The 71,516-nt window shown below is 48.9% G+C and overlaps 1 protein-coding gene across 5 annotated transcripts; it reads right to left on the bottom strand.

Moving 5' to 3' along the window:
• Positions 1-43,649: 43,649 nt before the first annotated feature.
• On the bottom strand, positions 43,650-46,936 carry LOC123344293 (zona pellucida sperm-binding protein 3-like). Of its 5 annotated transcripts, XR_006572502.1 has the most exons (6): positions 46,701-46,731; positions 46,511-46,611; positions 44,539-45,173; positions 44,315-44,453; positions 43,846-43,971; positions 43,650-43,765 (listed from the first exon to the last, which is right to left on the bottom strand). XR_006572502.1 is itself a non-coding variant. In XM_044980346.1 (3 exons), the coding sequence occupies exons 1-3, from the start codon at positions 46,916-46,918 to the stop codon at positions 44,593-44,595; spliced, it is 357 nt and encodes a 118-aa protein (XP_044836281.1). In that variant the 5' UTR covers positions 46,919-46,936; the 3' UTR covers positions 44,488-44,592. The 5 variants fall into 5 exon arrangements, 1 of the variants encoding a protein (XP_044836281.1); XR_006572503.1 differs by lacking the exon at positions 46,701-46,731 and having other exon boundaries at positions 44,539-44,630; positions 46,511-46,632; XR_006572501.1 differs by lacking the exon at positions 46,701-46,731 and having other exon boundaries at positions 44,539-45,427; positions 46,511-46,599.
• Positions 46,937-71,516: the final 24,580 nt, after the last annotated feature.

Raw genomic sequence — 71,516 nt, 5'->3', positions numbered from 1 at the left:
GTATGGGACAAACCCAGCTCAGCCTCAGAGGAACAAAGGATGCTGGCCTAGGCAGCAACAAAGGATCTATTCGACTCTTGAGTGAGTCACCCCTCTTCCCTTGGTCAGTTTGGGACTATGATGAGGTAATGCTCACCTGACTCTGAAGGGCGGGGGGGGGGGGGCAAAGCCAAGAGGGAAGAAAGAACATGATAAAAGGGAGAGACATTTGCCATGCTCTCTCTCTTCTACCTCCGTCTACAGACACCACACCAAGCGACTGAAGCATTGATCAAAGGAGAGAGCCTGGCTGAAGAGCAACCAGCCAGCCTGTGGTGAGAAGCATTTAAGTTTGTAAGGGCATTGAAAGTGCTAAGATCAGCTTAGAATGCATTTTGCTTTTATTTCATTTGACCAAATCTGACGTGCTGTGCTTTGCTTATAATCACTTAAAATCTATCTTTATAGTTAATAAATTTGTTTGTTTATTCTACCTGAAGCAGTGCATTTGTTTTGAAGCGTGTCAGAGACACCCCTTGGGATAACAAGCCTGGTACATATCAATTTCTTTGTTAAATTGATGAACTCATATAAGCTTGCAGCGTTCAGTGGGCATAACTGGACACTGAAAGTTGGAGGTTCTTAGGGTTGTGTCTGGGACCAGAGATATTGACTAGTGTCATTCGGTTGCACAATCCAAGCAGCAGCTGGCCAAAAGTGCTCACTCACCTACCTGGGAGCAGCTTACATGCTAGAGGCTGTGCATGAACAGCCCAGGAGCAGGGGCGGCTCTAGGCACCAGCAAAACAAGCTGCTGCCTAGGGCGGCAAAATATAGGGGGCGGCAAAAGGCTGGGGCCCCAGCTCATCCTGCCGCTGCGAGCCGAGGAGCGGCCCGTCCCCTGCAGCCGGGCAGGGCCGCGCTACCAGCTCCGCTTGGGGGAGAGGGATAGCCCCTTACCGGTAGCGCGGCCCCGCCTGGCTGCAGGGGACGGGCCGCTCCTCCTCCGCTTGTTCCCCGGGTCCTAAACAGCCCGGCAGCCGCTTGGCTGGGGGGGGGGGGGGGCTGAGCCCCCCCCCCCACAGAGCTGCGTGGTCAGGGGGCGGGGCTACAAGCTCCGGGCCGAGTGGAGGCAGCTGAGCTGAGCCTGGAGCTTGTGGCCCCGCCCCCTCCCCACGCGGCTCTGAGCGGGGAAGAGCTCAGCCCCCTCCGGAGCCATGCGGCTGCCGCGCAGTGAGCCGGGGGTAAGCTGCCTGGGGTAAGCAGCCGGGGCGGGGGTGGAAGTGGCTAAGGGGCGGGGCGGGGGTGGGGGTGGCTAAGGGGCAGGGAGGGGGCACAGGTTCTGTGGGGGGGGCGGTCAGGGGCCAGGGAAGGGGGGTTGGATTGGGGGGGTCTCAGGGAGGTGTTTGTCAGGCACCCCCCGACCCCATTACCCCCCAGGCCCAGCCCTGACCCCCAGCTCCAAGCCCAGCCCCTCTGAGGTGGGCACCCCCCCCAAACCCATCCTCCTCACCCAGCCCTGACCCCCAGCTCCAAGCCCAGCCCCTAGGACCTGGGCACCCCCCCGGCCCCATCCCCCTCACAGCCCTGACCCCCAGCTCTGAGTCCAGCCCCTCTGATCCAGACACCCCCCTCACCCCATTCCCCCCACAGCCCTGACCCCCAGCTCCAAGCCCAGCCCCTCTGATCCAGACACCCCCCTCACCCCATTCCCCCCACAGCCCTGACCCCCAGCTCCGAGCCCAGCCCCTCTGATCTGGACACCCCCCTCACCCCATTCCCCCCACAGCCCTGACCCCCAGCTCTGAGCCCAGCTGCTCTGAGGTGGGCACCCTCCGACCCCATCCCCCCACCCCAGACCCCCAGCTCTGAGGCGAGCCCCTCTGAGCCAGACAACCTCTGACCCCATCTCCGCACAGTCCTGAGCCCAGCCCCTGTGAGCCGGGCACCCCCCAGAGCCCAGCTCCCCACCCAGCCCTGGGCAACAGCAGCACCACCTCCAGGCAGTGACAGCCCATTGGCACCAACCATCACCCAGCAACAGCCCATTTTGTAATTGCAAATGTATACAGACCAGTAAAGCATTTAATGTTTTTAAATAATGTATTTGGTGTATTTTCAAATTATTACAAATTAATTTTCACTAGTTATTTTTTACATTTCCAAATACATGTTACTATAGTATTGCAACTTTTTTTTATGGAAGGGGCCCCCAAAATTGCTTTGCCCTGAATCCTCTGGGCGGCCCTACCCAGTGTGTGTGAGGAGCCGGGGAGGGAGGGAGGGAAACGGGGTCCCCTGGAGCCGAGCCCGGGCTGCGATGGTGGCGAGGGGCTCCTGGAGTGTGTGAGGAGGTGAGCGGCCGACTGGGTTCGTTGGTGCTGAGCAGGTAGCCCCGCAGCCAGAGATCCTCGCCTTCCCTCCTGCCAGGGCTGGGCCAGGGCACCGTGAGGCTGAAGAGCAGCAGGTCCAGGGGGCTCTCCAGGTCTTTGGCCGCCAGCATGTCGAGGGTGAGGGCGGTGAGCGCGAACTGATCCACTTTGGCCACCAGCAGTGCTGCGAAGCCCAGGGAGGGGGCCGTGTTCTTTGCGCCACCCCGTAGCCACGCCGCCACCTGGAAGTACTCCCGCTCCGTGCTGCCCAGCAGCTCCACCCGCATGGGGACGGAGTCGCAGCTGGGCCAGGGCTCGGCTGCAGTGTGCTGGTAGCGGATCCCACATTTGGGGGGGAGGCCAGTGCTGGGGCAACAGGGGGTGTGAGTGGGGGGTACTGGTGGGCGGGGGGGGCTCATGTCTGGGGGCAGGGAGGGGCAGCCAAAAAATTTTTTGCTTGGGGCGGCAAAAAACCTAGAGCCGGCCCTGCCCAGGAGTGGGGGTTCTCGCAGCAGTGCAGGGTAAGGCTGGCTCCCAGAGTCGAGGATTGGAGTGACCTAGCAGATTGCCGGTCCAGATAAACCAGGGGAACGTCACAGGGATGTGCGAAACAACAGGGACAAGGGAAAGGGGATGGGCTGGGTTTCCACTGGGTTCAGCAAAAGCATTGCGTGTTTCCAGGAACGTTGGATTCCTGACCTTCAGACCTCGGCCCTGAATGAGTTTTTCATGGTTTCCCCTGAAAGAAAAGCTCTCTGCGTTTTACCCCACAATGTCCCGAAGGCCAGGGGAGTGTAAGACGTGCGCTGAGCTGAGCCAAGTTGGTTATCAGTGGTCTGATGTAGCACTAACCCAGACCAGGCCCCCATTGTCCTAGACACCGTTCATTGTAAGAGACAGTCCCTGCCCTCAAGAGCATACGAGATGTGGGAGACAAAGTGTCATTATTTGTATTTTATAGATGGGAACTGAGGCCCAGAGTGATCAAGTAACTCAGAAGAAACCCAGAGCAGATATAGGACTAGAACCCAAGACTCCAGGATACCAGCTTTAGACACACAACCCTCCATCATCCTCTGAGAGGATCAGTCATGCTGGCCATCATGCCTCCATGCTTGTACCTGTTTCCTCTCACAGGGCAATGCTGTTACATCCACCCTCACATCCTGCCCTTGCTTCCTTTGCCCAATGACAGGCAAAATCTATTCTGATACAATGCAAAGTTACCTGAAACTCAGGCACAAATGCAAAGCAAACTGCCTGGGGTTTTGGTAACAGATTAACCCTGGGGGACATCATAGGAGAACATGAAGTCACCAGACACATTGCCTGTCACAAAACAGAAGCACTCAGTGAGGTGGGGCAGAAGCCAGAAGAGTGAGGTACATGGGACTCCAGAGAAGAGGGCCACACAACTGAGGCCTAGCACTGATGTGGAAGGAAACAGAATGGATGAGAGAAGATCAGGCTCGTACAGAGCTGATCAAGAGATGGATTTTTGTTCCCACCAAAAATTTCAACAAAAACAACATTTTTCTTTTCATCAAAAATTTCCTCCCCATTTTGGGAGTTTGCCAGCAAAACAAATGCCTCATTCACAGGGAGATGGCCAGATTTATTCCCTTTAGGCAACCAAACCATTTTCTGAGTTTGGGATTTTTGCTGCAAATCCCCCAAACTGTCCAAAATTAGCATTTCCTGCAGAAATTTCATTTTCACCAGAAGTTTAGGCCAGCTCTGCTCTTGTATAAGGGCAGATAGAGTGTTGTGAGAGGGCTGCACTCATGGTGACTGGCAGTGATATGGTTGGATACACAGAGTAAGGTGGGAAAAAGCCACAGAGTCATAGAACTTAAGGCCAGAAGGGACCCCTGCATTATCCAGTCTGACCGTTTGTGTATTAGAGGCCACTAACCCCACCCAGCACCATCCCGAAACACAACAGCGGAAACGAGACCAAAGTATCACAGCCTCCAGGAGACTAAACTGTTGTGCCACAGGCAGAGAAGAAGAGAACGAAAGTGTGCCAGTGCCTGTGGCTCCAGTAGTGGCAAGGAATTGACTAAGTGATATGTCCCCAGCAGGAGTGGTGCCAGGGTTTTTGGCGCCCTAGGCGGGGGTCCTTCCATGCTCCCGGTCTTCAGGGCACTTTGGCGGCGGGTCCCGGAGCGAGTGAAGGACCTACCGCAGAATTGCCGCCAAAGACCTGGAGCGTGGAAGGACCCCCCCCCCCGCCGCCGAGGCCAGCAAAATGCCGCCCCCCCAAATCCTGGTGCCCTAGGCGACCACCTAGGTCGCCTAAATGGAAGCGCCGGCCCTGGTCCCCAGATGCTCCTGGCACGTGCCCCATACCTGGCACTGCAGAGGAAGGTGACTTTGCTAGTGTTGGGGAGTCGCTGGCAAGGGTGCTAGGATGGGATGTTGGAGAAGGGAGAATACCAGGAAGAAGGGTCCAACAATGTTCCCTCTGGTGCTACAATCTCAAAGATTATTGACCCAGCTCTGTATGACCCTAATGGTGACCCGGCTCAGTGCTCCAGAAGAAGAGGAGACACTGCAAAGGTCCTTCTAAGGCAGCCCAGGAGAAAAACCTCCCCCACTCCGAGTTTACCCTTGTGGAGTCTCTCTCCCTTTATACCCCAACATTCTGTGAGGTCCTGAGCTGAAGCCCATTGAGGTCAATGGAGCGACTCCCTCCCACTTCCCTCGGCTTTGGGTCCAGCCCTTGGGTCCATGTTTAATTCCCTCTGGGTGAGGTGGAGTCCACCAGCTCCTTCTGCGTGAAGACCCCTGCCCCAGCTGCCATGACAACAAGAGGCTTTTACCTTGCTCCTCCGCGCCCCCCTTCTGCTAAAGCACCAAAGCATCTCTGAACAGGAAGCTATTGCCCCATCCACTCCATTTAACCCATGGCCTGATTGCTGAGCCCATGCAGGGCCAACGCCGCCAACACCACTTGAAAAATCAGGCCATTGCTCACGGAGCAGAAAGCCAAGCCTTACTTCTAGGAAACTTCTCCGCAGGACTGCACTCCGCTGGAGGGAGGATGCACACTGGAGAGCAGGATCCAGCTAGAATCTTTCAGGTTAGCAATAAAACTTGTGTCATGATTATTTTTATTATTACCCCTGACTTGCCTCTGCTGGGGTTTTCTATTTGTTTTTTTAGCCACGCCATTAAAATCTCTTTAGGAAAGTGGCCGAGGCCTGCTGCTGGAGTGCTTTCTGGGCAAGTGCTTCAACAAATCAAGAGAAGCAGCCCTAATGGCCCAACACAATTTGTTCCATGCATACAAATGCTGCCCTTGGCTTCCTGCTTCCTGTGCAGTGGCAGGAGCTTTCTCTACTCATTATTCACTCCCTGGCCGGCAACTGCAGAATGGAGAGGTGTTAAAAGGATTGTGCCCACCCAGCACTAAACTGAACCAGAGAGGAGCTCTCTGCACAGACTGTGAGGAGCTCCTGGACTCCTTTGTGAGCAGAGCGGACTGAACTGAGCCTGGTCGGACACCAGCACAGGGTCCATTGGAGCCAGAGGGGCTCCAGACAAGGGCTTGGATCTAATGACAGGACTGGGGTCCTAGCCCCCACTCTTTTTGTAAATTGTCCATGAACCTGATTTTCATCAAGCTGTTCTTCAGAGTTCCTTCAATGGGTTTGGAGAGATACTTTTCAGCCTATGGATTATTTGTTCTCTTTGACTCCTGTTGTTATCATTAGCTATTATTCCTGTTATGGTCCCTCCCCAGGGGCCCAGTCCTGGCTCACGACCCCATGGTGTGAGGCGCTGTACAAAGACAGGGCAAAAGGACATTTTCCTGACATGCTTACAACCTTACTAACTCTTCCCTATTCAGTATGTGTGATTGGCTGCCTACATCCCATGAGATTGCTTCTGCTCCCTGACTGAATGGCTGAAACATTTTCATCAGGAGAATAACAACAGAGAAATAATGACAAGTGACATCACACACTTTCAACCTGCCTACAGTTACTACGCTGGCTTGGTGCCTGGATCATGTCTCCCTCTAGGCCAGGGGTGGCCATCAGGCTTTTCAGAAGACAATATGTGGCTCCTGCTAGAAGCCAACTCTGGGGGGGAAATGGTGGGTGCTCAGCACCCATCGGCAGCCTTATCAGCCCCCGCTCCCTCTCCCTTGCCTCCTGCCCACTGCAATCAGCTGTTTCGCAGCATTCAGGAGGCTCTGCGGGGGGAAGGGCGGAGGAGTGAGGATGTGGTGTGCAGCCCTCCTCCCTCCCCTAGTGCCTCCTGCCTGCCATGATCAGCTGTTTTGAGGCATTGAGGAGGCTCTTGGGGGGAGGGGGAAGGAGAGAGAACACGGTGCACAGCCTCACCCCTCCCTCCCCCAGTGCCTCCTCCTCCCGCCCTGTGCCTCCCGCCCCCCGCGATCAGCTGTTTTGCAATGTGCAGGAGGCTCGGGGGGGGGGGAAGGAGTGAGGACTCGGCTCACTCGGGGGAGGGGGCGGGAAGTGGCGGGACGGAGATGTGGGTGGGGACATGGGGAAAGGGGTTGAGTGGGGTTCAGGGACTGGGACAGAGCCAGTGGTCCAGCACCCCCTGGCCAGCACCAGTGTCTCCTTGAATAAAGCACACGGTGACTAGCTGGTGTGGAAATTTTTAATCAAAATTTTTCTTACACCATCTAAGAATGGAAGGCAAATGCAAACAGAAAAAAGAATACACAGATGAAAATTGAGGCTTCTGACAGGAGTGGGAGAATAAGTACTTTTTCGCTGAATGTAAATGGTAAGGCCATGTGTCTTCTTTGCCAGACGTGTATCTCTCAGGTCAAATCTTCAAACTTGCAGTGTCATTTTGCTTCTAGCCATGCACATATGGATCAAGAATTCCCACAAGGTTCTAAAATCTGCACTTTAAAACTGAAAACTTTGAAAAAACAAACAGATGTAGAAGCCCAGTTCTTCACCATATTTGCCAGCCGATCGCAGACTGTAATGTTAGCCTCCTGTTATGTGGCCTGGCACATAGCCCACATGAAAAAGCCCTACTCTGAAGGAGAGCCTATAAAAACATGCTTCACTGATGTGATTTTAATCCTGTCACCAGAGAATGAGAATCTACAGAAGAAAATTTCTGGCCTGCAGCTTTCATGCCACACAATAGAACACAGAATCTCCGACCCGAACAGTGACATTGAATCACAACTGCACTCGCAACTTCAGCAGTGTGAGTATTTGAGCATCACTTTGAATGAGTCGTGCCATGCACAGGATAAACCTTATTATCGGTATTTGTCCACACTGTGTCTAACGTCTGTGTTGTAAGGGAAGAACTCCTCAATATCGTGTCACTAAAGGACAGAACTCATGGATGAGATCTAAATGTTGGTAGTTGTGAAAAGCCACTTGCCTTTACAGAAGCTCACTGCCATTGCAATGGACAGGGCTTCGTCTATGTAAGGATCTGCAAATGGATTAGTAGGGCTTTGTAAGTCTGATGAGAACTTTCCTGAATTTTGGACATTTCATTATATTATTCATTGGAGCAACTGGTATTGAAAAATCTCAAATTTGATCACGTCATGAAACCTGTCTTGCACATTATGAAATTCATTCTCTCAAATGCACTCAATTACAGACAATTTCAAAATCTAATTGAAGAACTATATGAAGACGACTCCCCTGACGATTTGCCATTTCGCTGTGCAGTTCGATGGCTCTCGAAAGGTAAAGTTATTTCCCATTTTTTTGAGCTTCTAGAACCGGTAAAATTGTTTATGGAGGAGAAGCACAGAATACACCCCGAGTTTACAGATTCTGGATAGGTTCTAGACTTGGCATTTCTTGCAGACATGCTGCTGCATTTGGATAAACTATATGTGGACTTACATGGAAAATTCCGGTTGCTGATCTAGTGCAAGGCGTATTTGAGTTCATGAACAAATTGCAGTTGTTCCACAGACAAATGCTTGAGGGAGAGCTGACACACTTTCCCTCAATATCACAACTTTAAGCCAGATCAAAAGACGATGCAGCAGAACCCCTAAAACGGAGCACAACTAGGTATGTGAGCATGATTAATGATCTTAAGGACAATTTTAAGGAAAGATTCCAAGATTTTCAGCAGAAAAGACCTCAAATCAGATTTCTGATTGACCCTTTTAGTGCTGAAGCCGATTGTCTGAAGTCCCCTTTAGTCACTGATGAAGCAACATCCCAGATCGAAATAATAGAACTTTTGGAAGATGACAGATTGAAATCTGTTCAGAAGACAGAGCAGACCCTTACTTTCTGGAAAGCTATACCAAAGGATAAATACCCCAACATCAGAAGTGCAGCCCTAAAATTAATCTTGATGTTTGCCTGACCTATCTTTGTGAGTCTGTTTTCTTGACACTCAAACATGTGAAATCCAAAAACCGCTCTGTTTTGACAGACACCCACTTAAGAGAACTGCTGCGTGTGAGCACAACTGAACACAAACCAACTTCAAGGGAATTGTTGAAAGCAAAGATTGCCAGAAGTCCCACTAAGTAAAAGATTAAGTTATCATTAACTATACATTATAAATTTATAATAAATATACATTATCAACTTATATAATGATTGTGTGTGTGTGTGTGTGTGTATATAGATAGATAGATAGATAGACAGACCCAGGCCAGTTGGGAACAGCAGAGTAGCAGAAGGCAGATATACTGGCCACTGGATTAACAGTTTACTGTTCCATGACTAACCAGAGCAGGGGCTGCTCCAGACTAATGAAAACACCTGACTCCAATTAACCTGCAAAGAGTCAAGTGAGGCCATTAAGCTAATGTGACCACCTGACTCTAATTAAGGCCCCTCAGATACTATAAAAGGACTCACTCCAGTCAGGCAGAGGAGAGCCGGGGAGCCAGAGGAGAGGAAGTGCAGCTGAAGGGCTGGTTAATGAAAACACCCTCAAACCATCGTTAAGGGAGCCCTAAGGTAAGGAAGAAGCAGGAGAGCTGTGGGGAAGTGGCCCAGGGAAATGTAGCAACTCTAGCAGTGAAAGGGTTGGCTGCCAACAGCTGCTCCCCTTAGGGTCCCTGGACCGGAACCCAGAGTAGAGGGCAGGCCCGGGTTCCCCCCAACCCACCACTACAGAAACACCTCCTAGGAGGGGAAGTCAAGCCCCTGTCGGGACAGGAGGCTAAACTATTCTGAAACAAGCCCCTAGGGACAACAGAGACTATGCGAGTTCTCTCAACAACCTCCTTGCTGGCTGATGATTAAAAGGGCTCAGTAGACTGTAACCCTGGCCCTAGAGAGAGAAGGAATACATGAAGGGTTGCAGTGAGCCACTGAGGCTAGCATATACCACAAGGACAAGGTCGGAGCTCTGCCACAATATATAATCATTACATATTACTGTGGCACTTTGGCAATGTACACTGGTAAATTCTGGCTCCTTCTCAGGCTCAGGTTGGCCACCCCTGATATAATGGATTATATTTTCTGTCTTATTATCTATCCCCTTCCTAATGGTTCCTAACATTCTGCTAGCTTTATTGACAGCCACTGCACACTTAGTGAATGATTTCAGAGACCTATCCACAATGACTCCAAGATCTTGTTCTTGAGTGGTAACAGCTAATTTCATTTTGATTATATAGTTGGGAATATGTTTTTCCAATGTGCATTACTTCACATTTATCAACACTGAATTTCATCTGCCATTTTGTTGCCCAGTCACCGAGTTGTGTGAGATTCGTTTGTAACTCTTCGCAGTCTGCTTTGGACTTAACTATTTTGAGTAATTTTATATCATCTGCATTCTTTGTCACCTCCCTGTAATACCCTTTTTCCAGTACAGACCCCTGGAGGACTCAGCTATTTACCTCTCTCCATTCTGAAAACTGGCCATTTATTCCTACCCTTTATTTCTTGCCTTTTAACTGGTTACTGATCTGTGAGAGGACCTTGCCTCTTATCCCATGACAGCTTACTTTGCTTAAGAGCCTTTGGTGATGAACTTTGTCAAAGGCTTTCTGAAAGTCCAAATACACAATATGCCCTGGATCACCTTTGTCCACATGTTTGTTGATCCCATCAAAGAATTCCAATAGATTGGAGAGGCATGATTTACCTTTTAAAAAGCCATGTTGACACTTCCCCCCAACAAATCATGTTCATCTATGTGTCTGATAATTCTGTTCTTTACTATAGTTTCAGCCAGTTTGCCTGGTACTGAAGCATATATATTAAATACCTATAATTGCCAAAATCTGGAGCCTTTTTTAAAAATTGGTGTCACATTAGCTACCCTCCAGTCATCTGGTACTCACCAGTGATTGCAGTGGTTGCAGATGCTTGGCTGCATTTGTTATGGATATTGGAGCAGCTAATCTACTGTTATGGTGGACATTAGCAGGTGACGCTGTTGCATATGATCCTGCAGGTTCTTTTTCTTAGTGTGCAAGTATGGTTCCATCCTTGAGGAAATACCCTGCGGCTGTTAGGTTCTTTTATGGAGTTTCTTTTTGGGGGAAGCTGTTGGGCAGCAGGGGAGTTTGTTCTCTGCCTTAATTTCACTAATAAGAATCAGTTCCAGGGTAGAGCTGCTGCCTGGGATCTGGACACTGGTTCTTGGGCTGCAAGCCCTGAAATATGGGTTTTCAACAAAAATGATATTTTTCTTCAAAAACAAGTTTTGATGAAAAATTTCCAAGTAGCTCTAATGCTAATTGTCTGTCTCTTTGGCCTGATCCTTGGATCTGACTGCATTGCACTCAGTGCAAGCCCAAGGGCGGGGGCAGAGATAGGGAAGAAATGCTAAAGCGCCTTTTGCATTCCCCTCATAGTAGGTCTTGGCAGAAGGCCAGTTTGGCCACTGGCACAACCTAGAGCAACCCCAAGGGAGCTGTTCTGGTTGTGGGCAATAGCTGGAATACACTGGTGCTCTGACCATGCCCCCTGCACTCAAACCTGAGATGGGGGTTGCAAAGAGTTGACTATGCTGACTCAATGTGGGCTGAGGAGTCCCCCAGGGCTAGGGAAATTAAGGAAATTAATGCCAGTTAAGCTGACGTTCTGGTCCTTTGTGCCATGAAGGCAGCACAAACGAGCTATAGATCCGCTCCATCCTCTCCCTGTCTCTGTCCATTACAAACACCAACCCCATCATTTAAAGCCAGGGAAGTTTCCCCTCCCTCCCCTCCTTCCACCAATCCAGCTAACAAGATTGGCCAATTTCAAACCTAGGAAGCCAGTGGTCCCTCTTGCTTAAGTGAACCCAGGTCCTTCAACTTCACAAGCACAACCCTCTCCCCTGACTTCATGTGCTGTACTGAACCGCAGGCTGTTCGAGTGACTGGAGCAAGCCAGGCACTAAGCCCTAGACCCCTGCCGAAGTGCCTATATCCCATGAATTTCAGTGGGGTTCATTAGCTATCTAAATATCTGTGACGAACCAGGCTCAAGCCAGCATGGTACATGTGGAGCATCCAGCACAGCCGCACCTACACAGACGCTCTGTAAAATCAAGCTCTGCATGATTCAGATACCAAGTAATTTTGATTATTATTAAAGACATATTTATTTAGGCTCAAACCCAGTCAGGGGCACATGCTAATATATCCCCAAAGGCAGCAGACAAGCCCCAATTCAGCAGTACATCCCTGTCGAGCAAACCATTTAAGCACATGCTTAATCTTCCTTGATATAAAATTAAGCACGTGCGCAAGCGCTTTGCTGAACTGGGGCTGAGAGTAGGATACAAGCCGCCCTGCCCGTCTGATGAGTGTGCAGAAGAGCAGAATTCAGATCCCCCAGTGATATTTTCAACATTCTCTAAATCTGCCAGGCTAGGTGGGTCATAGTTGGGACCTAGTTTGAAAACGAGTGCTGTGAAAGCACCACCTTCTAGCTCATCCTCTGTGGCCTCATTTTGTCCCCACGCTGCAGTTATGTAAAGGAGAAGAAAACATCTCCCTTCCTGACCCTGCCAGCAAAGGAAAGAAAAAATGAAGAGATGGATTGCCTTGTATGCTAATAGCGATAAATATCATTGCCCCTCTGTTTTGCTTGGCAATAATCCGATTCCCTTGTTGTGATAAACTACTCTGCCTTCAGCCTTGCAATTTATCCACTCAAGAATTGGATTATAGCCTCATAAAACAGAGGGCCAATGATATTATCGCTTAATTAAACCTCATGCTTCAGGCAGGCGTTTGTTGCGGGTAGGGATCAGGAATGGATGTTTCCCCCACATACACCAGGGCATAATTGGCTGGAGGCTTCATGGGGTTTTCTGATGAAATGTAATAACCACACTGAGTGCTTGGGATGTGCTTGCATGAGGTGAGGGAAGCATGGCCTGGTCATTGAGTGCACAAGTTGTTTCAATGTCTCACTTGATCCCTGCATGCTTTGAGCACATCTGGAGAAGACGTCAGAGTGGTGGGATGGGCCCATGGTTAAGTCACAAGCTGGGGGCTTTGGAGACCTGTGTTCCAGGCTCTGCTTGGCCACAAATTTCCTCAGACCAGTCACTGAGGCTCTGTCTATGCTGCAATCACAGGGTGTGAGTGCAGCTTGAGCAGATGTGCCCAAGCAAGGGATGCCACCTCTGAGGTGCCAGATAAAAGGCTGTGTGGGATGAGCCAAAGCCTGTCAAACTGGCCAGCTGCCAGTGTTTCCTGACAGGTTTCAGAGTAGCAGCCATGTTAGTCTGTATCCGCAAAAAGAACAGGAGTACTTGTGGCACCTTAGAGACTAACAAATGTATTTGAGCATAAGCTTTCATGGGCTACAGCCCGCTTCATCAGATTCATGCAGTGGAAAATACAGTAGGAAGATAGATATATACACACACAGAGAACATGAAACAATGGGTGTTACCATACACACTCTAAGGAGAGTGATCAGTTAAGGTGAGCTATTATCAGCAGGAGAGAAAAAAAATTTTGTAGTGGTAATGAAAATGGCCATTTCCAGCAACTGACAAGAAGTTGAGAGGAACAGTGCGGGGGGGGGGGGAATAAACATGGGGAAATAGTTTTACTTTGTGTAATGACCCATCCACTCCCAGTCTTTATTCAAGCCTAATTTAATGGTGTCCATTTTGCAAATTAATTCCAATTCAGCAGTATCTCATTGGAGTCTGTTTTTGAAGTTTTTTTGTTGTAATATTGTGACTTTTAGGTCTGTAATCGAGTGACCAGGGAGATTGATGTCCCCTGACCATCATGGGACCTAATCACATCAGCCACACTATCAGAGGCTCGTTCACCTGCACATCTACCAATGTGATATATGCCATCATGTGCCAGCAATGCCCCTCTGCCATGTACATTGGCCAAACCAGACAGTCTCTACGCAAAAGAATAAACGGACACAAATCAGACATCAAGATTTATAACATTCAAAAACCAGTCGGAGAGCACTTCAATCTCCCTGGTCATCTGCATCTGATGAAGTGGGCTGTAGCCCACAAAAGCTTATGCTCAAATAAATTTGTTAGTCTCTAAGGTGCCACAAGTACTCCTGTTCTTTTAGTATTTCCTGAGCCTCTTTCATATTCCTCGGACAGCTACCTCAAAACAGAGCCAATCCTGAGAATACCTGCCCAGGGGGCAACCCTACCCTGAGCTAGCTGGATGCCAGCCGCAGCAAGCTTGGTGTATGCACTGGAGCTAGACATCAGCTGAGTGTTTCTATTTCTCTACTCCCTGCCTGTACAATGGGGAGGATGACACTGCCCTGTATCCTGGGGGAGGGAAGAATAAACACATTAAAGATGGTGAGGTGCTCCAGCATTATGGTGATGGGGCAGACATGGTTCATAGCTAGATCTGCACAGTGGTGCTTGTCGTATGGGGATGTTTTTAGTATTTCCACACATGCCAACATCTTCAGGAGCTGCTATCCCGCAGCACTCAGCAACGCTGCAGCTTGCATGGGCTTGGGGGTCATTTTACCATGCCTGAGCACTGCTTTGTGAGAGGGCCTGAGGACTGGCTCATCTGCAAAGCTTATGGCTTCCTGCTCATAGAATCAAAGAAATGTCAGACTGGAAGGGACCTCAATAAGTCAGGCAGGCTGAGGCAGGACTAAGTATTATCTAGACCAGCCCTGACAGGTGTTTGTCTAACTGGCTCTTAAAAATCTCCAGTGATGGAGAGTCCATGAGCTCCCCAGGTAATTTGTTCCAGTGCTTCACTGCCCATACCTTACAAAGTTTTTCCTAATGGCCAACCTAACTCTCTCTTGTTGTAATTTAAGCCCATTACTCCTTGTCCTGTCCTCACTGGCTACAGCTACACTGGCAAGTTTACATCTCTCACAAGCACCAGGGTAGCAGCCACCATCAGACCCAGGGACCTCCAGAACAAAAAGCCCACACTACTACAATGCAGGAGAAAGCGCCCTGCCCAGAGCTGTGACAGACTCATAGCCATGGTGGATTGGCTTCAGAAGAGAACCTGTAATATACAGTCACCAGTGGGTCACACTAGCACTAATGGAGCTGCCCCACTGGGGAGTACGGGTCTTAACATTGCCAGTGTAGATGCATCTTTGAAGGACTTGGAAAAGCCATTGTAGACAATGCCAGTCCAGCTGGACTTGAGCTGAAGACCTGCTCCCATGTGCTACAACCAGCAGCAATAACCAACACCCTGAAATACCTGAGAACAAAACAAACCCCAAACAACAGCCAGTCCTGGGCTGGGACTCAGTAGACCAGCGTTCTAGTCCTGGCTTGGCCACTGGCCTGTTAAGTGATCTTAGGAAAATCACAGCCCCCTCTATGCCTCAGTTTCCCTATCTGTAAAATGAGGGTTATGACATTAATCTTCTTTGTAAAGTGCTCTGAGATGGATTGATGACAGGCACTATGTAACAGCTGGGATTAGATCTAAGGCCCATGGATGCGATCCGAGGGGGGCAAAAGGGTCTTAGTATAAATGAGAAGCAGGCCCCTAGTCCACAGAACGACACTGACGTTAATCCTCAGCAGTGAAGAGACTGAAAGGGGACTCCCCCTAGAGGACAGGGTGGAGGCACATGGGCTGACTGCACCCTGCCCTGGCATTGCCCATGCTGTCTCACTCCACAGCTAGAGAGAGAGAGACCTCAGTCCTCTAGCACTCCATCTGTCCAGCACCTTCATAGAGAGCTGGATTCAGAGCGGGGGGGGGGGTGTTTTAAAAAATGTACTTGTCTGTATTATTAACTGACCCCCATGCAACCATCACAAACCATCAACATCCTGTGGAGGGACAGCATCGTCCCACCAAGAGCTCAGCAGAGATGCCAACCAAAGCTCGCTGAGAATGAAGGGCTTCACCAAAGCTGGATTTATTACATTAATATTTGCTGGTAATGAAGTTAGATAGCACTTCGAGTTCCAATCAAATTAGGAAAGCTATAATGAACAAGAAGTGGTGCATTAATTCATTAGGAGAGAATTACACTAAATTATCTCAGCAAATAAGGCAAAACTTCAATTTACTAGCACTATTTTCCAACCGCTTCCACTCCTCCATTTCCATTTACGCTGCAGCGCACTTTTTATTACAGGCGATGGAATGAGGTGAATTAACCAAACTCCTTCGGGAATTCTTGCCTCTCGGATGCAAATCGCTGCACAGAACCAGCTGGCGGCCACTTTTCTTTTTTCAAGGGCATCTTATTTTTAAGAATCATTCACCACATCAACAATCATCAGAAATAGGCCCCAGCAATAGGCTTTTGCACTTCTACTGCAAAGCAATGTTGACAGAAATTGCAACCTGAGATTTGAACTTTTCACCCAAGCTTTCTGGGTGAGTTCCAATCCTAATCCATTTCTAGGCATATCCGATGACAGGCCTAAACCACAAGAGTTAGATCCCAATCTGGAACTAGATCAGAACTTCCTCAAAGTTCAAGGAGGAAGGTTCATATCTGAGGGTCTGATCTGACCTATTATAAAGAAAAAAAAGTCACCTGCAACATGGGTCCCATCCATCCAGCTCCAAACCGTCTCAAAGTCTGGGAGCTCTCAGCTCTGAATGGTGGGTTGGACTTTCCCTTTTCACATTGCCTTTCACTGCAAAGAATCCCAAAGCACTTTACAGGCTATCCACCTGCCACCGTACTGCAGTGAAACAGGACAGCTATGCTATGCCAATGACTTTACATACATTTAGGACAGGACTATAACAGCGTTTAAAAGAGAACTGGATAAATTCATGGAGGTTAAGTCCATTAATGGCTATTAGCCAGGATGGGTAAGGAATGGTGTCTCTAGCCTCTGTTTGTCAAAGGGTGGAGGTGGATGGCAGGAGAGAGATCACTTGATCATTACTGTTAGGTTCACTCCCTCTGGGCCACCTGGCATTAGCCACTGTCGGTAGACAGGATACTGGGCTAGACGGACCTTTGGTCTGACCCAGTATGGCCATTCTTATGTTCTTATGTTGAAGTGAACAGTAACCCAACTGAAATTGGTGTGGGCAGGGTTAAGTCCTAACTCACTCTCTCTAGTTCATTTTCCAAGTGCTTTATATGATGCTTATTATTGAGAATTCAACATCTGTCAGCAATATAACATGCTCCCTTGCTATACTGGCAGAGGCACTAAGTGACTTGCCCAAGGTCACACAGAGATTCTGTGGCAAAGCAGGAAACTGAAGCCTGGTCTCCCAAGTCCTAGCCTGGTGCTCTAACCAGTGAGCCATCCTTCCTCCATGGGCCAGCTCTGGCCAGGGTTATCTCACTAACTTATTGAAGTGTGGGTATCGTCTCCTAGAGCTAGGACATCCTTTCCCACGGATGTTTGACTGGAACCACTGCAGCTTCAACAACGCTCTTGTGACTGGATTGTTTATCCTTCTTAGTCACTTATCCAGAAGGTACATGACATGCAAACAGTCACTGGGTCCCACCCAAGTGAAGGTGGAAGCCAGGTCTCAGCAGCAATCCATAAACATCTTACATGGCACAAGCACTAGAGGGCGATAATGACTTTTTCAGTGTAGTTTACAAATAGTGGAAACAAACATTTCAGCCTAGAAGGCTGTTGACAAACTAGTGTTGTCAGCTATTCGTGGAATGTCATTGGTCACCTAAAGGCATATGGTATTACTTATATTTCCTGATTGGATAGCTGGGACTTTTAAAACAGGAGAATACTGAGTCAAAGCGGTGTAAATAACAGTTCGCTGGCAATTCCAAAAACACAAAAAAAGTTTTGTTTCAGGTCAAACCAAAAACAAAATTTTCAGAATTTTCAGTGAATCGAAAAGTAAAAAAAAAACAAAACTTAATTTCCACCTGAACAAAGCAATCTGTTTCAATGGTGAGAAGGACTGTTTTTAAGTTTTTGCGTTTTTTAAATAAGATTGAAGGAAATTCAAAAGCAAAAAATTGTTTCAACCGGAACAGTTGAAACATTTTGTTTTGAAAATGTCAAAACAAAATGTGAGAGACACAGTAGGTGAGGTCATATCTTTCGTTTACTCGAAAGCTTGTCTCTCTCACCAACAGAAGTTGGTCCAATAAAAGATATAACCTCACCCACTTTGTCTCGCTCATATCCTGGGACCAACATGGCTACCAACAACACTGCAAAAAACCAAAATGTTTCAGTTCTGCATTTCCCCCCCCCCCCCCGCCCAAGATGAAGAATTCAGTGAAACTGACATGAATTCGTGAACCATCCTGGTGTAGCTGAATCTGGATTTCTTGCCAAAAAATAGTTTTGACTGAAAATGTTCACCCAGCTCTAATATAGGTGACGTATACTGGGACAGGATTTCAAGGAAAACCTTTAAGTCTCTGATTGCCAGATGCTGGGGCCAGATAACAGGGGATGGATCACTCGATAAGTGCCCTGTTCTGTTCATTCCTTCTGAAATACCTGGCATTGGCCACTGTCAGAAGACAGGATACTGGGCTATGGACCATTGGTCTGACCCAGTATGGCCATTCTCATGGTCAAACAAATGCTAGTGCTAAAATGTGGGCCCATGCACGGATTCATGGAAAATGTCATGCAAACCTGGAAGTTGCTTGAATGCTCACAAGTAGGGCGCAATTCACCCATTGGACAGAGAGCCAACACAAGGCCTAGGAACCTAACTCTTTTGGCTCTGTGTACAGGGGTGAATTTCAGCCACAACAAATGAGATGATCTCCAGGACCCATACTCACAAACTTGCTTGAGGAGATCACGCACTGTAATAATTCCACCCTCTCCAGCCCCAGGGTTTGAAAATAATGTTTTGCTTTGCTAATAGCCAAAAAAACCACTGTGTAGTAATTTGCTCAAACATGTGTAGCCACCATCTTAATAATTTACAGCTATTGGAAATTATCACTAACACAGAGCTGCCAAGTGGTACATGTTTAATACATAAACATGTGCATAAAAGTTTAATGTCCTCCTAGCCTGGTGCTCACTGCCATTGCCTCATAGCAGCTATAAAGGGCACAGTTTTGTCTACACAGCACCTTCACAGGCACCAACAGCTGTAATTGTTAGATTAATGGGTGTACATTAAACATGGCATAGTTGTGACTACATCATGCCCTGCTTTACCTGGTGGGGGACTGTGCTGAAGCACTGGCAGCTCCCACCCAAAGCAGCTGGGATCAAGCTGCTAACCCCAGAGCCAATATGTCTGGCTTGTTTTTACACACACACACACCACCACCACCACCTACTGCTAGGTCATCATATTGCAATGAACAGGCTAATCTGTGGGTGTGCTTGCATATGCCTCTGCCCTGTGTGTCATATGCCTCCTTAGTAACAGCTAGCAGAGATTCTCCTTCAGCTCAAGCCGAGAGGCCTGTGCTTTGGGAACTAGAGCTCTATTTCTGAGGGCCCCATGAAATTCTGAGTTACCATCGTATGTACCACGATGACAATCAAGAAGTGCTAGGGCTCAGGAGTTGAGCCTGCCCTTCCTGGCGTAGGGTGATGTCTGAGTTACTAAATGCTGCAGCAGAAGGCAGCCATGACTCCACAGCAGCCCCTTCACTCAGCATCATCATTTCTTGCTGAAGCTCAGAAGAAGTGAGACCCTGCTTTGCCCAGGCTGACACAGCCCCCTGAGCTGCCTCAGTCCTTAACCACCTGCAGCCCCTGGGTCACTGCACCCTCCAGAGACCAGTAGCAGCCACAGCCCATGGGTCACTCCACCCTTCGGAGATTAACAAGAGCCACAGCCTGTGGGTCACTTCACCCTCCACAGAGTTGTGAGAGCTGCAGCTCCTGGATCACTACACCCTAAAGAGATCTAAGAAAGCCACAGCCCGTGGGTCACTGCACCCTCTAGAGATCAGCGAGACCCACAGCCCGTGGGTCACTGCAGGCTACAGATATCAGTTAGAGCTGCAATCAGTGGTTCACTGCACCCTCCAGAGATCAGTGAGAGCCACAGCATGTGGATCACTGCACCCTGCAGAGATCAGCAATAGCCGCAGCCCATGGGTCACTGCACCCTCCAGAGAGCTGCCACAGCTGCAGCCCATAAGTCACTGCACCCTCCAGAGATCAGTGAGAGCTACAGCCCATAAGTCACTGCACCCTCCAGATATCAACGAGAGCCGCAGCCCGACGGACACTGCACCCTCCAGAGAGCAGCCAGAGCTGCAGCCCATGACTCACTGCACCCCCCAGAGAGCTGCAAGAGCCACAGCCCATGGATCACCGCACCCTCCAGAGATCAGCGAGAACCACAGCTTGTTCTTCACTGCATCCTCCAGAGAACAGTGAGAGCCATAGCCTATGTGTACTGCACCCTTCAGAGAACTGTGAGAGCCACAGCCCTTGAATCGCAGCACCCTCCAGAGAGCTGCGAGAGCTGCAGCCTGTGGGTCACGGCATCCTCCAGAGATCTGTGAGAGCCACAGCACATGGGTCACTGCACCCTCCAGAGATTGAGAACTGTAGTGCAAAGGTCACTGAACCCTCCAGAGATCAGTGAGACCTGCAGCCCATGGGTCACTGCACCCTCCAGAGAGCTGCGAGAACCACAGCCTGTGGGTCACTGCACCCTTCAGAGAGCCTTCACCTGTGAGAGCTGCAGAAGCCAAAGGGTTATTTTACGTCTTTATTCCATTCCAAGGATGGGTGGCAGTAATTAGCATGCTGCCAAGCAGAGCACAGCCTCCCTCCCACCTAGTCTATCATTAGGAAGCTCACTTTTCAAGCAACCCCACGGAGAGGAGCATAAATATAAATATATCAATGAACAGTCAAGTTTGGAGCAAGCCCCAGGCTTGTTTCAGAGTGAAGCGAGTAAGAGCGCCACTTGCACTTCCCCAACTCACCTTCCTTGAGGCGCTCCAGAGCCCAGGCAACCCCCATCCAGCAGCAACAGGATGCAGACAGGGAGGTCAGGGGACCTGTCCTGGAGTACCTTTGGCTTTGGGATAAACAGTTCTGCCCTCCTACCTGGGGGATGGTCTGGAACATCAGCTCACCTCTTCATAGCTCCTCCAGCCCCAAACCCTATGGAAGTCACTTTGCCTGCTGCTGGGATGCAGCCACCTCTCGGGTGGAAGGACAGCAGCCAGGAAACAGCATTGTCAGCTAAAAGGGGGGGAAGGATTGGCCAAGAATACCAGTGGCACCAATTAGGGGGAGCACGCACTCCTCCCCCGCACCCATACATTTGCACTTACTCAAAGCTGCATAGGCTCTAGAGCTGGGGGAGCCAGGGCCCAACCTCTTTGAAGCAGTGGCCTCATGTTAAAGGAGCACAGCTCCCTTGGAGCAGACCGGAACATGCTCCAACTGTATGGAGTAGCCGGGCCAAATGGCATCATGGCCTGGCACATGGGAGCCTGGTCCTGAGTCCGCCAAGAACTTGACTCCAGGCTGCACTGGCTCATGTGCTGGGTGGGTAAGGGGGGGAGACTCCCCAGCCAAGGGTGACCCAGTGTCCCTGTGGCGGGGAGGGGGGACGAGATGAGCAAGGACTGGAACAGGGTCCCTGTCAGGGGGGAAAGGGGAAGGGGGCTGGAATTTGTTGTACCCCCCCACTCCCCTCAGACACTGGGACCACTGAGGAGAGGAACTCCTACAAAGCTGTCATGGAATCTGCACAAGAGCAATCTAGTAAGCGCTGCTCTGAACCCCTCCCCCCAACACACACACACACACACACTAGTAATTGGCATGAGACTCAATTAATCAGCCAAAGAAGGATGAAGGGCTGAGCCAGTCCCAGCAGGGCTCAGATCTGGGCTCCCAAGGGAAACGAGGTAAATCACTAATCACGCCCTTGTAGCACTGTGTTCAGAGGTGCTGTATGCTACCAGGCAGTGTCCCTGCCCCCCCACCCCCAACACACACACACACAGGGCCTGAGCATGCTGCTGCCTGACCATCACTCCCAAAGTCTTTCCAGCAAGAGGCCAGTTATTGAGCCTGGTCTCTTACATGGAGCCCAGCCCCTGCATGCCACCAGGTCTCATGCATCTGTGCAGGACAGTGCTCTGCTTTCCCAGGTCCTTGCCAGCTAGGAGAGGCCACAGGAGTGCTTTGCTGAAGGACACCCCTCCAGCACTTTCAACAACAACAGACACAAGCCTGCAGCTGACATTGAACCACGGTGCCAGAAGCATGGCATCCACAATGTATGTCACATGATTCTCTCCGCCTCCGCACTAGTGCTGCAAATACCCCAGCAATTTACCCACTGAAGCAACAGAACCCTCATAATCATCTCAAGGGCTTGGAATAGCAGGGAATCGTATAGCTCACCGCTGCAGTGCAGCCACCTCTGGGGCAGAACATGAAAACTGGTCAATGCCACACACCAACGCCACACAACAGGTTCAAAGAGCTGAAAGGAGGGCCCGCCCCATGGTTAAGGCAGTGATGTGTATCCCACGAGAGTTCGGTTCAGTTTCTGGATTTGCTATAGGCTCCCTATGTGACCCTGGGCAGGTCCCTTAATCTATCTGGGCCCCATCTGTAAAATGGGGATAATACTTCCCACTCTATTTACATTGTACGTGTTGTAGAACATAGACTGCCTCTTGCTATGTGCAGTGCAGGTGCTAATCTGAGCAAGGCTGCAAGAAGTGGGCATGCTGGCCTTTGAGTTGCAGCGAGTAGAGCTTTAGGTAACGGCAGGGACAGTTTCTTATCTCTGTTGACTGTAGGCATCTAATTGTGATGTGTATGTGTCTATATTACCTCCTGGGTGGCCCTGAGAGCACATGCCGGGCCTAGTCCTGTATAAATCGGAGAACACAGCCATGAAATGACACCATGACCCAGCTAGCTGAATTCCACACTAGGAATGGGATTATTATTCTGCACAAAATCACACACATCCAGCCCTTGGAACCTGCCTCTCACTGAGAGCACTTGCAGGTCCGATGCCGTTACAGCAGTGAGCCCTGGGAACGTGAAAGAAACAGAACACGGTTACTTAGAGCACAACAGCGTCCAATTACTGATAACAGTCACCCATGCTTCACAAGTGCCCATTTCTTTACAGTGCTTTTCCTCCCCCTAAAATGTGACATCGCACAGGGGAGGGAGATTATCCATCGGGATTAGGAGTTTTAAAAGAACCTAAGAGAGTCAGGTACCCAAACCCCATTGATTTTCAATGGAAGTTTGAAAACGCCAGCCCCAATTCTTTTATAGCCACTATTGTCTGCCAAGGTGATTCGTGAATTCTGCACAGACCTTGTCCTAAAACTACTATTTTCTGAGACCCTGTGCGGGCGTAGATCGGCATGGAGCCGGTAAAGGTCCCTTCAGCTCATGGAGTGCAGAACTTGCAATAGCAGGCTCAGGGTGGCCTGTTTGCTAGGAAGGTCAGGGAGAGAAATCAGTCCTCTGTCTTGGAAGAGTGAAAGAAAGAAGCACATTGCCACCTTCTGGGCTAAAGTCTCTCCCTAAAGTTCCCTCTTCACTTCCAGCGGGTACATCAACTCATCTGGATCAGTGTTTCTCAACCTGGGGAGGCGTGACCTCCAAAGGGATCGCAGGATGGGTGGGGTCACAAGTGCAGAGCCGGTGTTACGGGGTGGCAAGCAGAGCAATTGCTGGGGCCCCATGCCACAGGGGGTCCAAGCTGTCATTTGCTTCAGCCCGAAGCAGCAGGGCTCAGGTCTCAGACTCCAGACGGGTACAGCAGTCAGGAAAGACTGAGAAAGCACTGACCTAGTCTGTTCTGTAGGATAGTGATTATGAAAAAATAGCCTGAAACCTGGACCTAGGATAAGTTTACTGAAGCCAGGGGCAGTGCTCAGGCCTAAGGAAAGTAAATCAGACTTAACTTGATGAAAGCCATAATCCACAAGTGTAATTACATTTGGGTCCAGACTCTCACGCCGTCTCCCCTTGCCAGAACTGGCAGTTGGGAAAAGTTGATGCTGCACACCTTGGGGATAACAATTTACACTCCATCAGCTGTGGGGTGACCACCCCCCCTTTCCAGCCACCATGCATGAAGGTGAGGGATATCCTGCGAGGGCCTGGGGAGTGGCACTAAAGGATAAAGGGAAGGCCCAATCTGTAGGAGATAACCCTTCCAATCGGTTGCACAGGTCATTACTAGAAGCAGACATGATTTCTTTCCCCTCCCTTTATCCTCTGCTTTGCAGAACTGTCATTCCTGCCCCTGAGTTCAAACTCACCTTCTAAGCCCTGTTGTTTCACCCTTGTTAATGTCTATTCACACAAACAGGCCATGGAGACTAGCCCACACAAAAAAAGAGGGCTGAAGCATAACTCCTCCCCACCAGGCTTGGGGCCTAACAGGAGGCTGCAGAGAAGAATGGAAGAAACACCTGCCCTGCAAACCCTCTCCTTCCTTTCCCATGTGTGGCGCCTTAGCGCTATGCTGCTGAACAGTCTTCACGCTGCATTTATCACCCACCTTGCTTGTTGCCATCACTGCTGCATCTGGGCAGACAGCAGCACCTGGCTGTGTTGTTGGGGAGCAGCACGCCTACCTGTAGGCCAGGCCAAGGGGTCAATTCTCAAACCCCAGCCGGGCAGTCTTGTCTTCTGATGCTGCCTGAAGGGAATTGCCATCTGGAGATGTTAACATGAGGGAAAGAGCAGGAGGTGCCTGGGGGGTGTCCTGGGCAGGGTTCTGTCTCCGCAGGACCTGTTGCTTAGCAAACATTTGCTGCTTTTGCTGCATGCCTGTGGGCACAGCCAGCATCTGTGATGTCCTTAGAGCCCAGCCTAGTACAAGACAATGGAGCATCTGAAATGGGGTCAGTCCTGAAGGGGCTATCCCGGGGATTTCCCCATGCCCACTGCATTAGGAGACAAGCTGTCATTTGCCTGTCAAGTGCACCCGTCCCACCCTCCCCCCGACAACTGGATTCAATAAAGCTGCTGCTTCTTTGAGTCTCCGGGATTATTCTAGGCTCTCGACCACCTGAGACACAGCAGCACCTAACTCATGGCTTTGGCCAGCATCCTGAGGAGCGTTTGATTAAATATCTAACATCATTGGATCCGTATTAAAGGTCCCTGTCAGCTCATGGACACCACAAACACTTCATAAGCTTTAGGGACCTGCGCCTTCTTGAGCTCCCTCCCTTTGCTGCCCTCTGGTGGCAGATGGCAGGATGAAACCTGGCCCTATGTGGGTGTGGAGTCGGCTTAGGGAACAGCTGCAGTGGGGCAGGCTCTGGCAATCCCCAGCTGACAGATAGTTCGGGGGACACGTGCCAGCTGGCCCCCAGGCTGATCTAAATTCCACCAAAGCCAAGGCTGGCTCAGAACCAGACAGAGAAGCAGGGAGCCATAAGCAGCTCCCCAGACTTCAAAGAAGGGAGCGCTGACCCAGCAGAATCGGTGTCTGTACAGGTCTAGGCATTCTGCGCTACATCCACGCAAGGTGCTCAGCAATGGGAAGTCTACTGTGAGGAGACTGAGGTGCAGGAAAGTGACCAAAACCCACCCTCTACTAGGTGACCCACAGGAAACGAAGCAGTCCAAAATTAGCCTTGCTGGCTGGGAAGGGGAGCATAGTTCAGTGGCCACAGAACAGTCAGTGCATCCCTTGAGGGGACTCTGACAACCCAATGCCAAGGGAGGGTGGTAGTGGAATTGCAGGCCATGAATCTGCCCGACAATGGGCCTCCTTGAAATGCTGTCAGCCTCTTCGGAGAGATCAGGGACTGTAGGACGACTCCGTTCCCCTCTCACCCCGTGGTCAGGATTGAAGCACATTGGCATGGGGACACCATAGAAAAGGGGGCATGGCCACTGCCCATGTTGTGTGATAGAGGGCATCAGTCTTCACAGCTGTCAGCTCAGAACTCCCCGCCCTCATGCAAGAAAAACCACTAGCACCAACTGGTTATGCCAGGTTCCCATGAACAAGCAGGTTAAAGAACTGAATCACTCCCATGCAGTCTACTAGCTGACTGGACATGGTGGCTATCACTGGAGCTGGTTGGGAATTGTTTGGGGGGAGAGGGAAGGAATGTGTCAGAAAATGCTGATTTGGCCAAACAGACACTGCTGGCAGGAAAGGGTTGGCTTTGACAAATCTCCCACTTTGAAAGCTTTTGGAATTTTTTCCCAAAGTCCTGTTTTCACATTTCATAAAGGACACTTGCAACTTTTTGTGTAGAAATTTTAGTTATTTATACTAAACAGAAAAAAAGGTTACAACATTTTTTTTAAAAGTCGACTGAACACAAACCATCCTGACTGCCTGGAGCTGAGGGTTTTTTTCAGATTACCAGCTTGGGACAATTTTCAAGTTTTCAACTTTTTGTCCCAACTGGAGATGGGGAAAATATTCCATATTTGGAAAACTCCTGCAGGCCAGGAAGACAGTTTCCTGCCCAGCTCTTGTTAGCATGGCCAGAGCCTTAAAGGCCCAGATTCTCCAAGGTACTTTGGCACCTAACTCCCATTGATTTCAGTGAGAGCTGGGCACCTAAATACCTTTGAGGATCTAAGGCTAATAAACTGGCCCCACCTCCTGTGGCAAATCCATTTCACTGCTATCTCACCCCTACACTGCAAAGTAGGTCGACTTTGTGTTGGTGTCAGCGGTGTCTTTCCCACAAGTCTTGTGCTTGGTTTTGCTTCCCTGGAACAAACACGGAAACCCAATAACAATCGAGAGTCACACTTTGCCTCCCAGAGTCCCCCTGTCCTGAGGAGGGACATAGCCTGCACCAGCCCTAAAAGTGACACATCAGGCATCCCCAACGGACCTGCACCAGCCAATGCACTGGGAGGATGGAGTCAAGTCTCCACCCATTCCCTGCCCTTCCGCACCTACAGGAAGCAAGACAAATAGTTATGCCCCCTTAGTCCCCTGCACAAGATGGGCTGCAACCCAGTCCCTTACATACAACCATCCAAAGGAGTTATTTATTTGTTAGGAAGTCATTCAGTGATAACTTACTGACAGGTCCTTCCAATTGTATCAAGAGTTATTTTCTTTGAATTAATAGTTCGCTTGAAGGCTGGCTTCAACGCATCGCAAACGGTGCTATATAATGCGCTATGTACAGCAAACCTGAGAGTATAACGTATACTCGGAGCCATTCTGAATCCCTCCAAATTGATAATTAGGAGCCAGAATAGGCTGCCAGAACAAAGTACCTATTCAGGTATTGTGGGTGCGGGGAAAATTAAGGATAATAAAATAAAGGCACTGTAATTAGAGACAGAGAGACTGTGTGTACAGGATACGATGGTGTGATGGTTCCATTGGCATGGGGGTTGCGATGGTCGCATGCACTCTTGGGTGGGTAAGCCATGACAGAGTTACACCGGCAGGCCCCACTGAGTGCAAATAAAAATCTGCCCCACTCCTCACCATTGTGTAAGAGCACAGGACTAGGTCACCAAGTCCAGCTCCCTGCTATTCCAGCCAACCCCATCACACAATCCCATTCATAAACTTAGCAAACGCCTTCTTAAAACCAGGTAGGTTGTTTGCCCCCCACTGCTCCTACTGGGGGTCTGTTCCAGACCCTCCCTCCCTCCTACTGATAGTTAGAAACCTGCTTCTAATTTCTAGCCTCATATTACCCATGGCCAGTTTCAAGCCATTGGTTTGTGGACGGTCACCTAGCTCTTGTCTAGTACGGTTCATCAGCAGATCTCCAACCTAGGTCTCATAGGATAGGCTCTCCAGTCCCCTGATCATCCTACAGCCCTTCTGGATACACCTCATGGAGATGGTGCAGCAACTTTTATTTTGTTTTATGGAATTGTTTTGAAACATTTTTATTCCTTCAGCTTTAAAGCCAAGCAGGTGCTTTTGTTACCATGAGTCCAACTAGACAGGCGTGGAGGGAGCTCCAAAAATGACCTAAAATAGCATCTCTAGGACTAAAATGTCATGATTTAAGATCTAATATTTCAGGCCCTTCTAGGGGCAAAAGAACCTCTGTTTTGCCTGGGAATCTCCCCTGTTCCATGGTACAACATCCTCACTTCTAGCTGTGCTGGACAACTCCACAGCCCCAGCTGATTTCACCAGCTCCTGGGCCCATCCACCTGCATCTCCTGAGTGCATGGAACTGAGGAAAATTCAACCAGGGAAGATGCTATTTTTGTCCCTTCACGACACAAACATGCTGTTGCCAAACAGACCAGCCCCTTCCCATTCGGCTCAGCTTCATCCCCCGAGGAGACTGAGAACTCCTGACCCCACGGAAGAATTTGAATCTCTGAGTGAGGGCAGCCCCAGCCTGTCCAGCCTGTCAAACGCTTGGAACATCGTCACAGGTCAGGTGGTTCTGGGGTGCCATTGTGGAGTAAAAAAGCCATCGCCTCCTTTCCACAGATGATATAGGATCCCCAAACACTCTGGGTTGCAACAGCTCAGCATGCAATGTTTGCCATTGCCTCCCCAGGTCCAATCCATCCTGCTGTCTCTTTCCTGTGCATAGCTTTCCTGCTATCAGTCCTACACAGCCAGAGAAACGGGCTGCTAAACATGCCCTTCACATTACCTGTCCACTAGCTTGTCCCTGCTGGCAATGCAATACCCACTGAGCCAAGGAACCTGACTTCCTGGTTCCTGTATTCCACACACACACCCTGGTTATTTAACAGCACGTTTCTGTTGGCAATGAAAGACTGACTGTGACAAAGACAAATGTGTTGTGATTAAGTGACTCTCACTTCTTCAGGTGACTGCTGCCTAGTAGCATTTTCTCAGCACCAAGTGTCCAGGCCAGCCAAAGGGTGCTTGGCATGGTCCATTTGTTTCAAGAACACCCCCATGGCTGGCAAGGCCCTGTGCATTCCTACGCGCTCCCCAGTCCAACAAAAGGTACCATCGTAATCCATGCATCTCCTCTCCCCCACTGGCTTGTAAATCACGCTCCTGCAGTCTTAACTTCTGGCTCATTAAACACTCTTCTAGCTTGCATCTTTCTGGGATGTTTGCGCGTTAGGAGGCTTTTCGCCATCACCTCCCTTGCCCCTCTCTGCATTCTCTGGCCCGTGCTATGCAGGAGGTCAGGCTAGATGAGCTAATGGTCCTTTCAGGCCTTAAACATCTCTGAATCCATTGTTCTTCTTTCCTTTTTAACTCCTGCCTCTTCCTCTTTTCTGTGTTCATACCCTTCCCTTTCTTTCTCCTGCTTTCAAAAGCACAAGGAGTTCCCTTTATACCTGCCTTGACATTTTTTGATTTATCTCCCGCATCTGTCTAGGGTACCAAACGATCCTCTTTAACACACACAAATGTTCTCCATCCCTCTCTCCTTTGTTAAAACAAGGCAGAGGAGCTTCTGCCAGCACAATTAATCACATTAAAAACCAGTCTCTGGGCCTTGCATTAATCAAGTGAAGAATATGAGGCAGTAAGTTTAGCACACTCCAGTCATTGTCAGAGCTTTGCTCAGTGGCTAGAGGGCTGTACAATCAGGGTTTACCTCTCCCCGCGCTGAAGGTCTCCACTGGGCCTGGAATGCTCTCTTCCGTCAGACTTTTGGCACAGTCAGAAGTAAACATAGTCCAGCATTTTGACATAAAAAGCCCTTCAGCCAAAGGGGACAGGAGGAAAACACACTGAATATTAAAAGCAAAGCCAGTGGCTATTAAACATCACTTCATACCTTGGCTGGTAAGCTAGAGTGAATCAGAAAAATCAGCAAGAGCTTATTAGCTGCTAGTGTAATGATCTCATCTTCTGTTGGCCACAGGCCTGTAAGGAGAATCTTAGCACTGATGGTGCGAATAGCATCTGTTCCAAGCTCTCCAAAGCCTCCAATTTCTAGTCCTGCTCAGAACCCAAAATCAGGGTTCAACTAAACCAGAAGTCCTAGGTCACTGGGAGCCAAATTGCTTAGGCTGATTGCTGACGATGTCACACTACTAGCCAACTAGAAGGCAAATGGCCTCATCTTTCAGTGCTGGCCATCACCCAGGCTATGAATTGGAGGGTTTCCACTGGCCACGGAGGATCCACCCATCTTGTCACAGCTGTTAAAAGCTTGATTCAGGAAGCCATTTCCAATGCATAACAACAACTTCATTGAAGTTACTGATTAACAAACAAGACAACAAACCCTGCTCTTATCTGCCAAGAGTTGTGCTCGAAGCTGTTATAGCTTGGGTTAAACCTAGCTTAAGCTGTCTTTCATTAAGTATAAAAAGTAACTGAGGTCTTTTGTGGAACAGGATAGTTGATATCGTAAAAGCCACCTCCCAAAGCACAAGCCCATATCCAGCCTTGAGTAGAAACTGAACCATGTGACCCAAGCAGTTTTCCTGGGGGCTAATATACCAAATGCAGGGGCCTGGGCCTGGATTGGTGGAGCTGTCCATGTGTGAGAGAGAGAAGCAGAAGAAACCCAAGCACATAGCTAAGAGAAAAAGCTAAGAGAGAGCTTTTGGGCCAAGTGCTGCCTAGAAAGGGGCTTGGAACTGTGAGCAAAACTGTCTCCAGTTGTCTGATTCCTCCTGTGTTCAAGGAAACAGGGCATTGTACAGTCCTCTGTAAATAAACAGGATTGCATCAAAGATATAGCTGACTCCATCGTCAATTTCTCTTTCTAATGGAAACAACCAGCTAGACCTTGAAAACTGGCTAACTCTTGGGTGAAAAAAGGGCCAGTTACTAACAACGTTTGCTAACTGCTATACTATATTCTGTATTCACTTATGGGACCACCACCATCCTGGCTGAAACCTGGGATTGAACCTGAACCCTCTACAGCTAAACCCATCACTTCTCAAATTGAGAGCTGTAACAGATACATAGCCTCTAGGGATCAGGGTGAAGCCTGACATGCTCTGCCCAGCGGGTCATAATAGCACAGACCCCAACTGAAGCAGCATATCTGACACTGCATAGAAAATACAGCCTTATGATTAGGGCCCTACCAAATTCATGGTCCATTTTGGTCAATTTAATGGTCATAGGATTTTTTAAATTGTAAATTTCATGATTTCAGCTATTTACATCTCAGATTTCATGGTGTTGTAATTGTAGGGATCCTGACCCAAAAAGGAGTTGGGGGGGCAGGCATTGCGGTACTGCTACCCTTACTTCTGCACTGCTGCTGGCAGCAGTGCTGCCTTCAGAGCTGGGCAGCTGGTGTGTGGAGGCTGCTGGCTGGGAGCCCAGCTCTGAAGGCAGAGCCGCTGCCAGCAGCAGCGCAGAAGTACAGAGAGCATGATATGGTATTGCCACCCTTACTTCTGCGCTGCTGCCTGCAGCACTGGGCCCTCTGTCAGCAGCTGCCACTCTCCGGCCACCCTTTTATGGCAGCAGTGCAGAAGTAAGAGTGGCAACACCATGAATCCCCCTAAAATAATCTTGTGACCCCCCTAAATCTCCTTTTTGGTTCAGGATCCCCAATTTGAGAAACGGTGGTCTCCCCCGTGAAATCTGTTTTTTTTTTGTGTGCTTTTATCTGATACCATACAGATTTCACAGGGGGAGACCAGATTTCACAGTCTGTGACGCATTTTTCATGCCCGTGATTTTGGTAGGGCCCTACTTATGATTCATGCTAACTTGTGGCAGTGACCAGCTAGGATTCCTCCCCCTTGGGCTGAACATAAATATCCTATTTGAAAAACAATAGTATACATCCCGAGTGGAGTGATGTGGCTGCTTATAAGGCACAGCCTTACGATTCACGTCAACTTGTTCCGGTAAAAGAAAGAAAACCACATGCTTAATTTTTGTAGCTCCTTGGGGAAATCATCAGCTTGTGCATAAAACATGAACAGTCTAATCCTTGAGCTAAAAAGATTTTAGCCCAGGAAGGGCATGTGGCTTCTGCATTATTTCACCTGATTTATTTTTAATTTTTAGCCCAAATGCTTAATTCTAAAAGGACATAACCTAGAATTGACAGTCTTATGAGCTCAGCACTAGGCCCTTAATATCCCATCCGGTTGCGGGGGTGTAGGAAGGGAGGGAGGAGCATTCCTGACTTTGCTGTCATTAGAAGGTGCTTTACCCGTGCAAATGAAGGATCAGTCCCAGAACAGCAGCAATGCACCAGTTTTTGTAACAATACCACCATAAAATCAGCACCAGCCACCTGCCAACGGACTATGGACTAGATTGTGAATGTATTTCAAGATCACATTCTAGGGGTTAGAACATTATGGGCTGCATGTTCTCAAGAACAAAAAGGAACGTTTTCCAGCAATCCATAGACCCATTTGGGCCACCTAATTGTCATTAGCACTCTTCAGAAAGCACCAGCAAAGGCTAATGCTACAGGGATACCTCATGCCTATTTACATTGTTCTTTGGGATGGCTGCACAGCTCTGGCTGCTTTATTCCACATCTAGCACCAGGCTTAAGCCCTCTCCCTGATTCACCAGGTCAAGGAAGGACCTGACACAAGCATCATGTCTCTGCAGGGAGAAGGCAAAACCAAGTGCATGTGCTTTAAGGACACTAAGCAAAACACAAAGCTGGAACTGAGCAGGGAGCATTGGGAATTCGCTTTGGAGTGTGTGAATATAACCAGTGCTGGTCTGGACAAAGAGTTACACTTCTGACAGATCCCCTCTCTCTTACTGCTGTCTTGCATTTCCCATGGGCATGCTGTCCCTACAACATAGGGAACTCTATTACTATGCTATGCATATATAGCACCAAGTGGAGAACGGCCCTATTTATGGGAATACAGATGGCTAGGTCAGATTATCTTTGCCATTCAAGCATCTGAAGTACACAACACACCAGTGACACCTTCACCACTAAGGGTACGTCTACACTACGGGACTATTCCGAATTTGCATAAACCGGTTTTGTAAAACAGAATTTATAAAATCGGGTGGAGCGCGGCCACACTAAACACATTAAATCGGTGGTGTGCGTCCATGGTCCGTGGCTAGCGTCGATTTCTGGAGCGTTGCACTGTGGGTAGCTATTCCCTAGCTATCCCATAGTTCCCGCAGCCTCCCCCGCCCCTTGGCATTTCCGGGTTGAGATCCCAGTGCCTGATGGGGCAAAAATCATTTTCGCGGGTGGTTCTGGGTACAGCCTCACCCCTCCCTCCCTCCCTGACAGCGGCAGACAACCGTTTCGCGCCTTTTTTGCTTGGTGAACCGTGCAGACGCCATAGCACAGCAAGCATGGACCCTGCTCAGCTCCATACCGCAATCGTGGATGTTTTAAACACCTCGCGCACTCTCGTGCAGTATATGCTGAACCAGGACCTTCGAACCGAGGCGAGTAAGAGGCGGATACGGCAGCGCGGCGATGACAGTGATGAGGACGTGGACACAGAATTATCTCAAACCGCGGGCCCCGGCGCTTTGGAGATCCTGATGGTAATGGGGCAGATTCTATCCATTGAACGCCGATTTTGGGCCCGGGAAACAAGCACTGACTGGTGGGACCACATTGTGTTGCAGGTGTGGGACGATTCCCAGTGGCTGCGAAACTTTCGCATGCGTAAGGGCACTTTCATGGAACTTTGTGACTTGCTTGCCCCTGCCCTGAAACGCCATAATACCAAGATGAGAGCAGCCCTCACAGTAGAGAAGCGAGTGGCGATAGCCCTGTGGAAGCTTGCAACGCCAGACAGCTACCGGTCAGTCGGGAATCAATTTGGAGTTGGAAAATCTACTGTGGGGGCTGCTGTGATGCAAGTAGCCAAAGCAATCACTAAGCTGCTGCTACGAAAGGTTGTGACTCTGGGAAACGTGCAGGCCATAGTGGATGGCTTTGCTGCAATGGGATTCCCTAACTGTGGGGGGGCGATAGATGGAACCCATATCCCTATCTTGGCACCGCAGCACCAGGGCACCCAGTACGTAAACCGGAAGGGGTACTTTTCAATGGTGCTGCAAGCACTGGTGGATCACAAGGGACGTTTCACAAACATCCACGCGGGATGGCCAGGGAGGGTTCATGACGCTCGCGTATTCAGAAGCACTACTCTGTTTAAACGGCTGCAGCAAGGGACTTACTTCCCAGACCAGAAAATAACAGTTGGGGATGTTGAAATGCCTGTCGTTATCCTGGGGGACCCAGCCTACCCCTTGATGCCATGGCTCATGAAGCCATACACAGGCAGCCTGGACAGTGGTCAGGATCTGTTCAATTACAGGCTGAGCAAGTGCAGAATGGTGGTGGAATGTGCATTTGGCCGTTTAAAGGCGCGCTGGCGCACATTACTGACTCGCTCAGACCTCAGCCAAACCAATGTCCCCTATGTTATTGCTGCTTGCTGTATTCTCCACAATCTCTGTGAGAGTAAGGGGGAGACCTTTATGGCGGGGTGGGAGGCTGAGGCAAATCACCTGGCCGCTGATTACGCGCAGCCAGACACCAGGGAGATTAGAAGAGCACACCAGGAAGCGGTGCGCATCAGAGAAGCTTTGAAAACGAGCTTCATCAATGGCCAGGGTACAGTGTGACTGCTGTGTTTGTTGATGAACACCCAACCCCCTTGATTGACTCAGTCCCTGTAAGCAACTCCCCCTCCCCCTTCGAGTACAGCTTACTTATGCAAATAAAGTCACTCTCATTTAAAAAGCATGAATTCTTTATTGATTCATTATAAAAAGAGGGAGAGAAGTAAGGGTGTGCTTTGGGAGGAGGAAAGGAGGGATGGAGAAGGCCATTAAAAAAAAATTCAGAGTAACGGCATCCTTCTGGTTGGGCTGTCCACGGGGGTGGAGTGGGCGGGTGCACGGAGCCTCCCCCCACGCGTTCTTACACGTCTGGGTGAGGAGGCTAAGGAACATGGTGAGGGGGGAGGGTGGTTATACAGGGGCTGCAGCGGCACTCTGTGATCCTGCTGCCGTTCCTGAAGCTCCACAAGACGCCGGAGCATGTCAGTTTGATCACGCAGCAGCCCCAGAGTTGCATCCCGCCACCGCTGATCTTCCTGCCGCCACCGCTGATTTTCCTGCCGGTCTTCCTGCCGCCACTTCTCATCTCGGTTGTCCCTCCTGTCCTCACGTTCATCCCTCCTGTCCTCACGTTCACTGGCCTCTTTCCTGTAATTTGAAACCACGTCCTTCCACTCATTCAGATGAGCTCTTTCATTGCGTGTAACTTCCATAATATCCGAGAACATCTCATCTCGCGTCTTCTTTTTCCTCCGCCTTATCTGTGCTAGCCTTTGGGATGGAGGAGGGACGCTTGAAAAATTTGCAGCTGCATGAGGGAGATAAATATTTAGAAAGATACATTTTACAGAACAATGGTTATACTCTTTCACAGTGAAAAGCACTATTCACGTTACATAGCACATGTGATTTCCCTACAAGGTCGCATTTTTCATCTTAATAGTGACTGCTTGCATCTCTGGGGTTACAGATCTCAGACACAGGTCCAGGCATCAGGATTCAGCTTGCATGCGGCCATGGTAAGCCACTGTCTCAGTGATTTACCCCTCCCCCCCCCAACGCATGGCTAATACCACGCTAGCTCCCTGCTAATCAACAACCTTCCCCCTCCCCCCCACCCACTGCTTGTCCGGTAGCTTGGGGAAGATCGCCTCGCCGGTGACCACACAGAAAAGATCATCGGCATTTCACTCCTCCCCTCCCCCCGCTTCGCTACGTGCAGGAAAGTGTTTTTTTTAAGCTGCTGCATTCCACGAACCCAGTAGAAAAATGGCCACCCCCCTTACTTAAATTCCTGATTTTTAACCAGGTTATCCTGAACGATATCACTTTGCTGAGGATAACAGAACAAGATAAAGAGCGGATGCTTCTTGAATGCCAGCAGTCACCGGGACCATACGCTGCTATGCTTTGCCACACAATGATACCTGATTACTTGCTACATGCATGGCATGGTAAAGTGTCCTACCATGGTGGGCGGAACAAGGATGCCTTGCCCAGAAACCTTCTGCAAAGGCTTCTGGAGTACCTACAGGAGCGCTTCATCGAGATGTCCCTGGAGGATTTCCTCTCAATCCCCGGACATGTTAACAAACTTTTCTAAGTAACTATACTGTCTGCGAATGCATCCCAAGTCCTCAGGGCAAATCAATCATTAAAAAAGGCTTGCTTAAAAAACACTGTTTGCTATTTGCAAAGGTACACTCACCAGAGCTCCCTTCCAGGGCGTCATTCTCTGGAATAGTTGCTTGTGAGGGCTGGGAGCAGGGTAATTCCGTCAGGGTGATAAAAAGCTCCTGGCTGCTGGGGGTCACGGAGTGCTGTGTGCTCTCTGCGAGGTCTTCCTCTTCTTCTTCCTCTTCATCTTCCCCGTCTGCATAATCCTCAGACATGGCAGAGATTACAACCCCCACCTCGGAATCCACGGTCAGGGGTGGGGTACTTGTGGCGCAGCCCCCTAAAATTGCATGCAGCTCAGCATAGAAGCGGCATGTTTTTCGACCTGCCCCGGACCTTCCGTTTGCTTCTTTGGTTTTCTGGTAGGCTTGTCTGAGCTCCTTAACTTTCACTCTGCACTGCACGGAGTCCCTGCTGTGGCCTTTAGCCGTCATAGCCTTAGAAATTCTTTCAAATACTTTTTCATTTCGTCTTTTGGAACGCAGTTCTGTTAGCACTGAATCCTCTCCCCATATAGCGATCAGATCCAGTACCTCCCGAGCGGGCCATGCTGGGGCTCTTTTTCGATTCTCAGGAGACTGCATTGTTAACTGTGCTGATGAGCTGTGCGTGGTCACCTGTGATGATGAGCTCTCCACGCTGTCGAAGCAGGAAATGAATTTCAAAAGTTCGCGGGGCTTTTCCTGTCTACCTGGCCAGTGCATCCGAGTTGAGAATGCTGTCCAGAGCGGTCAGTGGTGCACTGTGGGATAGCTCCCGGAGGCCAATACCGTCGATTGCGGCCACACTAACCCTATTCCGATATGTTAATACCGATATTAGCGCTACTCCTCTCGTCGGGCAGGAGTACAGAAACCGATTTAAAGAGCCATTAAAATCGATATAAGGTGCCTCCTAGTGTGGACGGTTGTGGCGTTAAATCGGTTTTACGCTCCTAAAACCGATTTAAACGCCTAGTGTAGACCAGGCCTAATGTACAAAAGTATATCCTGTGATGGCAAGTTTTCAACTTAGTGTCACATGGGAGAACCATTGTATAATTATAAGAACATATGCTCTTTAAATACAGTCAAAGAAGTGTAGTCAAGATACCTATTATGGGATCTTTGAGCTATTATGCTATCACCTTTAAGCCCACAAAGGTTGGATCAGCTTTACATTAGGCACTGTGGAGTGGTGCATCTGAAGGACATCACTGGAATTTGGGTGGTTTGGGTTAGATCATGTCACTAAAGAGGAGGCCCATGGCTTGTTTGGCAAATCAAATAGCAAGGAGTCTGCTGGACATGGGATCCCTGGTCATGGTCCAGGAACCAATGGCATTGCCTCCCTGAGGATTTTGATAGCCCTTTTGAGGACTTGTGAGCTGCAAAGGTTGCTCAAAGTGGTCAGGCATCTGTGAATAATGATCGTCCAGCCTATCAGCAGTTGTATGCACCCTCCAGTTGCCATGACCTACCTGAACACCAAGTAAGCAACAACAGAGCTCAGCTAAGTCTCATGAGTCTGAAGTTTTTCTGAAGACGTGTACAACATCAAATCTACCCACCCCATCCAGTCACCAAGAGCTCAGCAGAAATAGACATTCAAGCAATTAAACAAGCCTTGGGTTCTTCACAAGGAGCATTTCTTCATGAAAATCAAGATAATTTATCACCATACCAAAATGCAACTAGAACTACAGTGCCACCCCCAGTGAATTGCATAGTCAGCAGGCAGCGTAAGCCCTTTGCAGATTGCTGACATCACCAGGGATGGCATACATGACCCAGACAGGACCACAAGCAGGGTTATAAACCAGGACAAGCAGCATAAACTTATGACTTTACTGCAGGGACTAATGACTGCTCAGTGCAACAAAAATAACCCTACTCACAGGATCACCGTCTTGGAACTCTCTGCTTTATTTATCTGTATCACAAGAGGAGGTGGGGCAGGATGCACAGCCTAAACAGAAAAAAGGGGTGCTGCATGGCTCCACCCCATAATACTCTGGGCTACCCAGGTAACCCTATCATGACCACTTTACAACAGTTCCTGCTATAGCTATCGCTAAGACACAAGCAGCGAACACACAACATGGTACACATGGTGGGGAGATGTCTGTCAGGCACTGAAAATGCCTTCAGTGGCTGAATCAGACAAAGCTTTGAGCATTTAATGCCGAGAACAGCTTGACGAGGCACTTCTGTGCCAGATCCCTCCATTATGAGCCATCTCAGCAGAGGCTCATCCCAGGCCAACTACTATTTCCATGACTACTCATTTCAGCAGAGGAGACCAGGCCAACAGCTGTTTCCAGACCAGTCCCTGATTTGCCGTGATGTCTATCACACCGGGCACTGATGAAGAAAATCAAGCTCCCTGTCATCCTGCTGGCATTTGACAAAAGACAGACAACCATTTCAGCCTATAATTAGGAGGGTTGACATTCATGACTGAGGGCAGAATAATCCCTGGGCTGAGCCACCATTTGAGGTTGCCTACCCTCATTTTCTAGACAATACAGCATTAATGCAGGGAATATTATAGGTTTAGCAGGTAACAATTCCTATTGTTAAGACTGCAGGATGCAAGAGTTTCATGAGGAGAACAGCATTAAAAAGAACCTTTCTCCCATTCCAAAATGGGGGGACCTCTGGAGCTGGAGCCCTTGGACCCAGTGAATATCATGTTAGGCCATATTTCCAATGAGGTGGGTTCATGCAGGACACAGCAAGTCCAGGAACAGAGAGATAGGCAAGGTAATTAACTAATACCTTTCCAAATTCCTCACCTACCCCACTCTACCACCCCCTCAAATGTCACCTTCAGACTTAGTCCTTCTCCCAGGGAATGGGTGTCTCCATGCATTTAACATCAGAACTTTCAAATGCTTTTTTGTCTTGCATCTTTGAAGCTCTGAGCTTCAGACCCTGGACTAAGCTGGAGTTTCAATTCCTTCATGTTTCTTTGCTGATATTAGTGTTATACCCATAAATGAAAGAGCCAGGTATTTGAGTGGCATTTCCTGCTTAGCTCCCTTCCTTTCCTAACAGGCTAAAGTTACCTTGTACTGACCCTACCCCTACAAGTTTGTCTTTGAATTTAGTGACAAAACCATAAGTTACAAAAGGTGCCTTCAATTACCACCACTCTAGGCTAAATAACTGGGGCAGAAGACTCCCTTTGTCACCTCACACCACTTGGATCATCCCTAAAACCTTGTTCCAAGGCTGGCTTTGGACAGAAATGAAGTAGGAGGGCTGAGCTCAGCTGAGTTCCATGACTAGATGCAGGAGTGGTCTAATTTTCCTTGTTGTGAGGCTCATGGGCTGGGACAGGAGCCACTGTAAGTTGCCAACCCAAAGCCCCAAACTGCTCTCAACAGCAGCAGCCTTTTGACAGTATTACCCAGTTGGGAGCCTTAGCTCAAGCAGCTCATACTTTTAGCACTGAATGGCCCCAGTGTCCCAGCCGTGGCCCTAGAGAAAGCAACATACTGGAAGTGACATGTAAGCAGCTCCATCAAGCCAGCTGCACATGCTGGTCTCTGACATTGTGACTGCATGAGAGCAGTATTGCTTCTGAAGTAACCATGCCCCTGCAGGGCCAGGTGCTGTCAGAGCAGCTTGTGAGGATGGGCCCAGGGAAAAGGAGAGGGCAGTTCAGAGTATATTTGGGGAACTCACTTTATGGCAGCTGGGCTAGTCTCCCCCTCAGGGCCAAACCCTTATGGATAATGGAAGCCAGGTTAGATCTGCCCATTTTATCAATGCCAAAAATTAGCCTTATATTCACACCCCATGCACTGGTCTCAGCCAATAGCACAAGGGTCCAATGACTTAGAAGCCTTTCCCCAGAGACCCTCTTCCCCTCCCTAGAGGAGCCCAAGAAGATGTAAGGACTAGCTGGAGGACTACTCATGGGGGGGGAGGGGTGCATGGGGACATTACATGTAGTTTCCATACCTGAAAAGTGAAAAGGTCTGGGGACAGACTAGGCATCATTAGCCACCCCCAAAAAGAGTCACTTAATTAGATCACAGCTAGAACCAGTTGCAGCAGCCCTTAAAACTGTCTCAGCCCTGTCTGCTATCTTCCATCAAGCATTGTTAAGTTCCTATTATTGGTGACATCTCAGCCAATCAACCAAGGTCTGACCCCAATCCTAAAATCCAAAGCCTGCTGGAGACATTCCATGTTCAGGGTGAACATAGTCTCATTTAGTGGAGAGGGCCAGAGGGTGTTGCTGTGGCCAGAAGATGCATCGTTACATGAACTGGACCTAGCATGCACTGGTAACCCAGCAATTTCTACACCGCACTCCCCACAGGGAGAGAATCAGCAGAACCATGACTGGAAGTGCCACCTAGTGCAGCATCCTCACTTCAGGTGGTGTGGGAGAGCCAATGGATTTCTGCTGCCCCCTCATCTGACCAAAAATATTCAGTCTTGATTTTCCACTGCCCCAGCACTACAGATGGCTGGTGGTATGAACAGTGTAAGTACATGGGGCTTTTCTTCCTCAAGCAGATTACAGTTGACACCATGAAGTGTCCCATGTGATATGAACTGTCTTAGACAAGCTACACCCTGCCTGTGAAACTGCTGTGCTATCACCCAAGAGCACCAGCATCTCTTCACACCTCATGGGCACTAGGAGTCTAGGTCAATAGACAACTGATATTAAGATGGTATCACTGTCTGGAGCTAGATCAGATAATAGTTATAAGCAGATGCAGTAATTCATTAGTAGTATCCATGCTTCAGTTGTTTGCTTTCATTTGTAAGTACAAGCCATCCCCTCATTAGAATTGACTTTAAAGGGTGTGGCCTCTGTAATTAGGAAGGCTTGCATCAGAGAGTGTTGTACATGCCTGCCTGCAATACACACCTGCAGTGAGCAACCTGAACAATTGGATGCATAGGGAGAGGTTTTTGAGGCAATGATGCTGCTAATGGTGAGGAGAGCAGTGGGAGCCCACATTGGGTCTTGAGGGCTGCTTTTTCTAGAGCAGAGCACAGCGCTGTTTCAGAAGCAGCTATGAGAGCAGGTAGCTTTTATGGGGGAACAGCAGGTAGCAGCAGGACTGCAAGCCTGAGTGCTCCAACAGGGCCACCTAGGGAGCCCCTGTCAGTGAGTGCTATTCCAGCCTCAGGCCACTGACCAGAAGGTCCCATTGTCCTGCCCATAGCTGTCTGGCAGGCACTGGTTTAGAACAGGAGTGGGCAAACCTTTTGGCCCGAGGGCCACATCTGGGTATGGAAATTGTATGGCGGGCCATGAATGCTCATGAAATTGGGGTTGGGGGTGTAGAAGGGAGCAAGGGCTCTGGCTGGGGGAGCAGGTTCTGGGAAGGGGCCAGAAATTAGGAGTTCAGGGTGCAGGAGGGGGCTCTGGGTGGGAGGGGGTGGGGGCTCTGGACTGGGGCAGGCTGAGATTGATGGTTTTGGAGGACAGGAGGAGGATCAGGACTGGGGCAGTGGGTTGGAGCCTGGGAGGGGGTCAGGGGTGTAGGCTCCAGGTGGCGCTTACCTCAAGCTGCTCCTGGAAGCAGCAGCATGTCCTCCATCCAGCTCTGATCCAGAGGTGTGGCCACACAACTCTGCATGCTGCCCCATCTGCAGGTGCCATGCCTGCAGCTCTCATTGGCTGCAGTTCCCAGCCAATGAGATCTGTGGGGGTGACACTTGGGGTGGGGGTAGCATGTGGAGGCCCCTGGCTGGCCCTACACATAGGAGCCAGAGAGGGGACATGCCACTGCTTCTGGGAGCTACACAGAGCACCTCCTGACCCTGCTCCCCAGCTGGAGCATGGGAGCGGGGCAAGCCCCAGATTCCTCTCCCCAGCAGGAGCTTGAGGGCAAGATAAAATTGGCTGGTGGGCCACATGTGGCCCACAAACCATAGTTTGCCCACCCCGGTTTAGAACGAGGAGTTAGATAAGCACCCACCACAAAATAGCTTGGAAGGAGTGATCGGAGGAACAGAATGGCTGCATGACAATAGCACCTGTGCACAAGCAGAGCTAGTTCTGTTGAGGGCAGGGGTGGCTCTAGGCACCAGCAAAGCAAACAGCTGCTTGGGGCAGTCCATTTGCAGGGGTGGCAGCTGGCAGGGATCCAGCCTGGGTGCTGAGAACCAACAGGGGGGCCTGGGAGCTGTAGTTCCTTGGTTAGCTCCCTGCTTATAGAGCCAGCCCTGGAGCAGGGAAAGAACTACATTTCCCAGCATTCCCTTGGCCACAATTAACAGGAAAGGGAGAGGGAGGGAGTATGGTAGCTGAAACCTCATGCTGCAGCTTGCTGTGAATGGAGAGCTCACTGCTAGAGCGGGGTGGCACTGTGAATGAGGAACAAGTGTGTCCAAGGAGTAGAAGGCTTTGGCCCAGATATCCCCTTCAGAAGACATCCCCAGACTGGATTAGGGATACTGGTGTGACCTCACCTTGCAGCCCCCAAAGGAGGAATTGGGTGGACTAAATGGACAGTGCCCCTCTCTATCTGAAGCCTAGCAAGGGAGGTATGTGGCTCTCACTAGAATTTAAAATGAAAAGTAAGGGACGGGAGGCTCTGGACCTGGGCAGCTTTAGATACAGTACCAGGCACTTAGGAGGATTTCCACTTCTGAGCCATGGAAGCAGAAATTGACTTTTCCTTTCCAGATTTAGCTAATATTCAGAAAGGGAATCTAGCACCTGCCTTCCAGATTTGAACACCTCAAAATTCAGGAGTGCTCAAGGTCAATTTGAGCAGCTGTTACTTCATTTCTCCCAAATCAAATATACTGATCCACTGTAATTTGCTGTAGAAAAAGTAGGATAAGATTGAGCAAGAAATGCTTACTGGTGGTTTTTAGGACTGGAATTGCTATTTTCAACAGCCATTGACTTTTTTTTTAGTTTTATTTGTTTAAAAGGAAGACAGTGATATTGCATTGGCAAATTCCCCATAGAAACAAAGAGTGGAACAAAAGAATAATAAAGGCACCTCAACTTTTCCTCATTTATGGAGGACAGTGTTATAATATGCATCCAGATATCCTCCAATCACAGAAGCTGAAAATGGTTCCACTTTACTGCAGTTCTATAACCATATGGGAACCAGTCCTGTCTGTGTTCTGTGCACATCCAAAATTCCTGCTGAATGACCCACCCTGGGAGCAAGTTACCAGTGACCCAGGGCTGGGGTGGAAGGAGGGTGCGGGGTGGGGGGCGCGAGAGAGAGAGAGCCCAGGGCTGGGGCAGCAGGGGGTGTGTGGGTGGGGGTGCAGGTGGAGGGGGGGGAGCCCAGAGCTGTGATGGCAGGGGGGTGCAAGTGGGGAGGGAAGAGCCCAGGGCTGGGGCAGCAGGGAGGTGCGGGGGGGAGCCCAGGGCTGGGGTGGGGGCAGCCAAAATTTTTTTTGCTTGGGGCGGCAAAAAACCTAAAGCCGGCCCTGGTTGAGGGGGAAAAGTAAGAGGGACCCAACCATGTCTTTTGGAAGTTACTGTAGACATTTAGCTGTCATCTGGACATTCCAGAGAGACAGAAAGGACTAGTGTATTCACAGGGGGGAGGTTTGAGCATTGGCCTGGGTTGTGAGTTCAATCCTTGAGGGGGCCATTTAGGGATCTGGGGCAAAAATCTGTCTGGGCTTTGAGCAGGGGGCTGGACTAGATGACCTCCTGAGGTCCCTTCTAACCCTGATAGTCTATGATTCTATGTGCCCTGGTGCACAGCCAGAACCCTTCAGCTTTCAATCCCAGCAGCCGTCGTTTGCCTTGCAGCCAAGTTGCATTCACCAATTCTGTCCCTCCCTGACCTAGTGTCTGCAGTAAGGAGAGACACAGTAGCCAGACTACGGTTGAGTTCTCTTTATTGCAGAGCTGCTGTTACAGGACAGCTCAGGAAGTAGGACTGCTGCATATTTTTTTTTAAACACAAGACGGAATCCCAGGGCAACTGAGGCCACAGCCAAGGCTGCTGCCCCCACTGCTAGCCCCACCATCATTCTGGGCCCCTCTGCTGCACCTGTAGAGGAAAGAAGTTAGTTTAGAGCATGAGCCAGGAACTTTCCACCCACTTCTCCCATCAGTTAATGGCCTCCATACCCTTCAATGACAACTTCAGTGCTACCACTTGGCCTTCTGAGGGACCCCACGAGCCTTGAGCTGGGTCAAGGATGAACAATGGTCCGACTGCAACATCAGCCTCAGATCCTGTTACTGAAGAGCCATCTGGATAGGGATGAGATGTGAATGAAGTTTAGTAAAACACTCACGTCTGAGTGGAATGGTTTCATGGGGCGCATTTTCTTTAGGCCACTAGTCCTCAGCTCCTGGGAGATCAGGGTTAATAAGAGTTTCTTTTATAGATGGGGGGAAGGAGGTACGACTGCATGACTCATCCAGGGTCAGATGGGGGCCTGATCCTGACTCTTAGCCTCTCCCCAAGTCCCAGTCTAGTCCTTCCTCTCAACTCTGGATTTGGGATGACAGCCCTTGACAGTCTGAATGGTACCATCTCAACTGGAAGACATGGCCACCCCATTCAGTAAGCACAGTGCATTAAACAACTCACCATTCCTAGAAGACGTCTCTCTCTGGAAGCACCTTCCTGGACAGCTGTCCAGAGGGTTCACTCTCCTGGTCAGTGCAAGTTGTCCACAGTTCCCAGTCTCACAGAAGCTGCAGATGTTTCTGGTGCCTTCCACTGGAGACTAGGTGGAACAGCGCATGAGCTACAGTGACACTTGTTCTCTGGGTCCATTTCCCCCTTCTTTATGTTTTACCCCAGCTACTCACACATTGCCAGCTTTGTTGAAGGAACAAGCCTTGTTCAAGGGATCTGGAGCTTGGTCAGCTGAGGTGACATTCAAATGGCAGGTGATGTAGATCTGAAGAGGGAGTGAAAGCATGGGGATCATCCCAGAGGGTAGTTATAATAACCCTGTTTAGCCAGCATTACAGCTGTGCTAGTTAGTTTTGGCTAGTGAACCAAAAAACTAAGTGAAAAAAACATTTGGATTGGGTCAAACAAAGCATGTCACTTGACCCAAAGTGAGTTGTTTCATTTGAAGGTTTTACTTTATAAAAACACTAAGATTTAAACAAAGTTGTTTTGACTAAAAGTTATTTTGAAAGTGTCAGAACCAAATGTTTTTATTTTATAGTTTTTGTTCACTGAATTGTTTGTCAACTTGCTGAATTGTTTGTTAGTCCAAGTTCACGATTTCAGCAAAATAGTCTTGGCTGAAAAAAGTTTTGTCCTGCTCTGATCAGATTAGCAGACTCAGGAGAGGGATAAAAGGCATCTCACCAAGTTGCTGGTGTCTCCTGCAAACCTGAATGCATCCACCATGAATTTCAGCATGTCCTGCCTGGGCCTGGGAGATATGAAGGCTGAGATGGTGTCATCTGATCTCCCATCCAACAGGCAGCTAGACACAAGAGTCATGGTCAATGAGGTGCTAACCAAGCATAGTCCCTTACCAGGTACGTCAGTAATTATCCTCTAGAATGGACACCCCACCCCTTACTCATTAAAGTCATGACAGCACAGAGGGGAGAGGAATCCCTGTCTGGGCCCAGGGTGGCCACACAGCTGTGTGGTTCCCAGTGCTGACATCAGCTTGGATATGCATGTCCTCTTCCAGCTGAAATCCATTGGAGGGTCTCTCAGTGCTCCAGTCATCTGCAAGGCAAGTTCACCATTGTAGATTGCCACGGACTCGCAGGGGCGAAAGAAAATGCAGGCCTGTTATTTACCAGGCTGCACGTGGCAACAGACTATATTGGTAAGGGATGCAAAGAGAGTATGGGTTACGATGCAAACTGCAGACACACACACACACTAAAATTAATCAATTTAAAGTTTTATTGGGGATGATTACAAGGGGTAAGGGAGGAGCGTATGATTAGCTAATAGAGTTAATGAAACTTTAAACACACAATGACTAAAATATCTACTAACAATATTTATAAACAAAGATGCAGCATTTAGTAATAACCGATACTTACAAATACAAACCAACGCATAACGACCGGCAAACGTAGAAGCTCTGTTTGAAACACGTGAGCTGAGAGAGAGGCTTCGAGGTGATCAGGCTCGGTTACGGATGTACACAGGATACACAGGATTCGTTTTTCTTTCTCCTCTCCCTGCCTGCACATGGCAGGCAGGCCTAAAGTACCAACTATGACATCATAGAAGTGTCATAGGGGATGGGGCCCAAAACCTGTTTGTGTCTGTTTCTGATTGGCACAAGCAAAGTTTACACCAAGTAGGGGAGCACGTGCCTTAAAGTCTGGCTTCGCCCCCAAAAGGTGAGGAAATGCATATTGTCTTAGAATGCGTTCAACACTGAATGACAAAAGAAGAGGCCAGGGCAATACCGGTATGGGCAAGTTTTACAGGATGCAGACAGGAACTCATCTCAACAACCATGAAGATTTTCAAAGGTACTGGGTGCTTTATGATGCCCTGACTGTCCAAGAGACAGTGTAAATCAGCTAGGGAAGGGCCTAAACACTAGTAGACCATGGGAAAGAAATTACTCTTCTTGGGAGAGAAGTACTTGCTGCAAATACATCATTGTCCTGCCATTCAGAAATACCCAAATCTTGGGAGATTTAGAGTGTAGCAGCTACTGCTGCAGTCCATCCCTAGTGGAAGTGGTTGTGTATCCATGCTAGGCTGGGTACAGAAGTGGACAGCTAGCAGGACTAGCTATCAAAGTGAATAGAGCTTCCTTTTCTTAAGTAAACTTGCACCTACCATTCATCAGGTGCAAGGAGAAATCCAGCCTCTCCACAGACAGGGTAGAGCTGAAGGGAACCCAGGTCAGCTTGATGGCTCTGCTGCTCACATTGTCCTTCCTGGAGAGGAGGAAATCTCAGATGCTGAACCTGCTCCCAGGACAGGGACTGGGCGTGAGCGATAGGGACAGAGCATCTCAGGCACTCACCTGAGATAGTGACACTCAATAGGGATCACAGCTGGACTGGTTCTCAGGATTGTTGGGTTGCTGGCAGGGGTGGGGCTGTAGGACAGGCTTGTGCTGTAGAGCAGGGAGTATGGGATCATCTGGGGAGAGGCAGACAGTGGGGAGATTAATACCATGTTAACAGGATGAAGCTGGCAAGACTGTAGAAGCCTTGCCATGTAGTTCAATAAAAGCAACATTCTTATCCCTGCACCCACCCTCCCCATGGGCAGCACAGGAGACAGCCAAAGCTTGGCTCCATCACTGATTATTAGATCATAATGCTGGGTATTGGCCCTTCCCCTGTCAGCAGCACCAAGGCACAGAAGAAAGCTCTGTACTACTGGGACAGGGCAACTGCATTCTGGTCCACAAGAGCAGCGCCAGGAGAAGCCCCTTCTCAAACGTGCAGCCAAGCCCACCCCTTGGCCAAAGGTTACTAGCACCCAGCAGTGTGCAGTTTAGGCATTGCAGAGCATGGGTTTCTCTCAGGGTGGCTTCACCCTTGGAGAGAGATTTCTTGTTAAATCTATTCAGCCAAATATGCCTTTGGCTATCTGCAGTGGCCTTTAATAAGATCAAGGCCCATCAAATTAAATATGGTTTACAAGCTGTCTCCAACCCCTAGAGCTGGCAGCAGGGCCTAGCCTCTTATCTGTCACAAGGCAGAGCACGCCAGGCCCCAAAGGTATAGTCAGAATGGTACCTCCAGTTCCTGAAGGCTAAAGCCCTACACCATGCCTCACAGGGCTACAAGCCCCAGGCAGCAGCTGTGCTCTCAGCTCTGGAAGGACACTGGGCACGCTAGCTGTAATGGGAGACAAGCTCTGGGTGCCACAGCTTCCCTACCATGTCTTGGAGTTACTTGACTAGCTCTTGAGAGTAACAGCTGTGAGACAGGCAATTCAGTTGACTAAGGGGCCCTATTGGCCTCTCAGTGAGGTTTAGCAATCAAGCTTATCTACAGCCAAGGCAGGGCATGAAGCTATTTCCCTGCTGTATAGTTTGAAGAGTTATAGATCAATACACTGTCTGGCTTCTGTGGGTGTTTCCCCCACCCCAACTTCTTTTGAACTAAGCAGGATTTGAAGCTAAGGGACTATAGGTGATCCCGACCCCAGGGCCACCTGGAGAGTAGAGGTCTTAATTTTCACAGGATGGCTGGAGATGAAGGTGTCATTTTACAACCGCTAATAGCATTCAAGGAGGCCCTGAGAACCACATTTGCAAGAACTCCGGGCCCATCAGTCCAGTTTGACCCAGGTGATGATACTTAAGAGCTGGTTGGAAAAAAAAACCTGACAGAACAGTTTTCCATCAAAACATGCAGTTTCACTGAAATCTTTTCATGGGAATGATTCAAACAAGAAGTTGGAGTGTTTTGTTTTGATTAATATTTTAATGCAGTGGAGTCAAAGCACATTGATGCAACAGCCAGCAGCCCAAGCCCAAACGTCTACACTGCAATTAAACAGCCCCTTGGCCCAAGCCCCGCAAGCCCAAGTCAGATGGCACAGGCTAACAACAGGTGTCTAATTGCAGTGTAGACACATCAAGAGTCACCATTGATGATTCAGGCAAAAAAAACCTTATTACACCTCCCTTCACCAGCAAGGGCCCCTAAGGCCCAAGAGCAGGATGGTTTTGTACCTCCCATAGGATCTCTGCCAGCTAGAGGAGTAGCAGTACTTTAGAGCTGGGGAACCAGAGGAGACTGCTGAGGGGATGTGCCTCATGAATCCATTTCCCCATTGGCCCTGGCTCTGTCCCTTCCCATGCTGTGCCAGATCTGTATGGAGACCTAAGTGCCATTTTCTAGCATGACACAGGGCACCACAGTCCAGCATGTCCTACATGTCCAACCTTTAACCGTGCAACCCATTTGGCTCCACATGCTGGTAATCTATCTGCATTAGATTTCATGGGTATCAGCTCCAGGTAATTGTATATTGGTAATGAAGGAATCATAACTTAGTTATTTGCATAGCAAGCAGAGGTACAAAAGCTGATCTTACCATAATAGCTTCAGATAAGTGAATGGCAGGTATAATCAAGAGATTAATTGGCCTTTGTGTGTTAATTTTATGTTAATTGGTACAGCTGCTCGTACGTACAGTACAAAGAAAAATGGCTCTTCAGCACCGGGCTGTAGAAAAAGGTTGTGGTCATGAGAAAACATTTGCTGAAGTGGCACACACTGTACTAGTGTTGTCACTGTTATGTTTCCCTGTGCACAAAGAGCAAACTGGCCATTTTTTCCATGGCCATTATTGTAGATAACCCCTGCTCCACACACACAGTGGGTACAGGTAGGGGTATGATTTGTTACTGATATAGTTAGACCAGTACAACCCCTAGTGTGGCTGCAGTTACACTGGTATAAAGCAGGCTTATATGGTGTAGCTGAGACATTATTGACATGAACTATGACCGTATAGATCATTGTTGCAACTGTGGTCCTATAGTGGCACCAAATCTTGTACAAAGAAGGTCATGTAAGGTGTCCATGAAAAGGTTATAATTTGCTGGTTATGATTATGCTGTCTGTATGTATGTATCACTTTTGTATTTGAAGTTATGAATATTGGCTATGTACTTGTATCTCAATGTGTTTGATTCTAAGTAGCATCAGTGAAGCATTTCGTCAGCTTCTTGAGAAAGGACTATTTGAGTAAGGCCCCATCAAGAAACACTTAATTGACAATGGACCTTGGGAGACTCCAATCCATATCTGAGGAGCCTTCCTGGGACGTTCAAGGTAGCATGTGAGCAATGGCAGCCACCTGCAAACTGAGTCATGCGTGGACATGGACTTGCCCATGTGACTCCAAACTCCATTTTCCTGCTGTGATTTTTCCACAGTAAGAACAAAGGGGTCCTTCCACATGGCAGAGGATATAAAGGGCCCTGGAAACCCCTCCATTTTGTCTTCAATCCTGCTTCTTACCTCTGGAGGAACTTTGCTACAAACTGAAGCTCTGAAGAAAGGACTGAATGACCCATCCAAGCTGTGGATGTACTCCAGAAACTTGATTTGAACCTGCAGTTTATTCCATCACTGCTACAAGCCTGAACCAAGAACTTTGCCATTACTGTATGTAATTGATTCCATTTAACCAATTTTGGCTCTCATCTATATTTCTTTCTTTTTACGAATAAACCTTTAGATTTTAGTTTCTAAAGGATTGGCAACAGCATGATTTGTGGGTAAGATCTGACTTGTATATAGACCTGGGTCTGGGACTTGGTCCTTTGGGATCGGAAGAACCTCTTTTTCTTTTACTGGGGTATTGGTTTTCATAACCATTTATCCCCATAAGGAGCAGTGCTGGTGGTGATACTGGGAAACTGGAGTATCTAAAGGAATTGCTTGTATGACTTCTGGTTAGCCAGTGGGGTAAAATTGAAGTCCTCTCTGTTTGGCTGGTTCGGTGAGCCTTAGTAATAAAGGACCCCCAGCTTTGGGCTGTGACTGCCCTGCTCTAAGCAATTTGTCCTGAATTGATATTCTCACCAGTGTCCCCCCAAGAGCACGCATTGTTACAGTAGCTCATTCCCCTTCTCAGACGGGAATAAACTAGACTGATATAGGCATCTTTCTACCACTAGGGGAAGCTGTATGGCTTTAGAGTTAATTCGGTACAACTTGTGTGGGTACACAAGGCCTAAGACACCAGCAAAACAAGGAAGAGAGCCCAGACTGTGTGTAACTTGGTGTTCTACCCTGAACTGACCATAAAATGGCTGCCTGGCTCTGCAGAGCACAGACTCCTTAGAGATTGGACACATGGGTATAACAGGTACGTACTAGGCTAAAATTAAAGGCTCAATACACCACAGTTATCGTCATTACTGGCTGGAAGTGTGCATGCGACAAGGAAACTTGAAAACACAGAGATTCCAAACAACAATCTTCAAGGCAATGGGAATTAACTAGAGCCAGGTCTCAAGGATTCCAAAGAGCAAAGACATTGAGAAGGTCCATATCCTCTAGATAATTGCGTGCCTACCACTCATTGATTTCAATGGGAGTTAAATGCCTAAATACTTCTGATGATCTGGGCCAAGTAACTAACCCATGCAGGGTGAGATGTTTCACTGGCAAATGGGAGATGTGGCTGAAGCTTTACTGCTTGGTGCCCAATACTTCCAGGTGCTGACTTCCTGCTGTGAAATGCTGAGTGCCCTTAGTTCCTATGAACTTCAGAGGGAGTCAAGGCTCCTCAGCCCCCGGGAGGATTGGGCCCTTAGCTAGGAAAGAAGCTGGAAAATGCTCATCAACGAGCAAGACCTCTTCTGATGAAGGAAGCCAACTACTTGTGAGTTAGGAATTCTATGTTTTGCTACAACTATCGTGGCTGGCTACAAAGATGGACAGTACAGCGTCGGGCAATAGTGTAGAAACAAGTAAGTTGCCAATAAACTTCCTGCACCATTGCAAGTTCTTCCATGTCTCATGCTCTTGTGTTCAAACGCATGGTAAATTCTGATACCGAGCACAACTGTGCCTATATGATGTGCTTTCTTACAGGGGACTTAGACACCCTGTGTTTGAGCTGTGTTCAGGACATCCAGCTGGCAGATATTGCAATAATTTTTCTGTGTGCTAGCTGGGTGTCCTGGATACAATTCAAACCATAGGGCATCACAGCCACATTTAAGAAGATGTACCCAGTCCTTTTTCTTGGCCAAGTTGTTGGTATCACCGATCCAGGAAGTCACCCCTAGGTTTGTTGAATTGGTTGAATCCATGTGGGAAGCAACTGAAAATCCACCCCATCCTGTTTTGAGTGAAATGAGTTGGTAGGGCTCAGTCCAGTTTCCAGTGTCCAGATCCTTAGCTGGGGTACATCAGTACAGCTTCACTGAGGTCAATGCAGCCATGCTGATTTACTCCAGCTGAGGATCTGGCCCCAGATGTCCATGTCATGTTAAATTGCCATGATAATAGGCACTCATTGGTGATTGCTAGAGAGCCCCAGGACTAGAAGGGCCTGAAGACTGAGCTAACCTAGCACTTCTGAAAGAGTTCCTTCAAGGTCAGAGTTGACGCTCTATGAACCAGGAACAATGGGCTAGGTGGAAGGGAGGAGGAATGCACTGCTACTACCCGACTGCAGCTGATGGATGAAAACATAAAGGATGTCAGCCTCCAGGGCTGCAAGGCCCACACCTTTCATTATTGATGTTACACTGGCACCCACATTGATGGCCAAATGCTCAGTGAGAGATAGTCCCTGCCCCCAAATACTTACAGTCTAGTGAGATGGGGACGCCAAGGTCACCCAATGGGTCAGTAGCAATCAGACACAAAACCCAGGGTTCTCAAGCTCCCATTAGCACTGTGCGGCAGCCAGCATTTCTGTTTGGCAGGAAATTCCACTCTTTTGACCTTTGTAGTCATGCTAAAGTTGAACGAAAAGAAAGAATGTAAAAAAGTACTGCAAAACAAAACATAAAAAAAATGAGTCGTGGGTCAATCCAAATGTTTTGTTTTGATCAAATCGAACCGATTCATTTCAATTTTGACTTCTTAAATTGTATATTATAATTTGAAATAAAATAATTTACAGATTGAAAAGTCATTTCACAATGAAAAATCAAAATGGTCTGTTCTGATTGGGCCAAAACAACCTTCTCAAAATGCTTCATTTTTTATTTGTTTTCCCAAAGCTGAATTTTGTCGAAATTGTCACATTCCCACACTGGTTTGATTTTGACGAATCAGCATTTTCAGACGGGAAAACGTTCCGCTGGGAAATTGTCAACCAGAGCTAGTCCCATTCTGGTTCCAGATCCACTCAGCCATCCTGCCTCTCTAGGTAGCCCTGCTCACCAGCACTCATCTAAAACTGACTTCATACCATCGACTCAACTAATCTAAGCAGGAAACATGCCTGCTGCAGCAGAAAGCCCCATTCTTTAGAAGGAAAATCACATAAAATCACATCATGGAGTTCCTTTTTGCTCCCCTCATTTCTGTCTCAGAGCAGGGCACATCTCCAGAGCATTCTGGGCCCTTCATGCATAATAAATATGCAGTAAGAGAACTTCTCTTAAGTGCTTATCAGTCCACTGCTTCCCTGCCACACTGTAACCTCAGCTACAGAGTGCAGTGTAAGCTCATCTCGGACAAAGGAGGGCCACAGCGTTAACAGAGAGGAAAAACAGGGTGTAAAGAGCAGAAGTTTGCTCACAGGGGTTTCCAAGTGCATGATAACACAACCAGTGGCATGTATCTCCAGCCAAGAGAGGCAACAGTAACTGTATTTGCAATCCCTAGAGACACCACTGCCCCATGCCTTTCCTTTTTCTATGGTCCCTTTGTACCCAGAAAGCCATCAGTAAAACATGAACAACTCCCCACACAGTCTCTCCTGCTCCGAGTAGATCTACATGTCCTGGAGTTGCTCCCTGACTTTTTTAGTAACGATGAATAAGTTATGCAACAAGAAAAACCTTTTTGGTGGTGCGGCTGCTCTTTATTAATTCAGGGAGGGATATAGACAATCTAGGCACCCCAGCACATTGGCACAGCCGGCCTGGGGTAGCTCTGCCAGGTTACCTGGCTAAGACCTATGCTGAGTGAAAGATCTTGATGCATCCCTCACAACAGAGTTAGATTGCAAAACTGGACACATTAGAATCACGCAGGCTCTCTTGTGTACTAGACTGCATGCAGCTGAGTGCAAGGAGAGACATGGTGGTGCACTAGATCCTAGCACAGAACTTCATCATTAAAGCAAGGAGGGTGAACTCAGAGTACTGGTCATCGACACCTGAACTACCGTTTGATACATATACTGGTGGTTGGGAACAACCAGGCTACAGTGCGTAGGAGAATGTGTACTAGGAGTACAAACCTCATCACTGCTGCATATATTTCATAATGCTTATTAGTGAGCAAAACCTGATACCTCAGTACTAGAATGCAGGCAAGCATCTTTCCAGTCATTTTGCAAATAAGTTAACTAGGAGGCAGCAAACATCAATTTCTGGCAGTGCTGTGACTAGACCCCTGCTTTTTAATAGGGCAAATTAAGTCTCACCCACTTTGTCACATTGCTTTTCAGAATGAATGTACCAAATCTATGTACTTGACTCTCCTGCCTGTAACCACTGCTCTAAGCACCTTCCCCTCCCATTGACAGGAATAGAATCAGGATTCTTTAGTTCCTAACTTTTTTATAGCTGCCTCGCAAATGGTTGTATAACTCACTGGCAAAGTCTATGCCAAGTCCCCTCTAGTGGCTGCTTCACATGAAAGAAAAAAGGTTATGCAATTAAGAGGCAGAGATCTGTACTGGGGAGCCGAAAACCTAGTGTTGAAACCCTGCTGATGTCGCATGTGACAAGTCCTTAGGGTTGTTTTTCCACTTTCTTATTAAAAGCCTGGTGCATTGCATTGGTACAGTGAGAACTGAATCTTAACAAATGGTTTTATAGTTAAACGCTACAAACTGTCAATTATGACACAACTCATAGCAAACTCCAGATGCTCGCTATGTCAGTGCACTGTCAAACACACATTTCTCTTGCTCCTAACATGCACTGGCAGGGCTGAAGCTTTAGAAGCATGATGGATATATTTATCAATATTAAGTTGTGGGAGAGAAGGTTCCTGGGTGTAAGTGCTGCTGGGTCTTGACAGGGCTGAAGAGGATGAAATTTTGAGAGGAAGGGAGTGTTAAATCCCACACTGGTGCATTAGCAGCTTGTGATCAATAAGCAGCAAACCTCACTCACCATTTCCCAGCTCTCTCATTGCTGCTAATGCAGGATTCATCACTGTAATTGCTGGTGTTTAATAGCAATAGAGGACCAGCCCTTTCTGTTTGTGAAGTACTCTCATTATGTATCTCCTCTGGGGATGAATGAGAGCTGAGGGCAGCTCCCTTCTCGTTCCCAGGCTGTGATCTCTCTTTTTCTGGGCTGACAGGAACTCAGGCGTGGGCTGCACATGTGCTGGCGTCCCCAGCTGCCATCCACCAGGTCGCTCTGTAGGACAGGGATGGAGGGAGCCATGGACCATGCTATGTGGATGGTGGAAGAGCACGGCCTCTTCAGGCCTGGCACAAAGTCCACTGGGGGCTGGCAGTTCTCCCATCAGAGCCAGTTTCTCATGAGCTGCAGGCTGATGGGGCAATGGTCCCATGGATGACTCCAGGTGAGCGATGGAGCACGGTGGGCAGGAGTGAGGCGTGTCCCAACAATCTGTGCCTTATTCTGCACTTTACCAAAAAATGTTCTGTTTCTCACTAGGAGCTTCACCAAAGGATATTGCAAAGGGGAAGGTCCCATCCCATGCTGAGTTGCAGCTAATGCTATCATTGAGTGGTCAGGAGAGACCTTGCACTGGACACGCGGTGGGGCTGCAGGTCATGACAGGGGTGTACTGTACTGGCAATATGGTGTGAGGTCTAGGACTGGAGTAGAAGGTGCTGCAGAGTTTGGAGGCAACCATTTTTCCTGCCTCTTCTCTGGCATCTTTGCCTGGTCTTTTCCTCTGGCCTGAACATCCGCTAGGGTCCTGCTCCCCACTGTGCTCTGCGGACATGTTCTCTGCATTGATGTCATAGCCCTCTCACCTGCATATGACAGGGACATGCACTGACATCTCTGAAGAGACTCCCAGTTCCCTCTCGGCAGCAGATCCATAGTCCACTGCTCCTACCACTCAGCCAGAAAATTCTCAGTGAGCATGGCCCAAGAGAGTCTCTCTCTGCTCATCACACAGTCCTTAAGGGCCCTGTTCTAAGGGGCATGCTCACCACCAGAGCCCCACTTGGAGCCACAATGTCGCACTTCAGAGGTTCTCCCACTCTAGCACCATTTGTTGTCAGCCAGTTTGGTTCTCCAGCAGGCTGTATCTGTCATGGCCCAATCTTCCAGCCAACTCACCTTTCCAATTCAGTTCCCTTCTGGGAAAAGCCAAAAACCATCCAAACAAAACAGTTATTCTGCCCCTCTTAGGCTACATTGACATTCCTGGACCTACACCCCCTCTCCTGGGCCCTGCAGAGGCTGAGCATGGCCTCCCAGGGCTTTCCCATGGAAGCTCTTTTCCTCCTAGCTGGTTCCCACTGCCTCCCCTTGCCAGGAACTCTGGCAGCTTCTTCTAGGGACCTTCCTCCTTCCTCAGGGCCCCCCGCAAATGCCCACCTGCTGCCTGGGCTTCCCTTTCCCTGCAGGAGTGTCCCCCTCTCTGCAGCGCCCACCAGGACTTTCTCCTCCCAGCTCTGTTCTCTCAAGCCTTTTTCTGAGCCCCCAGTGCTCTCCATACTGAGCCCAGAAGTCCCACCTCCTCAGGGTAGGAAGAAGCTAATTGTGGCACAGAGGGGGCTAATTGATCTGGACTGGTTGGCCTAAGATCCTGTCAGGGTTCCCTCCCCACTCTGAACTCTGGGGTACAGATGTGGGGACCTGCATGAAACACCCCTTAAGCTTACATTTTACCAGCTTAGGTTAAAAACTTCCCCAAGGAACAAATTCCTTTCCTTGTCCCTGGACGGTATTGCTGCCACACAAAAATTCAGGAAAGGGTCACTTGGAGTCCCTATTCCCCAAAATATCCCCCCAAGCTCCTTCACCCCCTTTCCTGGGGAGGCTTGAGAATAATATACTAACCAATTGGTTACAGTGTGAGCACAGACCAAACCCTTTAGTTTTTAGGACACTGAAAATTAATCAGGTTCTTAAAAGAAGAATTCTATTTATAAAAAAAAATAAGAGGAATCACACCTGCAAAACCAGGATGGAAGGTAACTTTACAGGGTAAATACAAAGATTTAAAACACATAGGATTCCCCTCTGACTCTGCTTCCCAGTTACAAAACAGGAATGAAACTACCTCTTAGCACAGGGAAAATTCACAAGCTAAAACAAAACATAATCTAATGCATTTCCTTGCCCTTACTTACAATTTTTGTAATCTTAGCTGGTTCATTTCAGGTATGTTTTCAGGAGATGTTTTACCTGCCTAGTCTTTTTGAGGAGTGGGGAGGGAACAACAAAGAGAGCACAAACAACCCCCCCCCCCCCCGATTTGAAAGTATCTTCTTTCCTTATTGGTCCTTTTGGTCAGGTGTCAACCAGGTTATTTGAGCTTCTTAATCACTTACAGGTAAAGTGATTCAGTACCTCTGACTGGGAGGGATTTTATGGTACTGCATACATAAAGGTTGTTACCCTTCCCTTTATATTTAGGACACACACACCCCAAATCACAGACGGTGCTGGACAGCCTGTTCCACATTGGCTGTGATTTCTTCCTGGAGCTTTAGGAGAAAACAGAGTTAATAAGACACATGCACCCCTAGACATACTACTGATTATATAAAAACTAACAATATTTTTCACAGTTTAAGGATGATTTTAACAAGTTGATTCTGGGAAACTTTCACGGGAGAATGCATCAGCCACTTTGTTAGAAGCCCCTGAAATATGTTGTATTTCAAAATCAAAATCTTGGAGAGCTAAACTTCACAGAAGAAGTTTTTGGTTATTTTCCTTGAAGGTATGAAGTCACTTCAACACAGCATGGTCCATCTGCAGGTGGAAATGCCGTCCCCAAACGTATGGGCATAGCTTTTTCAGAGTGTGCACAATGGCGTAACATTCCTTTTCAGTGATTGACCAGTGGCTTTCCCTCTCAGACAGTTTTTTGCTGAGAAACACGACAGGATGGAATTCTTGATCTGGTCCTTCCTGCATTAAAACTGCTCCCACACCACGCTCGGATGCATCTGTGGTTACTAGGAATGGTTTCTCAAAGTCTGGGGCCCTTAGCAAAGGGTGAGACATGAGTGTCGCTTTAAGCTGGTTAAAGGCCTTCTGACACTCTTCAGTCCACTGAACTGCATTTGGCTGTTTTGGGGGGGGGGAGGGTTGGTCAGGTCTGTCAGTTGGGTGGCGATTTGGCTGTAGTGGTATACACATCACCTGTAATAACTGGCCAAGCCTAAGAAGGATTGGACCTGTTTTTTTGACTTTGAGACAGGCCACTTTTGGATAGCATTCACTTTGGCCTGTAGGCGGTTGATAGTTCCTTGACCCACCTGGCGTCCAAGGTTCATCGCTCTGTTTAGGCCTATTTGACACTTTTTAGCCTTAACAGTTAGTCCTGCCTCCCTTATATGCTCGAAGACTTTTTGTAGATGCTCCAGGTGGTCTGCCCATAAATCAGAAAATATGGCCACATTGTCAAGGTAGGCGACTGCAGATTCTCCCAATCCTGCTAGGAAATTATCTTTTATGGAAGGTGGCAGGTGCATTTCACAGCCCGAAAGAGAGCACATTAAATTCATACAGCCCATTATGGGTGATGAAGACTGACCTTTCCTTGGCAGATTCATCTAGCAGTACTTGCCAGTACCCCTTGGTTAAGTCTAAGGTAGAGATGAACTGGGCACGTCCCAGTTTCTCCAATAGCTCGTCTGTGCGTGGCATTGGATAGTTGTCTGGGCGAGTTACAGCATTTAGCTTATGGTAGTCCACGTATTTCTCCATCTGGTTTGGGAACTAGAACATTGGAAAGGCCCATGCACTTTCAGAGAAGCAGATTACACCCAACTGTAGCATGTCCTGGATCTCCCGTTCTATAGCAGTTTTGGCTTGAGGAGCCACCCGGTAAGGTTGGGCTCTAATTGGGCAAGCATTACCTGTGTCAATGGAGTGGTATCCCTGTTTAGTCCATCCTGGGATGGCTGAGTACATCAGCGCAAAGCTAGTGTACAGCTTTCTGATCTGCTGTCACTGCATACGTCCAAGGGTCATGGAGAGGTTCACCTCTTCCACGCCACCGTCACTTTTTCCTTCATAGTAGACACCTTCAGGCCACTCAGCATCATCTCCTCCTGGGCTGTAAACTGACAAACTTTTAATTCTCTGGAATAAAAGGGCTTTAAAGAATTAACATGGTACACTTTAGGATTTAGGTGGGGGATGCTATGAGATAGTTAACAGCTCCCAGGTGCTCTTGGACTGTAAATGGCCCTTCCCACGATGCTTCCATCTTATGGGCTTGGAGCACCTTCAAGACCATGACTTGGTCCCCTACTTTGAAGGAACGCTCTCTGGCATGTTTATCATACCAGGCCTTTTGCTCTTTCTGAGCATTTTTTTGGTTTTCTCTAGCAAGGGCTAAAAAGTTTCGGAGGGTGTTTTGTAGGTTGTTTACAAAGTCCAGAATGTTAGTTCCTGGAGAAGGCGTAAACCCCTCCCATTTCTGTTTCATCAACTGTAATGGCCCCTTAACCTCGTGGCCATACACAAGTTCAAATGGTGAAAAGCCCAAATTGGGATGTGGTACAGCCCTGTAGGCAAAGAAAAGCTTCTGCAACACAAGGTCCCAATCACTGGAGTTCTCATTTATGAATTTACATATCATGGCCCCCAAAGTTCCATTAAACTTCTCCAGCAGGCCATTTGTTTGATGGGGGTAAGGGGTGGCAACCAAGTGGTTCACCCCATGAGCTTTCCACGGGCTTTTCATGGTCCCTGCAAGGAAATTAGTTCCTGAATCCATAAGGATGTAGGAAGGCCAACCTACCCTGGCAAAAATGTCTGTTAATGCCTGGCATACACTTTTAGCCCTGGTGTTGCTTAGAGCTACTGCTTCTGGCCATCAGGTGACAAAATCCATGAAAGTCAGTATGTACTGCTTTCCTCTGGGTGTCTTTTTCAGGAAAGGACCCAGAATATCCACAGCTACTCGCTGAAATGGAACCTCAATTATGGGGACTGGCTGGAGAGGGGCTTTGACCTGGTCTTGGAGTTTTCCCACTCTTTGGCACACCTCACAAGACCAGACATAGATAGAAACATCCTTGCCCATTCCCTCCCAGTGGAATGACCTCCCCAAACGGTCTTTGGTCCTGTTCACCCCAGCATGGCCACTAGGATGATCATGGGCTAAGCTTAAGAGCTTTACCTGCTATTTAGTTGGAACTACCAACTGTCTCTGAGGATGCCAGTCTTCCTTGTGCCCACCAGAAAGAGTTTCCTTGTATAAAAGTCCTCTTTCTACAACAAACCGGGATCAATTAGAAGAGCTGAGAGGCGGTGGGTTGCTCCGTGCTGCCATCCAAGCTCCCTGGAGGCTTTCATCTGCTTCCTGCTTGGCCTGGAACTGTTCCCTTGATGCTGGACACATCAGTTCCTCACTGGATTGTGGACTTGGGCTTGGAAGCAATGTAGATGATGGGGCTATTTCTGTTGACTGTGAACCACTCTCCGCTGGTGCACTATGTTGTATTTCAGACTCCAGCTGAGCCTTTTGGGCAGGTTTAGCTGCTGCTGCCAGTGCAGGCTCAGTGGTGCCCTCTGGTGTTGGAGTTGTAGATGGGGTTGCAAGCACTGGATTCAGTGCTGGCAGTGGTTCTGGTGCTGGTTGCTCCGCCCATGCCGGTTTTGGGACTGGTTCTCGTTGGGTCTCTGGGACTGGATTCACTAATGCTGTTGCAGTCATTGGCATGGGGACCAGTTCTACCACCTCAGTCTGGGTCTCTGGTAACACAGATGGGGCCCTTGTAGAAAGCTCAGGAACAGGGATAGGTGTGGAGGCTTGCTTAGCCTGGCTGCGGGTGACCATTCCCACCCTCTTGGCTAGCTTCACATGGTTGGCCAAGTCTTCCCCCAGCAGCATGGGAATGGGATAATCATCATAGACTGCAAAAGTCCACATTCCTGACCAGCCCTTGTACTGGACTGGCAACTCGGCTGTAGAGAGGATCATAGAGAATCCCAGCGCCATCCTTTGCCTGGGCATATCTGCCTGTCCTGGAGGCCAAGAGTGGTAATTGTTTAAGAGCCACTGTGACAGCTCTAGTCGCTCTGAGGATTCCCCATGGCCAGAGGGTGGGGTGGAGAGGGGACAAGGATGGGGAGTTACAGGAGTAATCCCTGATTTTCATTCAGCCCTAGCAATTGAAGACCTCCCCAGAACAAAGAGAGTGAGGAACATAAGCCCAGATCCTCAAAGGTATTTGGGCTCCTAACTTACATTGATTTCAATGAGTGTCAGGAGCCTAACTACATCTGAGCATCTGAGCTTTAAAAAGGAAAGGCAAGGTTTGCCCTTACACCTAAAGGGTTAATCGCCCATCCCCACACCCAGTTCTCCATCTCAAGCAGCTGCTCACATGGAACCTGCAACCTTCAGTGTCTCTTGATTTTTAGACCCAATTTATTCAAATCTGCCCCCAGCACTACTTCTGCAGGAGGGTTACACACAAGGAGCAGTGGGAACTCATAAAATGGAGTTTCATGCTCCTCTCCCATATACCGGCTTTACACTAGGGTTATTCCCTTGCCTACAGTAGCGTTACTGCAGATTTATGCCAGGGTGAGAGGAGGATCAGATCCCAATTTGTTTCTTAGCTCTGGCTTCCCGAAGAAAGTATGAGGTGCTGCATTTTAAGGGGACTTGAACTCAAAGCAGCTCAGCCAATTTGCTTTAAGCTTTCCAGATAACTCTACTGTGGCCTGAAAGAAGCATAACCATTTCCAGGCCAAAAGTAACTGGTATTTGTTGGGGGGGGGGGAAGGGTGGAAAAAAAGATAGGGTCTGATCCTGCTCCCACTGAACTCAACAGCAGATCTCCCCATGGGAGCAGGCCCTTACAGAAAAGAAAACAAAAACAGAACTTATATTGGAAGCCTGCTTGCAACTATGGGATTGCAACTGTAGCTTCATAATTCCAGGGACTTTATTTCTAAATTCTGCAGCAGCAACTATTGTTGGATCAAACCCTGGGGGCTAGAGCTCCTGCTGCTCCCATAGCCTGCAGGAGGCCTTCTCGGTGCTCAGCAACTCTCTGAATTTGGCCTGGCTACACCAAGTGTGAGGACTCTGACATGCAGTTCTGTAGCCACTGTCCTAGGTCATGTCTGTCCATGAAGCTGAGCCAATGCATTTGGACAATGCCTCTTACCATTGCTTTCGCAGGAGTTCTCAAGGATAGGTGGCAAGCACTTGAACTCCTTTAAGGATGTATCTGATCTAGGGATTTTCAATGGGCCAATAGCAATGGTATCCACAGAACAAAGACTGACCCATCTGTACCTCCCACTACACCCCACAACAGGTCGCAGCTTGGTGGCCTGTGCAACAGTCTGCCAAGTTCCCCAATCCCTGGTGGGTCAGAGACCCTGTTTCACGGTTATCCTGCTTGCAGTGGCAGCAGGGAGTGCACCAGTCTGCCTCAGTCAGTCATGAATTAATTCGGAAATAGAGTCTGTGAACCTCGTGAGTGTGTCTCTCTCCTCATTACAGCAGCAACTTGGCAGCCAGCCTCTAAAAAAAGACCTGTCAGCGGAGGAGAGTGTGCCAGGCTGTGCTAACGGGGAGAGTGCCCTGCTTCAGCACTGAGCAGAGACGTGCCTCTTGTGGTTTCTAATGGGCCTGGCCAATGGATCAGCAAAGACCCAATGCGTGAACCCCACCTCACGTGAAGCTAGCTAGGAGGCTCCTAAATCCTAAGACCTTGGTAGGTCTTTTCCTTACATGAAGAGCAAACCACATGCTTTGAGTCTGACGGGCTGTTATTTTGGATGAAGGAAAATAACAACTACAAGAAAGAACAAAAGCAAAGGTTCCATGAGAGAGCACAGCGTGTGTGCTCCTTTGTAGCAGGCTACAGCAACCATGACAGCTAAATGGCAGCTGTCTGTGGAGAAAGGCAGAGTTTGTAGCAATATTTAAAGGTGCAACACAAGGAACATTAGAACAGCCATACTGGCTCAGAGCAATGATCCATCTAGCCCAGTATGGTGTCTCCATCAGTAGCCAGTACCTGAGCTTCAAGGGGAGTGTATCTAACAGAGCAATTTTGGGGAAATCCACCCTGGTCTTCCCCTCCTGGCTTTTGGCTGTCAGAGGTTTAGGGTCACCCTGAGCATGGGTTTACATCCCAGACCATCTTGTCTGATAATCATTGACCATATCTAGTTCTTTTTTTAACCCAGTTATACTTTTGGCCATCACAATATCCCATGGCAATGAGTTCCACAGGTTAATTGTGCATTGTGTGAAAAGATACTTCCTCTTGTTTGTATTAAACCTGCTGCCTATTCATTTCATTGGGTGACCTCTGGTTTTTGTGTTGTGGGAAAGGATAAATAAACTTCTCTATTCACTTGTCCATAGCATTCATGATTTTATAACCTCTATCCTATCACACACACACCAATAGTTTCTTTCCTAAGCTTAACAACCCTAATCTTTTTAGTCTCTCCTCATCTGGCATAGTATGTTCCATACCTTGATCATCTTTGTTGCCCTTCTCTGAACCTTTTCCAGTCCCACTGTATCCTTTCTGAGATGGGGCAACCAGAATAGGACACAGTATCCAAGGTTTGGGTGTACCATGAATTTATATAGTGGCACTATTAAATGTTCAGTCTTATTTTCTAACCCTTTCCCAATGGATCCTAACATTCTGTTAGCCTTTTTTGACCATTGTTGAGCACTGAGCTGAAGTATTCATACTGGCTCCAAGATCTCTTTCCTGGGTGGTAATGGCTAATTTAGACCCCATCATTAGAAATGTGTAGTTGGGATTATTTTTTTCCAGTGTGCATTATTTTGCACTTAACAATGTTGCATTTCATCTGCCATTTTGTTACCCAGTTTTGTGAGACAAAGGAGTTAGCATTTCAAAGTTGCTTACACCACTGCCTTGAGAGTGAGGTGGGTAAGCAATTAGCATTATTGAGCCTGTCAGCGCTGTGTGAGCATTCACGCAGCTATGACTAAATTCCCAAAGTCCACTCCCAACATGCATTCATAGGGCCAGTATAAGAAAGCCCAGGATGGGAGCCTCTTTGGTCTCTGCAAAGTCCCATTCAGCACTCTAGAGGGGATGCAGCCAGGCCATTACAGCATCTGGGGATTTTGAATGCACGAATGAACTTGATTTGACCTCCACCAAGAGCCTGTGCGCAGCTGAAGGCCATGCTGTATGTCACTGGGAAGGTTATTTCCCCCCGCTCTCATATGAAGTCTAGGATTGTGACCTGTTCACTCAAGGCTGTGGATAGCTGGATGTTGTTGGTTTACCCAGTACTCAAACTTCACTCATGCAGAGACCCTGATTTCTACATGTGTGCTGGAGGCTTCCTCATCCCATTCACCAAACCACACTGTGCCTCTTTCTGGATTAACTGTGGTAAATCATAGCCAAGAAAGCAGCAGGATGATTGACACCTTTTAGCCCACATCAGCCAGTTAAGGAAAGGCTTTGCACTCCATAGGAGAGCCACAGCCACTCGTTGGGTGGGAGGAAGGCGACTGTGAATTGGGATGCCATGATGAAGACACTAGGGGTGTTGAAGTCTAGACAACACAAGAGGGAGTGTGTAGCAAAGTTGCCACTCCAGCACATCCCTTGTGTCTGGACATAGTGATGCAGCAACTCTGCCTCAGTTTCACCACTGTCCTTTCACCTACTCTGGCTATAGGAGTGACTTGGCCCTCCAGCCAGACAACTTGACAGAATCTAGCTCCTTACAGAGTCACAGAGTTCTTTACCGAAGTCCAAGAGAAACAGATAAACAGCCAAACCTTCCCCTTGCTCAGCTGGCCACCACCTTGTCACAGGCATGCTTCCACTGCTCCAGGCTGTCCTCCTGCCTAACCACAGACTCCTGTGCCTTGCGCAGCACTATGGCCCAGGGGCTGGCACACTTCCCCCTCACTCGGTGGCTCTAGCTCATGCTACAGCTCCTCAGGGCCCTGTCTCCAGTCAGGCTTCAGCTCAGTCCTGGCAAAGATTTTCTGCTCCTTCCTAGTCTTCTCTCAGGCCCCTTCCCAGCTGGAGAACACTCACAACATCCTCTCCAGCTGATGTTGACCTTGGTTCTCTTTCACCTCTGTCCCCTTCATCTGGCCACACCTTTCCCACCCCCAGGGGCACTCATGTTCCCTTAGCCCTGGGCAGGGTTCACACCATCACAGCGTGCCATAGGGGTTGTGGTACACCCCAGGGGAAACAAACCAGCCCTAGCTTATGCCTGTGTGTCTCTGGAACCCACTGTACAGTGTGCTACAGGCCCCCTCTGTGCCCACAGCACACGGGGCATGAGTCTGTTAGAGCCCCGCCTTGGCACTTTTGCTCATGCTTTTAGCTCTGGAGGACCCCAGTACAAACCCAAGGGTGTGAGCCAAGATGGCTGCACTCACCAGTGTGTGTATTACATCTCAATGCTGCAGCATAGGTGGTGTCCAATGGCACCATCTCCTCTGCCCCCCTAGCAGGTGCAAAGCACAGATAGCAGACAGTACTAGTCAGAGCTGGGATTGCACCCCTAGCTGAGCCTTTTCTCTCATGACCCCATATGCTTGTGCAGCAGATGGTTGGTGGGTGGAGCTCGTGGTGCTGACCTGATCTCATAAAGGGCATGGGTGGAACGCCGTGAACTACTGTTCACCAGCCCATGGGATAAGCACAGCAGCAGCCATACAAACACAGGAGCAAGGTTACCATCACAGTCTATGTTCAGCATGCCTTTTTTCAAAAGGCTCGCGGGGGGGGGGTGGATTAGAAAGTGTGTGGAAGCTCTGCTTAGTAACAGCTCATAAAGAGCTCTCTGATCTCCACTGGAATCTCTCTCCTCCCCCCCCCCCAATTCACCACCTGTTCCTCATACCTAGCTAGCAATAACAGATCAGACTAGCACCATTACATTAATCCAAATTAAACCTGCTGGTTTCCAGGCTGCAAGATGTGTGGAGAGTGGGGTGGGAGGGCACAGAGTTAAATATGAGCAGTGTCTCCACTTTCTTCCCCTCCGTAATTAGATCAATAGAAGAACCGGGCGACCTTTATTTCTTATTGATGGAGGGAGTCAAGCCTCCATTGATCTGAGCCAGGGGAGCATAGCTCTGGTGCTTTCAGAACTAACCCAGCAAATGAGATGTTTGTTTTGAAGAAATGAGGCTGTTTGGATAAACTCTCAGCCTCACCTGCCCCTCCAGAGTCTGCATCAGAAAGGGAAGAACACACACAAGTGAACTCTACCAGCTGACCTGCAGCCAAGATTCCTGGGGGCTTACCCCTCACTCCGTGCTCATGAATAGCATTAGCCTCTCCGCTGCTATCTCCATAGCAGCCATGGGAACCTGTGCTGGACTCTCCTGCTAAAAGGGGTGGAACTGAATGCAAGAGCTGAGCTGAGCAGTTGCTGTGGGTGTCCCTGCACCAGCTGTGGCACATGCTGCTGACTACCTAATAAATAGCAGGGTCTTCTTTTCCTTGACAGCCCACCCACTCGTTCCTCCTGTATCATCCCACCCAAAGAGACACACACCCTAGCCAAATGCCGCCCCCATGTATGGTACCTGTTATTACAGGTGCACACTGCCAATGGTAGTTAGGGAATTGTACTAGTGGGAGTGTTGCATTTGGGTCTAACAGGTCGCATGTTCCTTTTCCCCATCAGTAGATAGAAGGAAATGCGTGCTCCAGACTCTCTGAGCTAATGCCACAACTCTCTCCCCCCACTCCTCTGGGTTTGGATCAGATTAGCTGGGCATGCAGTGAAGCCCCTGAATCAGACAGAAAGCCAATGAAGAACTGTGCGGACCCTGGCCTTTCCCTGCAGAAGGCCATCCCCTCTGGCCATGTTTCTGGGCTCCTCTCTATAGCAGTATGGGTCCCTTTGGATCTGTTATTGCCCCTGCACCCCCCACCTCCAAGCCTGCATCCTATCCTTCCTTGTGAAAAGCGATACTGGGAGCAGAGAGGAATCTGCCTCTGAATTCCCTGACTGTGCAAACCTGGGCGGGAATCTCAGGAGAGCAGGTTTCTGACTCTGTCAGGCCAGGGTATGCCCAGGAAGGGCAGATGTTCATTAGAAAGAAATAATGGTGAAAAATGGTCCCAATAATGCTGAAAGATGGAGAAAAGTTGTTCTCTTGTGCCAAAGAGGGCAGGACAAGAGGCAATGGGTTCAAACAACAGCATAGCAGATTTAGATTAAATCTCAAGAAAAACTTCCTAGCTGTAAGCACAGTAGGACAATGGAACAGATGCCAAGGGAGGTTGTGGAAGCTCCTACACTGGAGGTTTTCAAAAGGAGACTGGGTAGCCATCTGTCTTGGCAGGTTTGGACACAACAAATCCTGCATCTTGGCAGGGGTTAGACTAGGTAATCTTTGTGGTCCCTTCTATCCCTATGGGTCTATAATATGTTTCCTCAAACAGTTTGTGTTTTGGCAAATGGGCGTTTTTCAATGAAAAAATGTTTCGTCTAAAAATTCGCAACCAGCTCCTCTTATTTCTTCTGCACCTGCTACTAATGGCTGAAAGAAAGAACATTCAGCATTGTATAGTTATAGATTACCTTTCCATCCCCTACTATGTCTCAGGGATCACGTCACCTGCCAGTGACAGGCAGCCACCTCTGGGGTGGGGGAAGGCAGCAGATGTTTAGCAGTGTGCAATAATGTTAAACAAGTGAGGAGGAAGACTATGTCCAATCAAAACTGCAGCGGGACATCAGGGATACTGTATGATGTTACCCAGTGTTGAATTTGCTGTGACAATGGGCCTAACGCCCATAGTTCTGGTGGAAAGTGTCAGGGGATCTTTAATGATGAATTCCTGAGACTGTATCTCAGCCAGCAGTCCAGGGATCATAGTCACATGAGCATTAATCCATAACAACTGAGAGCAGGATGTGCACAAACCCAACCCCGCCCTACACAGAGCTGGGTTATCAGTCTGAGAGGCTGGGAGAGGAGCGCCCCCTGCTGAACCACTTCCTACATCCCGCTAGGTTTTCTTCACTAGGCTTCCATCGTGGTACTGGCCAGGCCCACCCCCCTGCTTGCTTAGCTCATGAGAGCCAGTGGGATCACTGGCTGGCTGAACATGAGGCATTGGTGAAGCCCAGATCAGAGTGGCCAGCGTTTGCTAGGGGTGTCACACAATCCCTGACCTCTGGAGACATTTGGGAGTGTCTCTGTTTTCTTGCCCTGACTGAAAGAGTTAGCGTCCCTTCCTGGCTTATTTCCCAGTGGAGTCCCTGCCTGCAGCCCCTGCAGCTGCGCTGTTAAGAGCAATGAAACCGGCTGCAGCTGGGCAAGTGCTCCACCTGCCAAAGAGCTCTGGGAGGCACAGAGGGAAGGGGAGGCCCCTTGAAGGGCAAGGCAAGATGAGGTTGCTGGTGCCCATGATAGCCGGGAAGTGGGGATAGGGATGAGTGAGTTGGGGTAAAGCTGGTGGGTCCATGGCTACCATTCACTTCTCTCAAGAGAGGTGTGGGGAAGTGACTCTACTGCCACTCCCTGCCCTGAGGCCGAGGGTTCCTTCCCACCCATGCCCCCTGCAGCTCTCCCCAGCCTGCCGTGCAGGCCCTGGTTCTACTGGAGCTTTTATCTTTCTGTCACTCAGGCAGTACTGGAGGCAGGACTGTGCCCATGGGAACGGGCATCTCTCTGGGAAGGGGATAGCTGTCCCAGCAGCTGTGGGCTCTCTCTGTCCCCAGCCCAATTTACCCATTAGTTTGAATCCAGGTCCTTATTCCAGAGCAGGGGTGGGCAAACTACGGCCTGCAGGCCGGATCTGGCCCCTCAGGCCTTTGGATCCAGCCCACAGGATTGCTCCCCATGGTGCCACATGCCCCTGCACCCTTCCTCTGTCCCAATCCCTTGCCCTGAGCCCCTTCCTGCACACCGCATCCCCTCCCACACCCCACACTCCCTCCCGCACCCCAACCCCCTCCCCCGGCCCTGCATACAATTTCCCCACCAAGATGTGGCCCTTGGCCCAAAAAGTTTGCCCACCCCTGTTCCAGAGGCTAATCAGCAACCAGACTGATTGTCAACCTCTCATGGCTGTGATGGCAGCACACATCTGGCTAGTGGGTGCTAGGCCACACCTCACTCCATCCCAGAGCTGGGGCCAGCCTGAACTGGTGCAATTACACCAAGATCTCCTGTCCCCAGGGACTTGCAGGAAAGAGATGGGAACTGATCTGGGCTCATCTCCTGCCTTGACCAGGCCTTTAAAAGAGGGAATGCTGTGGAAACCCCAAGGAAAGGTGTCCTGTTGGAGGCAAGCGCAAGCAGCATGGGTACCAGCAAACCTCCCTTTTCCTGCCTCTCTGAGCCTGACAATTCATGCTAATTGGTGGCTCTGGGCTGTGGCTATCTGACTTGGTAACCAATAAAGTCATGCCAAGGAAGTCTGTTCAAACCTGCTGCTTGGAACTGGACTAACCCTACCCCTTGCAGACTACTAAACAGCTATCAGATACTACTAACTTTGGGTTGCTACCAGCCAGGGTGGACTTAAACCAGTGACCTACATGTACAAAGATCCTGGAGGCCCCCTTTATTCCATTCCCCCATTTCCTGAGTCCTCCCCATTCTCCCTTTACCCCAGCCCCCAATCCATTGTGACCCCTGCACTGCACCACTAGAATTATTCACAAAGCAACAGGAAGCAGAGCAATTGCAGCCCCACACAGAAGCTGCCCACCTGTCTGCCTCAGCCACTGAGCCAAGGGTGGGGAACAGCAGTGGGGCGTTCTGCTGGCTCGATTCCCTCACCCATGGAATTGCACCTGGGTTGTAAATTATATTAATGGCACTTCAGAGCCCTTTAAAAATGGGGGAGGTGCACTACAGCTTGAGTCAGGCTATATATCAAGCCCCACAACTGAAATAACCATCCATTCCCTCTTTAATATGACTTTGATACCTGCAGGCTTTAACTTGTCTCACTTTCAGAAATATTTTTCTATTAAAATGCAGAGCCTGGCTTTGTGCCCAGGAAGGATGGCTAAAAATAATACTCTCCCAGCCACAGTATCGGCAGGTAATTGAGAATCGGCTCATCTCTCCAAAGGCTGTCCTACCGCAGCCCCCGCCCCCTTTCCTTTCCTCACCCTCCCCAGCTTGACATCCAAGTCAGAGTGCCAGTCTGAGCTCACGGGTGAAGCATGTGCCTGACTCTGCAGTCTCCTGAGCTGGGATTTACAAGCCTCTGCCTCGCAGCTGGCAGGGGTGTGAAAGGCTGCCTGTGTCAGACAGATTCTCCAACAGGACACACACATAGGTCACGCTGCCATTATGTCAATAATGTCGGGACATGGTTTTGCTGCAGCAGCATGTCACACACAGCTTAGCACACTGTCACTGAGCAGTATGTTACATTGGTTACACAGGCTCTGCAGTAATGTCAGGGCAAGGGGTGCTGGCAGGACTCTGGGTGGCCTCTTTGAAATCAGGGTGTTCTACTCAGGATCTTACACTGCTCCTCTAGAATAACCGAGTGGCTAGTCTGGGACTACTAGGACAGGTGACATTGCTAGGAAATCAGCCCAGGGAGTTTGCCTCATGCCCTAGTGCTGGATGAATAACTGATTTTTCAGCTCAGAGGCAGATTTTTAAAAATGGGTCCGGTCAAACCAAATTTGGAATTTTTGGTGAATTGAAAGACCACTTCTGGGTCTGTTCCAGAGTAGGGATTTGAACCCATATCGCTTCTGCCTCCAAGCTAAGTGACCTAACCACTCAGCTAAAGGTTATTTTGGGGGGAAAAACACTGGGGTCAGTAGTGGCAGCAGTTCCATCTCCTCCTCCGGCTGTTTCATGAATGGACAAAATTATTCTTGTAAAATTCACCCAGAGTTTCAATGGAAACTGCTTTTTGTTGTTATTGTTGAATAAACTATTTATCCATAAAATTTTCCCCAGCTCTGCTCATGACACATGTTAGATGTCTCAACCAGTAGGTGATTTTCTTGTCACTGCTGTACAGTGTTGTTCTGGTTCTTGTGCCCTCCACTGTTTGCAATATCTACAGCAAATGAGCTATTTTTCCCTTGGGGGATGTTCATGGATTGAGAAATGCTGCATTCATTAGGACTCGGATATTCAATAGAGCTGTCTAAACAGCAAAACTGTGCAAGGCTCTGACTCAAATTGAGAAAATATCCAACAGCCCCAGTGTATCAGCTCCACAAATCTCCACTAATTGGTAATGTGCAAGGACTTTGTTCCCTGCCCTCTAGATGGCCACACATTCTGCCCTCTGGATGGCCATGAATTCCGTGAGCTGGAATTCCATGGTAGCACAATGGAGACGCCTTTGTCAATTAAACACTGGCAAAGCCACAATATCTCCTTGCACTGGCTCTCCACGGTGAGGTGCTAGCAACCCCAGTGGCTAGGGCCCAAGGCAGGGACTCAGGGGACCTGGATTCTACTCCCAGCCACTGACCTGCTGTATGACCTGGGCCGGGTCACGCCCCCAAAGTAGAGAATCACATTAAGTCATGTGATGGGTTTCCTCCAGTCTCAGAAAGGGGATGAAAGCCCAGCAGTGGGAGCAATCACTCTGGCAATCAGCACTTAGCAGAGCTGAGAGACACTTTGGTTCCCAGGGAGAGGGCAGATCCTCATTGACTTGCAGAGAGGTCCTAGCTAAAACAGAAACAGGAGGAGGAGGTAGCAAGAATCTCCTAGAGTAGTGACTGGGAGAGAGGCTGGGTGTGAGTGGAGGAGAGAGAGCGCCCAGCCTGAGCTGCCTGTAATAAAATCTCCCTTAGGCATGAAAATATGACCTCCTTCGGGAACTGGGTCTAGATGCTGCTGGTCTAGTTATTAAAATAAAGAGATGTTACCAGGCCAGGATCTTGTGCCTGCCTCGGCCACAGGGAGTTTCTCTCTGTACCTGATGCTGGCAGATGGATGAGGCTGTCAAGGTATCAGGTGCAGAATCTGGCGAGAATCATAGAATCATAGAATCTCAGGGTTGGAAGGGACCTCAGGAGGTCATCTAGTCCAAC

Source organism: Mauremys mutica, chromosome 11 (assembly GCF_020497125.1).
Source record: "Mauremys mutica isolate MM-2020 ecotype Southern chromosome 11, ASM2049712v1, whole genome shotgun sequence".
In the NCBI taxonomy this organism is placed as follows: Eukaryota; Metazoa; Chordata; order Testudines; family Geoemydidae; genus Mauremys; species Mauremys mutica.
The sequence above is the reverse complement of the archived record's forward strand: the minus strand, read 5'-3'. Positions and strand labels throughout refer to the sequence as shown.

Bases quoted from the DNA above. Each gene is read 5' to 3' on its own strand.
- LOC123344293 (XM_044980346.1), bottom strand. From the start codon at position 46,918: ATGTTGCTTTTATTGAACTACATGGCAAGGCTTCTACAGTCTTGCCAG. The intron at 46,612-46,700 runs GTGAGTGCCTGA...CCTCCTCTCCAG, and splicing joins ATTGAGTGTCACTATCTCAG to GAAGGACAATGTGAGCAGCA. The intron at 44,631-46,510 runs GTAGGTGCAAGT...CTCCCTCTTCAG, and splicing joins CTCCTTGCACCTGATGAATG to ATCTACATCACCTGCCATTT.